General features: G+C 32.5%; 4 protein-coding genes across 4 annotated transcripts; 1 reads left to right on the forward strand and 3 right to left on the reverse strand.

The window, feature by feature from the left end:
• Nucleotides 1-6,225: 6,225 nt before the first annotated feature.
• Nucleotides 6,226-12,843, reverse strand: LOC137837687 (uncharacterized). The gene is made up of 5 exons (XM_068646789.1): nt 12,379-12,843; nt 8,316-8,577; nt 8,022-8,218; nt 7,132-7,319; nt 6,226-6,740 (listed from the first exon to the last, which is right to left on the reverse strand). The coding sequence occupies exons 1-5, from the start codon at nt 12,471-12,473 to the stop codon at nt 6,454-6,456; spliced, it is 1,029 nt and encodes a 342-aa protein (XP_068502890.1). The 5' UTR covers nt 12,474-12,843; the 3' UTR covers nt 6,226-6,453.
• A 9,033-nt stretch (nt 12,844-21,876) lies between these two features.
• LOC137837688 (ABC transporter B family member 28) lies at nt 21,877-32,534 on the forward strand. Its single transcript, XM_068646790.1, has 16 exons — nt 21,877-22,352; nt 23,496-23,683; nt 23,880-23,903; nt 24,306-24,407; nt 24,656-24,746; nt 25,024-25,124; nt 25,210-25,260; nt 25,347-25,475; nt 25,725-25,787; nt 25,862-26,141; nt 26,565-26,713; nt 26,797-26,886; nt 26,963-27,097; nt 27,184-27,240; nt 27,339-27,395; nt 32,083-32,534. Exons 1-16 carry the CDS (start codon nt 21,995-21,997, stop codon nt 32,317-32,319), a joined length of 2,112 nt encoding a protein of 703 aa, XP_068502891.1. The 5' UTR covers nt 21,877-21,994; the 3' UTR covers nt 32,320-32,534.
• Nucleotides 32,535-33,464: 930 nt separating this feature from the next.
• On the reverse strand, nt 33,465-34,989 carry LOC137837689 (uncharacterized). The gene is made up of 2 exons (XM_068646791.1): nt 34,430-34,989; nt 33,465-33,979 (listed from the first exon to the last, which is right to left on the reverse strand). Exons 1-2 carry the CDS (start codon nt 34,883-34,885, stop codon nt 33,704-33,706), a joined length of 732 nt encoding a protein of 243 aa, XP_068502892.1. The 5' UTR covers nt 34,886-34,989; the 3' UTR covers nt 33,465-33,703.
• A 17,746-nt stretch (nt 34,990-52,735) lies between these two features.
• LOC137837690 (calcium-dependent protein kinase 26) lies at nt 52,736-56,336 on the reverse strand. Its single transcript, XM_068646792.1, is given in 7 exon segments — nt 52,736-53,424; nt 53,504-53,743; nt 53,746-53,800; nt 53,802-53,911; nt 54,265-54,561; nt 54,668-55,588; nt 56,041-56,336. Coding segments are annotated over 6 exon segments (1,557 nt in total). The 5' UTR covers nt 55,257-55,588; nt 56,041-56,336; the 3' UTR covers nt 52,736-53,158.
• Nucleotides 56,337-64,721: the final 8,385 nt, after the last annotated feature.

The following is a 64,721-nucleotide window of genomic DNA, read 5'->3' on the forward strand; positions in this document are numbered from 1 at the left end:
CTACTGTTGAACAGAAAGGAGTTCATCGGTCAATCATACACGTGACCCTTGCTAAACCAAGTGTTGGCGCCGAAGAATGCATGGCGACTGACACTCAGCCTAACTGGATGACGCCTATCAAGCAATACCTGATCGAAGGAGTATGCGACCCACACTTGGAGAAAACGATGAAACAGCAGGTCGCCCGATACGTATTCATTGACCAGGATCTCTATCGGAGAGGATACTCCCGTCCTCTCCTAAAGTGTCTTAGCCCAGAGCAAGTCACTTATGTGATGACCGAACTGCACGAAGGGATATGCGGAACACATTCCGGAGCACGAACCATGGCCGCCAAAATATTGCGAGCCAGATACTACTGGCCGACCGTGCAAGGGGACTACACCGAATATGTCCAAAAATGTGTAAAGTGTTAGGAGTTCGGCACCTTGTCACACCAAAAACCAGAAAATCTACACTACATCCTATCTCCCTGGCCTTTTGTGAAGTGGGGGATAGATATTATCGGACCCTTTGCACCTGGTAAAGGACAATGCAAATTCCTATTGGTCGGCGTCGATTACTTTACCAAGTGGATCGAGGTCGAACCATTGACGGCTATCACCGCCCGCAACGGCCAGAATTTTGTTTGGGAAAACATTGTTTGCAGGTTCGGCCTACCTCAGGTTATCATCACTGATAACGATCGACAGTTTACCTACCGAGGACTAGCTTAATTTTACGAGAAGCTCCACATCAAGCATGTCACGAGTTCGGTCGAACACCCGCAAACCAACGGTCAAGCCAAAGCCGCCAACAAGGTCATCCTCAACGAGTTGAAGAAAAGACTTGGTTCAGCCAAGGGAAATTGGACCAAAGAGCTGTTAGAAGTTCTATGGGCCTCTCGCTGCACTCCCCAGTCAACAACTCAAGAAACACCATACAGTCTGACGTACGACACCGAGGCCATGATTTCGGTCGAAATCCGTGAACCCTCATTATGTCGTCAAACGCTGGACTTAGACTTAAACAAAGAAAGCTTGCTAGTCGGCCTCGACCTCATTAATGAATTAAGAAACAAATGCAAGATAAGAGAAGAAGCATGCAAGATACGAGCGGCAAGAAGATACAATTCGAAGGTGAAGCCACGGAGTTATCAAAAGGGAGATTTGGTTTGGCCCATGCGTAGCGACGCTCGGAAGGACAGCGGAAAATTTTCAAGCAACTAGGAAGGACCGTTCTGTATCGCCAACACAGCAACCGGCGGAGCGTATTACTGAGAATTTTTGTCAGGGAAATCTATACCGAGAACGTAGAATGCCACGCATCTCAAATTCTATTACAGTTGATAAATACATTCAGTGTACTCTTTCCTCGCTCGGTCGTTTTATCCCTAAGGAGGGTTTTTGACCGGGAAGGTTTTAACGAGGCACTTTAAAATATTTGTTTCCGTGACATAACCACCAATTTTGGCCAGAAATTAATAATTTTCATTATTAGTTTAAATAACCGAGCGGTCGGTCCGAATTATAACTTAAACGTTATCAGAATTACCAATTTGGTCAGAAATTAATAATTTTCATTGTTAATTTAAATAACCGAGCGGTCGGTCCGAATTATAACTTAAACGTTATCAGAATTACCAATTTGGTCAGAAATTAATAATTTTCATTGTTAATTTAATTAACCGAGTGGTCGGTCTGAATTATAACAAGCGTTATCAGAATTACCAATTTGGTCATAAATTAATAATTTTCATTATTAGTTTAATTAATCGAGCAGTTGGTCTGAATTATAACTTAAACGTTATTTACCAAGTGTTGGTCAGGAATTAATATCAATTATTAATTAAATCGTTCGTTCAGCCAAAACTATAATCTCAACGTTATCAGAATTATAATGTAAACGTTATTTACCAAGTGTTGGTTAGAAATTAATATCAATTATTAATTAAACCGTTTGTTCGGCCAAAATTATAACCTAAACAATTTTGGGCCGGAATTATCACTAATTAAAAATAACCGATGCATTCGGTCGGAATCATCACTTAACAGAAACGCGTAATCATATTGAAAGCAGAAAAGAAATAAATTGTTTTAAGCCCACACCCCGGGTCCAAGTAACGGCAATCTCAAATTATATCAATGATTTCATCCGGTTGCACGGATTCCTCCGGTTGCGTGATGTCGTCCGGTTGTGGAGTCTCTGCGATTGGGTTCTCCATTACTTGGTCAGTATCTTTGGCATCCTCACCTCCAAGCGGCATAAGCTGGTCGTTTATCACGTCCATGTTGGAGTCGTACCGCTCGTCATCCGTCGGCACACCGTGATAAAAGGCCACCTGGCGGACGCCCTGGTTGAATGACTCCTCATTAATACGTAGCATGAAGCCCTGGAGTTGTTCAACTTGGGAGATAAGTGATTCCTTATCAGCAACCAAGTCTTCCTTTTCCTTCACCGCGTTGTCTCGTTCGGTCATCACTTTGTTTAGCGTGGCCTTGAGAGCCTCTTGCTCCTCCTTAGTCAACCTTGACTCGTTCTGAGCATCTTCAACAGCCTTCAGAGCCTCCTTCAAAGAGACGGCCAAGTCACTCAATTGTTTTTTCAGCTTGGGAATCGATACTGTCTTCGCCCTCTTCAGCTCATCGCCGATAGCACGGCTCACCACGGTGGCCCGGCACTGGAGCTCCACCATTTCTTCAATTAAATCCAAGGTAGGAACAGCCGCTAAGACACCCTCATCATTCGAGCGTAAGTCGAATTGCATAGTGGGGGCTACCCTTACGGATAACCCCAGCATGCTGACCGGGCTACCGAACGATGTGTGAGCCTCAGAGCGAGGTGTCTTAGCCGGACGCCCCCTTTTCTTGCCCTGTGCTGGTGCAGCAGCGGGCTCGGCCAGCACGACCTCCCTAGAGGCCGGCTGGGGTGCGATTCCAGCAATAGCGGATATTTTTCGGCCCTTGGCCTGCCTCTTCAAGCTGTTCATGAATTTGCTCAAGGTTGGATCCATTTTCATAACAATATCTGCAAAACATACACATAGCTAAGAAACATCAAATTATCAACGAAACGACCGAAGGGGAAGGGTGTTCACCATTCAGATCTGCCCATTGCTTGGACGACCCATATAGAGCTACCAGTTCCCGGGTAGGAAGCCTACACGGCAGCTGGTTTACGATCAACAAAATTTCTTTATCGAAGGGAGATAAAGAATCTCAAAACCGATTCTCAAGAGAGGTTGGCTTCTCGGTCCAATGGAACAGAAATTTGGTGGTCCCATCGGCATTGTAAAACAAATCTCGGTCGTCCGGCTCAACAAAAACTTTGAAATAATACTCCTTAAAGTTCTTATAAGAAGTGGTGAACGCGACAAAACGCACATTCCCTGGACGGCTGGACAGGGACGACCATCCTACGGGAGTACTCGGATGAGTGCTATAGTAATACAAAAAAGACTCAAGTGTAGGCGTAAGGCCGAAAATCTGACAAATAATTCGGAAGGCTGGCAAAACTGCCCACGAATTTGGATGCAACTGGGTCGGCGCGACGTTTAGAATCCGAAGGACTCTCATGGTAAATTCGTCAAAGGGAAAGGTTATGTGCAAGTGAGAAAAGAAAGTGTTGTATACAAAGAAGAAGTCATGGGGGGCATTTTCCCGACCATGACACACCCGGTCGATCACACTGCATACTCAACAGCCAATGCCTCGGTCGGGCAGTCTGGCGCTAAGAAATCTTTGTGCAAAGAAAGAAACTCGTCTAAATCATCAGAGGTCCTAATTTTGGTAGGAATTTGGAGGACGAACGGATCAACCCAATCATAACTTGGGTCGTCTGACGACTGACTCGCGCTACCAGATGCAGTGCGAGTCAAGGACGAATCTACATTATTAGAAGACTCTATGGAAGAAGGCATATCTAACCTCAATTGTGGATTCGACGACGAATTTGACAATGGCAATAGACTCGGCACTCGGAGCAAACGGCGCAAGATTCAGAGAGCATAAGAAGTTGGAAAACCTTCAAATTTACAAATGAGGCGCTATTTATAGGCTGAGAGGTGAAAGAAGAAAACCCTAGCACCGTTAGATCAAACTCAATCCAACGGTTAAGCACTTCCGGCATACGAAACGGCACAAAATCCTCACCGTCGAACCCATCAAGATGGGACAGCGCCCCCAAATGACAGCTTTGCCATGTGTCACATCTCTGCCACGCATTTAATGATGCCAGCTATCCAGCACTACCTCGGAAACCCTACGTGTCTTATACGACTCTTCGGCTATTCACATCCTCGAGCCTGGGGGGGCAAGTGTATCGATCAGCACCGGACGACCGAATGATGCACATTAAATAACTTAATTGAATAAAGAACGTGGTTACACGAGGAACAAGCAGTTACAACTTCCGTTGAACAAGTCAGACACGTTTTCTAGAGCATTCCCTGGATCTTAGGAAACCACCAGGCACGACCCAGAGACCACTAAGCATGTCTTTAGCCATCAATTGCTTGGCCCAGATGGCCAAAGCCCAAGTCAACCTACAAAAGGAACTTCTGAAAGGGAAAAAAGGTACCCCTGCCGACCGGCCGAAGCACGCGAAGAGGAAAAGAGACTTGAAGAATAGGACAGCTAAGAACACGAAAATCATTGTGTATCGATGTGGACCAACATTGCTCAATCCCTAATATCCATACAGGTACAGTTGGCCTCAACTGCTTTTCAAATATGAAATAAATTGCGTGTCTACCTTGCTACTCGAAATAAAGCCAAGATCAAAAATCAAGATTCAAATGGGAACACGCAAGAATGATAGATCTATCTCAGTTTACTTAGTTGATATACACAAATTTGTGGATGCCCCTATTTCCACTGAGATCACATTGAAGCCATCTTAGATGATGCCTCATCTGAAGACTACGATGATTTTGTTACTTCCATTCTTTCCTGGGGTGATCCTTATACCGTTGAAGAAATTGAAGCCCTCTTGCTGTTCCAAGAAGAACTATTTCAGAAACACAAGACTGATGAGCACTCCATCATTCAAGCTAACAATGCCTCGGGCTCATGGTCTTCTCTTAGCAACAGCAAAACAACAGAGCAAGATTCAACGGTTCTATAGCATTTTCTTATCGGCATGTGCAAGCAATGCAACAAAAACTAATAACAAGCAATGCAACAATGCACATTTTGGAGAGTGAAGTAGTTATAAATAAAAAGGACAATATAAATATGGAGGGAGGAAAATATAGACACAGAAAAGTAAAATTAATGAATGAAATGTGGTTCTTATTCCACGGCCAAACCCAGGAGAAAAAAAATTGGTGGTAATAAAGAACTATAGATAAATCGGTCTTACTAAAAATTAAATTATTTTTATATCAAATTATTTATATCAAATTGAACTATAACTTGCAAAATTAAAAATATAAACAGTAAAACAAGGTGTTTATTAATAATAATTCTAGCAATGTTATATAGAATTTAATCTAATTGAATCATTTTTAAAGTTTAATTCGGTTGTAAAATTTAATTAATCACTTAAAGTTTAATCCAGTTTTAAAATAATTTAGTTTAGTTGATGTAACCTTAATTTTTAGTTTACGTACAGATCATTAGTTATCCTATTATCTATTTATAACAAATATATAAAAATATTTTTCTATTTAGTATATACTTTTGATAGTCCTAATTTATTTTCAATTATATTTCAAAATTAAAAAAAATGAAAATAAATTATTTAAATGCTAACAAAAATTAAGATATACACCAGTACAACATATCATGATTATAAATCACTCAAATCTTTCAAGCATAATGTACTATAATCCACCATTATTATGGCTATTAAATTTTAACACTTTATTTTCATTTTTAGGTGCAAAATTGTAATCCTGGTTTTACTTTATTTTCTATTTTTTGAAATTATATAAAAAACAATGAAAACATTTTTTTTTATTTTCCATTTTAGCTGTTTTATATAAACTTATTCAAACAAAAAAATAAAAGATAACATTTCAGTAATTAAAAAAAAAAACAACAATTTCTCAAACCAGAACAACCCCTAAACTTGACCTGTAAAATGCTTCAAAACTGAATAACAGAACTGGCTCTGAACCTAAGCAGTCTCACTAATATATTTTTTATCAGCTAAAGTCTCTCTGATATATGTTTAGTGTATTTTCTTTCAAATGTGGTTTAGAATCTAACCAACTTCAATTGTGTTGAACAGGGGTAAAAAGCATTGCAAATTAATTAGAATTCCACTAAGAAAGTATACCTCATACAAGAGGAAAACAAAATGTTACATGATGAAAGGCACAGAAACCATCGTGTTAAGCATTTCAAATAAACGCATGCACGAGGAAAATAGAAAAAAGGTTCTGATGTACAAAATCAAAGTATGCGGGTAGCAGCATATGACATGTTCTTCATCTGATCCAACCTCTGCCAAGTTGTGTCATCATCAGCACTATTTTACCTTCTTAAGCATAGCTGAGGTTCTAAACTCAGCATCATCCCTTACAAAACTCCACCAAAGAAATGTAAGAGGAATGCTTGTTGCATGCCATAGAGCATGAGCATCCACATATCCCATGTAAGGTGGGAAGTCATATGTTTCCAACACCATAGCCAAGCCACCTCCAACCACCACTATCCACAACTTCCACCGTGCGGGATGGTTCGAAGCACCAGCCCAAATGGCCCAAATAAGAAGCTGGACAACAACCATTCCCATGCAAACTATCCTGTTCAAACCTGGGGGGAAGAAGTCAACATATCAGCTTAAGCCCCCATAACAATGCAGCATCATTACCGTAGACTTTGATTTTTTAGTAAAATCTTGTTTGGATAAATTTTTCAATATCACTAGCAAATCGATTTTGACTTGTGGAAGAAAATCACTTCATTTTAACTAATTTCCTTCTCCTACAAGTGCTAATGACAAATTTTAGCCAAACAGGGTCTAAATGAATGTGAAAAGGAAATGCATCTTCCATCTCTATTCAGCATTGCTAAAAAAGGAGGAAATTCAGATTAAGGATACATGTCACAAGCAATTAAGGAAGCACGAAGCCTGACTCCTGTTGGGAACATTAATATTATAAGATGTGTAAAAGAAAGAACTTTGTTAAAGATAAAAGATTACCATAAGCAAGTTTATAGAAATTCAGATACATGATATGAGTTGTCACAAAAGCAAGCAAGGGAGCAGAAATCATGACTCGTGTAGCCTCATCCCTCACGTTAAAACCTCGCAGTATAGTTAGAATTAGAGAGAATCCAAGTAAGGCCACAGCAGAAGAAAGATCCAGCTTCTCTGTTAATTCCACGGCTCTACAGGTAATGAAGGTAGAAATACAAGCCAAAAGTCAAAAGAGAAAAAGAAAAAGGTTAAATTATAATTACAGAACACCCTATCCTCTTTATTTTAAACTAATGTCTGAACAAATAAGCAGTAAAATGACAGCATTAATACCTGAGACATCAGAGTCTAGTTTTTTATCTTTTATCTGTTGAAAGAAATCACTTAATGATTCTGGGAACTGTAATTGTGCATTATATTTAGAATATGCTAGCCATATTTTATGCATAAAGCTTCATATAAAAATATAAAAACCTTGTGATGCTGAACATATATTAGAGAAATTATCCAGATTATAATACCTTAATTGTAAATGTCGGTCACTTTAGTACCTGACTTTTATAAGTTAGTCCTTAGTGTCAGTGAAAAATGTGGAGAAAAGGGATTAAAGGAAATGATTTTTTGCAATCAATTGAGCAATATATATATATATATATATGTGTGTGTGTGTGTGTGTGTGTGTGTGTATATGTATAATGAATTAAGATCACTGTAGCACGAAAATCCAATTTTATGTCACTACTAGATATACATAAACAGGAGTGCCCGGAAATTAATATTAACGCACAGTGCCACAAACAACTGTGCTTTGAGGATTATTGCTTCAATACCACTGAATTATAATTTTATATAGACAGCACAAACCACAAAAGAAAATCAAGCAAACAACTTACCTACTGTGAAAAACAGCACTCCACAACCATGAATTCATGGATAGAATCCCATAAATATGCCACAATCCAGTGTACTCATAGTAAGTCTTCTTATCTGGCCTCAAAGGCAACTTATAGTACACAAGAATGAAAAAGGATACCCAACCATGAAATTGCACAGCAAGATTGACGGCAGACAAAGCAACGGCAACAGGTTCCTGAAATCATACAAAGCATATCCACACCACGATCAGAAACTGAAAGAATCTCATCAATATTACCATTAAACCTTGTGTTAGAGATTCATGAAGGAACCTGAATTCCATATACACGCCTGAATGGCCATTTTCCATGATACTTGACAGGCTTGTCACCAAGTTTTGTTCTTTCTTCCTCTCTAGCTAGCATACAGTAATAGCTACAGTCGGTGCAACAGTCCCATTGTTTCCACCTCAGGTAGAGGGGTTCATGCATATACCATGGACCATCAATTGGTTTTCCATCTGATGAGAATTTACAATGTTGAAAGCATCTATCCCCTACACATCCAGTTTTCTTACACTGCTCCACACAACCTCTGCAATTTAATGATCACAACCAAAATTGATCATATGGCAGGCAAGAAAAAAATAGAGCAAAAGATGACTATTGGTCGGTTATTTAACATGGAAACTACATAAAACCAGCAGTAAATATGTTACCATACAGGTCACTGCTGGATCAATCAGCAGAAAACCTGTAGTTTTTGCATCTACCATTCTGCTTATTTATTTACTTACTACTGACAAGTGACAATATTTAAGTGTCACAATTTTCTTATTATTAAAATGCCTCCCTCAATAACAAGATTTTCCAACTTCTTCATGAGATTAAACTGAACACATGCTGTATGAATATATAAAAGTTTGTAGAATATAATAAAAAAGATAATACTCTATTAGTCGAAGTTTTGAACTACAAGACTTATGCTAAATATAAACAATTACGAAACCCAAACCAAGCGTCTAACAACAGTTAAAAATCAGTTGCCACAACCTTGAATATACAAGCCTACCTATTGCAGTGATCTCAAAGTTGTTATTTATTAGGACATATGCAGTTGAAATGTGAGATTAATCCTTACATAAAATAGTGTCCTATACCGGCATAACAGCCACAATAGGAGCCATATAGCAGCATTCTGTGGCACAATAGCCCGCTTTGCTGATTGTGTCCAAAATTTTGAAAAAGCCCTCCAATATATTAACATTGGAGGGGCATTCTTTATGGAGGTAATTTTGGGATTTGAATGAAAATAAAGGGTTTCAGGTTGTAGAAAAACCTTTCTCACTTCTCTCTGCTCCGTCCTTGCAAGTATTGCATGACCCTGTGGGACCCTCCAGTGACTCTCTGTCAATTAGCAGCTTTGTTTACTACTCCCTTGTTCTCATTCTTGTTATATTTTGCAGGTTTCACCAGTAATCTTCTTTCTTATTCTGACCGATCTCTGTTTTTTTGTTTTTAGTCTACCAACACAGGATATTTTATGCTTTTGTCATCTCTTTGGTCTCCTTATTCCTCCTTCAGTCTATGTTCTCTGTTTATTGTCTCTCTAGACTGAGTCTGAGGTCTTGCATTTGGTCATCTATCTCCCAAAACCATTAACTCCTTTTTTTTCTTTCTCTTTGGTTGGTCGTGGCATCATTTGTAACTATTTTGCATGTATGTTTTCTTTAGGAGCTAAAATCTATGATTTTTTTTATTGTTCATTCTGAACATGTCAAGATTTTTGAGTTATTTTTTTCCATTTGAGAAATTATATGAATATATATATATATATATATATAATAAAAATTAAAAATTGAGTTATCTCGATATGCACTACCACTGTAGCATTCGGGGTCAGACTGCACATTCCCAGGATTAATAGAAATAAATAACTGAATACGGCTGCAATTAAACTATATATATATATATATATATATGAATAGTAGTGATGATACCAACTTAGCTCAGGAGCAGAACACTATATAACTAGTCATGCCATCAGTTAACAACATCATCAAATGCGTATAATATTTAATTAATAAGGTTTATCCTTTACCGATTGCATAATTACAAAAATAATTCAAAAGAATTGAAATGTTCTATAAGCTCTGAACTCAATATTATTCACATGTGCTTTATTGCTGGTTTTCATTTCAGGTGACAGTAGACCATGTTCAATATGAAATGGAATAGAAAGGCATTTTGGAAGACTGTTTTCCACGCATTATGTATAGAAATTTTACCCAAGCAGGTTATTTAAGCTTGGTTCAGTATAGAAAGAAACGTAGTAAAGCAAAACCCTTTTACATACACATTTGTTAATAACTAAAAATTTCTAGAAAAAAGGGCATATGATGATTGGTAAGAGCACAGGGGTGTAAATAATCTAAGCTATTTCTAAATTATTCAAGCTCGACTCCTTAAATACTCCAGCAATCTTGTATGACAAACAAGACCAGGCTTTAAGTCAGGATTGAGCATTTTAATGAGTCAAGCACAACATTTACAAGCTTGAATTAGTATTTCATACATATACATATACATATATATATACATATACGTATATATATACATATATATATATACATATGACCTAAAAAGTTGTAATCTTATTTATTACTTGTTATAAATATATATTTTTTTATTATTATCTGATACATACCATTTACCTATTCTTAATTTTAAAAAGTCGTATTTTAAATGGGTGACCATAAGTTCTCTTAAAATTCACCATTTTCGTCATCAAAGATTTCATTTTTAATCTTATATCATCGTTATGAATACTACTTCTAACTACTAATATACCCAGTCCCAAAGGCTCCTCACTCCATAAAGGTAAGGGAGGATAATGTACGCAGTCTTCCCTTGTATATGCAGAGACTATTTCTGGAATCAAACCCATGATCAACAAGTCACCAAGACATCTTCATGAATATAAAATTATAGCTTAATACTAATTTACTTCACTTTCTAGCTTTAAAGTATCAATCATAAAAATAATGAAGCCATACACAAGTTAAATAAGTCAAGCCTAAACTTCATATTTTTGCCCCAGCCAAACTCAAGTTTTAAAAATTGTCTAGTTCAAATAAATGAGTGACGTAAGGATGAAGAAATCAATAAATAAAAGGTTCATATTGAGAATAGTTTTGCACTTCCATAAACGAAATTCTACTTTTGAATCCTTAACTAGGTAGTAGTGCCATCATGTCACTTGTTAGCATTCTCCTTAAAATATAAATATAATAAATGCCATCTGTTCCAAACCAAAATAAGGCACCTCTCGGTTAGCACAGGCTACAAATATCACTATCTAAAATTCTCCAACAAGTAAAATAGATGGTTATGCAGCTTCTATTAACATGTGCCTTAGGACATTAGTGAAAAGAAAATTTAATACAACTTGCCAAACACTTTCAAATACTTAAAAAAAACAAGTATGAAATGGATTTTGTTTTTTCAATTTTAGTATAAGATGTTTCCCTTTTCATGAAATAATTTCTACTTTTGTTTCCTTACTCATCAGGCATCATCCTATGTCACTACCTGGCCTTTACCGAAAAAAGAAAATAACCCATCATTTAAATTCTAAGCCTAAACAACACGACAACATTTCCTATTACAACATCTAAGCAGTGGAACTTCCACAAACTAGCAAAGATAATCAAACAAACAAACAAATGGAACTCAAAGAAAAACAACCAAAAAACTAATCCTGAGACATAAGATAACATAATCTCAAAAAAGTCTAATCTCACACCGATACCCTCCATACTTGACAATTGACACCAAACCATGTAAAAGAAGTGCATCATCATCATTCAATGCACCTATGCAAAACCCGAGAATCTTAGTCAACCAAATCCAAACACATATCACACAAATAACATCACCTTAAAAATTTCCAACTACACCCTAAAACATTACTCAACGGGTTATTATTATCAGAATACATCTACTTTCCCATTCATCTCCTTTCACCTCATTTCTTCTTCTTATATCTCTTAATTTCCATTTCCAATCGCATCATATATCACAATTATCACTTTCTCTCTCTTCCTTAATGTGTTCTCTCTATACCTTAATTATTCTCTTCACCCATACACCCATTTTCGGTGCCCGGTCAGTATTCCCTTTCTCAACAGCAAAACGACAGAAAAACGACAGAAAAATCCAAGTTCCAATTTTTACTATACCCAAAACATTGAAAAACCTATCCCATATTTCTTTGCGTCCCTAGCACCTAATCAAACGCTTAGATTGAAAATTTGAAGTATGGGATGCTCTAACTCGAACCATAGATAGATAGGGAGATGGATATCAAGAGAGAGAGAGAGAGATAGAGACTAACATGTATAGTGGATCTGCGTCGCCCTCGGTGGCGTCGAGGGGGCGGAGGAGGAAGAATACGGCGGCGGAGAGCAAAAGAGATCGAAAGGGACTCATCGGATTTGCGCGAAAGCAAAAGTCAAAGGCCGGAGGAGAAGGAAGAGGAGGAGAAGGTTCCGGAGAGAATCGACGACGAATTTTGCATTGAAGGAGAAGGGTGGCGGTGGTTGCAGTGGCAGTGGAGCACGGAGGCGGTGGTGGTGGTTGTTGATCTTGAAAGGGAAAGAGTGAGTCAACTCGGAGCGAGTTGGGAAAATGGTGGTGTTGTGTGGGTGGCCAAAACAGAACCAGAATCTCGTGGGGAGATGAATATGATATGATATTGGTATCTCTCAAAACATTGTTATTATTTTATCATTATACTTCTCAACAATACAAATTATTTATTTTTAATTTCATGTGATTTTTAGCCTTTCACTCACTCATCAATTATTTCAACTATAACCTATGCTATTTATAAACAAATACTATTTTTTATCAACACAATCACCCCATCACTATAGTTACTATAAAAAAACAACAAATTTTTCATATCATTTTTTCTAAAGTATTACTCATTACAATTATTTACATTTAAATTTAACTCTAAAAAACAATATAATTAAATATATATATATATAATTACTCTAACATAATTTATATATCTTATGATGAATCTCTCTACAAAATGTCACCACATTTATTACTTCAATTTACCTTGGATTTATTTTTAAGAAACGATGTCAAATTAAAAAAATTACTTGTACTTAAGGAAAATTGATGAAATCTAAATACTATTTAAACTTTAACATATGAAGAATGTCAAATTTATAGTGATGGAAAATGAAGTTTATGTTCTGAGTATTGCATGGCTTCGAATTTTTGTTTAATATTTCTAGCATTTTAATCAATTATAATATTTGTGTAGATAAAGGCTTGAAACTTAATGTGTGTGATCTTATTTTTGAAGAGTAAATTTTTCTTTAATGATTTGAATGTTTTAAAGCTTACGTCTTAAAAATGGTTATGCAATAAAAAGTTTATCAACTTAATGCAACAATTATATTTTTTTCCGCCAAATTATCTTTTCTAAATAATATTTAGATTCTTTTAATAATTAGTATATTGATTTAAACTAAAAAAATTAAATATAAAATTATAAACAAACAAATTTGAAGGATTTAATTATCATACATTAAGAATGTTAAAAAAAATATTTTACCTAATTATAAACTATCTTATAAAATATATATATATATATATATATATATATTCGTGGAAACAATTTTTTATTATATAAATAATGATTTTAAATATGATTATATTTATTAGCTTATTATAATATTTACATATAATCTTGATTGAGTATAAATTTAAACAAAATAAGAGATGATAGCGTTGTTTTATTAAAAAAATATAAATAAAGTAATTGTCTTTTTGAAATTTGAAGAGTGGGAATGTTATTTAAGAAAAAAAATAGAAGAAACGAGTCTAATTTTTTGTATTTTTTTTATGTCTAGTCACGCATGTTTTTAGAAATAAAATAGTTTTTTCATTAAGGAGGCAAACATTATGGACAACAAAATTATTTTCTTAACCCGCATAATTATAGTTAATTATAGATTCAGTTTGTTAAACCTGCTAAATTTATGGGCTTAATTAAGTCTAATATTTTAGAAAAAAATTGAATAAGTAATATTTAAATTTAATAGATTTTAGTTTGATAAAACTTATCTTAATGAAAGGAAAAGAATTAATGTCTTTTAAATTGATAACTTTTTCTAGTCATTATTTAAGGTCGTAAACAAATATATTTATATGTTAGCTTTTACGAATTGATCAAACTAAAAACTTGTCTAAACTATTTAAAATCACACAAATACATAAAACTAAGAATTTTAAAGTTTTCTTGTGTAAATTAAGTAAAAATATAGTTTTTTAAATTATAACAAGTTATTATTTTTTTTTTTAGTATTTTAAGTATGAATTTATCTCACATTAAATAGGAAAAGTATCTAAAAAACAATATATAAAAAAAGTCACATGTTTATTATTTTAAAATTTAAGTTTACAAGTGATATCTTATCATTGTTTTAAGATTTTGGATTAAAAATACTATTTTAACTTTTTTATATGAGATGTTCATGGATTATTGATTTCGAATTAGTGAAATATTTTTTCATTAAAATATGGACTTTTTTTCATAATCACATCTTTGTTATAGTTAATTTTATAATCTCTTGGTGTTCTTTTTCCAAACATAGTATTAAAATAGTGGTTAGAGATTAATAAATTGGTTGATATGTGTTTCTCCTTGCGTATGGGATTTCACTTTTATTTTATGCATATGCTCTCCAACAACTCTTCCAACGCCTTCCTAGGTTTTCTAAAGTTGGAGGTTGTGATTATGAATGGTTTTGTTTTTTAATGATGCATCACTCAACATGTTGTGACGTGTTGTCTGTTTTTAATGTAAAAAGTACAAGTGTTGTAGTTTGTTGTTTTCCAACTTTGTAATAAACAAACACAAGAGAAAACATGTCAAGCACAGATGAAAGAGTCACGGGAATCATTACATTCTGCATTTAGATTGATTAGTTAATTTTTTTTAAAATAAAAATTTTTATGTTAGGCATTATTATGCAACTTAAGATCTCAGTTAGGTTAACATCTCAAGTAACAACAATCATTTGTCATCACATGAAAAAAAAATATTATTAAAAAAAAATAAAAAATACGGAGGGATTACACCAAAACTCATATCTTAACAAAAACGATACATAGGTAGACTATATTTATTCATAAATAATTCTAAGAACAAATAAGATGGAAGCCTATTATGCCAATGAAAAGATTCTCTATGAATAAATCCTAAATTAGCCAACTTATCAATACACACATTTCCCTCACGAAAAATATGAGTAACTCTAAACTTAATTTTTCCATAGTAATTAAGACAACTATTTCATCGATTACGAAGCATCCAAGGAACATTTGTCATAGCAGTAAACGCAACACAAAACAAAGTAGAATCACATTCCAGCCAGACATTAGTAAGCTTCAACTCTTGAGCTTCCTCCATAGTATGTATAACCCCATAAAACTCAGTAATCAGAGCAATCTCAAAAAAATTTAGTTAATTGAGTTTTTATTTAATATGTTGTTTGAACATAAGATTTGTTTTATGCTTTGTTTAAATAAATCTACGTGGGATAAATTTATTTCTTAATGATAATGACTTGTTTTTATTAAAAGAGTTTAATTATATTTTCAATGTGAGTCTTTATTTCATCCAATTAAGATTTTTTTACGATTTATATGTTTTACTTTTCCTAAATACCTATTTTGGATTATCCTAGAAGAGAGATGAGATTCGTGATCTATATAAAAGAATATAAGAAATTATGACAATGTGGGCAATCTAAAATAAGAAATTATGACAATGTTGGTCTTCTTATATATATATCTCGTTTAATTTTCTTTTTCATTTTTAATTAATGTGAACAATTTTTATATTGTTAATTTGATATTAATGTTTTGTATTAATGACTGATATGTAAAATAAATATCTTAATCTTATTTTACATTAATTATTTTATATTGAAAATTTGGTAGATCATGTGAGAATGTGGTGTTTGAATTTTTGTAATGTTAAATTATTAGAAATAATTTTGTTATAGTTATCAAGAAAATGTTTTGTAAATTATATTACTTATATTGTAATAGACACTACTAAAATAGCATTAATAGAATCTAATTTTAAAGACTAAATATAATTAATTGTTATATTGATTAAATTATATACTATTTTAGAGAAAAAAAATTATTAATATTTAAATTAGTTTCATAAAGAGTTTCTAAATTAGTATCTAATTAACTACCAAAGTTTTAGCTACTAACTAATTAAATTATAAAGTTGATAGCTAAAACTGTTGTAGTTAATTAGATACTAATTTAAAAATATTTATCAATAATAAAAATTAATTTAGATACCACTAATTTTTTTAGTTTATAAAATAGTATCTAATTTAGTCAATATAACAATTAAATATTTTTTATTTTTAAAATTAGTTTCTATTTAATTATTTTCTTATAGGAAAAAATTACAAAGGATTAAATCATAATTGAGGAAAGTAAAAGACTTATACATTGCTATTAATGGTATATATGCCCATGCACCATTTGTTACGTAACCATCTACTTTTTCTATATAAATAAAAGAATATGTTATAAAATATATAATTATAAGAATATATTTATAAAATATATAATGTTCCTCTAGATCTATTTTGATATTTTCTTTAAAATGTGTTATTTATGGAAGAAATTCTTTTTTTTTCAAAATAAACTTAATTTTAAGAAAAACTCATATTGGATGTATGATTTGAGTTGATTTTAGATTAACACATTTTAAAGGTTCCTCTTTTGTTTATGATTTTTTAGATTAACAATTTAAGGTGAGAACACAAAGAAAATCTTCACTGGACACGAACTTAACCAAGTGGTTAAGTAAGTGTGAAAGTTCACTTCTAAAAGGAAAAGAGAAAAACACAACATGGTAATTATGATGATGAAAGTAAATTGCGGAAATGGAAGGAACATAAGATGAAGAAAGACAAGTGATAATCAAAATTAAAAGACAAGCATGATATCATAAAGAGGCAGGGAATGGATGGCCAAAAAGAAAGATAAAAAGAGGAAGGGATGAAGAAAGCTTATGGAAGAAGAAGGGTTGTCACGCCACTTGGAGAAAGGAGGCACTCCAAGATTAGTGGTGAAAGAGTCGTCACTTGTAGTGCTCACACACTCAAGATAAGACTCACTATAAGAACTCTCAAGTCTCACAAAAACACTCTTGCAAAGTTTCTTTACTATCCAAATTTATAGGAGAGAAGTGTCTTCGAGAATAAGATATAGAGGTAAGGGTGTCATTTGTGATAAGTCTTCTATAAGGTTGGTCAAAGAAACCCTAAACCTAGAAGCACTTTTCATGAAAGGTGAGCTTGACACAAACCCAAATTACTAAGCATACGCTACTCAAATTACTAAGCATACCCAATTCAAATTTCTTAGCACACCCTACACTAGTTTATTCTTCTATTTGGAACCCCCAAGGTGAGCCCAATTTATTTACAAACATTTTTGTCTTGTAAGGAGACCAAAAGAAATATGCCCAGTTCTTCTTCTGATGAGGTCCTTTCGATATTTGGTGGGGCTTTGTCTTGTAAGTAAAGATGACTGATCAAATTGTGAAGTGCCTTTTGTGTCCTTGGTCATCTGCTTGAATAATTGGGTTGTATCAATGTACCCCCAATATATTTATAAGATTGGATCTTTTTACTGTATATAAACATAAATAACTTCGTAAAGACTAATTTTTCAATTTAAATGTGCGACTCTTTTTTGTTTTTTCCTCTTCCAAAAAGATTTGTTCATAAAACCTTACATGTTTATTCCAAGGCGCACATAGGAACAATGCACATGTTGAAAGCATGTTTACATGCAAATTTGACATAACGAAATTTTTGGAACTTGTCATAATCATGTTGACCATGTGGATCAAAGCTTCATTTGATGTTTCCAAATACTACATTGAAGACTGGAAGGGTGTGTGTGTGTCTAGGTAGATTTTGATGTACCTGTATTTAGCTCTTTCGAATGCATTACGATCCAAGTCCATTCCAAGTAATGTTTCCTTTTTCATAAACTGTTAAGTATTTTTAACCGGTAGATTTATTGTATCAACATGTTAAAATTACTTAACTTCTTTTACTAGTTTTAAAAGAATTTATTTGTCAAAAAATTTACTCCCTGTTCAGTAAAATCAACAAGTTATTTCGATAAATGAATTTGTTTAAAAGTTGTTGATTTCTTCTGTTAAGAAAATATCTGTTTCTTATTTAAAAAAATTAATTTGATGAATCTAACTATTTTTCTGTTCTCATAACACATTTGCTTTAAATGTTTAGTTGTTTTGTCTTAAATGAAAATATTATAAAAAGGGTTTATCTGTACATTTCAAATAACGATAATTAATCAGAGAGAACATATTGTTTTGCTTTTTGAAATCTTGGAGTAACTTTTTTGCATCTTGGATCATTCTTGTGTTGAAAAGAAGTTGCATATGATTTTGTACAACACTAGTTTTCTTGCTGCTTCTCAGGTGTGATCAATCATTTTCTACATTTTCAAGTTTATGCTCAAGAAGATTCGATAGTTTTCTATTAATATGTTGAGGATTGTTTTGTGTGTACGAGTACAAATTATTGTAGGGTTCAATAATTATTCTCTTGATTGTATAACTTTGTTACATTGTGTTTAGTGAATTCTCATTAGTTTGGCTGAGGACTGGATGCAACTCTTATGTTAAGAGTGAACCAATATAAAGATTTGTGTGATTCTCTCTATCCCTCTCTTTAGTGTTTCAATTTGCTGCATATTTGTTATTCATTGAACTTCAATTGATTGAATTAATATAGATTAATTGATATATCTTTTATAATTGGTTGAACAAAATAATCAATCAATTGATTTTATCAGAATTTTCAATCTGACTTCTAGTTTTGCGAAAATATTTTGAAAAACAATTCATCCTCTCTTATTTTAGGCCATCTATTTTAACAAATCACACCATAATTTATATAAAACTAATTGATATCTCTTCTATAATCGGTTGAATAGAATAATCAATCAATTAATGTTATTAGAATTTTCAATATGACTTCTAGTTTTGCGAAAATCTTTTGAAAACAATTCATCCCTCTTATTTTAACAAATCACACCATAATTTATATGGTCTCAATGTGAATCGTCGTATTGATTTGACCTTTATCGAGTTTTTTTGTCTTTTTCACCGGAAATCTTTTGCTCCTTCTATCAAAGGTAAATCCTCTTGAATGTTTTCCTTTTATTGTGCATCTTTCAATGCCTTAGCTTCCAATTTCGAATAAACATGGTTAGTTATAATCATAATCATCACTTCCCTACCTCTACTAGTGAAAAATTTATTTTAGTGAGTGTAGGTCACCATGACCAATGAGAAAATTGAAAGATTCATTACCTTTTTCACCACAAAATTGATTGATTACACTAGATTTATTGTCACGTGTCCTTAATGTCATCTGTTTTTCCATGAAAGTATCTATTTGTCCCATAAGATTTGTCCAACCATTGTCATACTTTTGCGTGCTTGTCTCTTACTATGTTGCAATAGTAAAATAATTTTAGCTCAATTATAAAGTTCTTTTTTAACACATGACTATTGATTATATATATTCATATGTGATTATTTTGTACTAAATATTAATAAAAAAACAATATATAAGGTGAAGATTTATACATACATATATGCCTATTCCTAGAAAAGTAACGGAATTAGCAATGATATTTGTATTCCAATAGGTTTATGAAAGAACTATTCTAATGACAACAAATAAAGGATTTTGAAAGTTTGGTGTCTACGTCTATTTAAGTTGATGTTTTTTATGATATACAATAAAGCAAAATAGGAAAGTGAGAACAAATATCAATGTAAAATAGTGTCATATAAAAACAAGACACAAAACAACTTTACAATTTTATCATTATAATCCATTTTATTTTATTTTAAAAAATATAAATTAAATTTGTAGAGACTAATCAAGATAAATAAGTTTTCACCATGATAGACATAATAACACAAAATAATATAATCTTGAATATAAATCCTCATAATAACACAAAATGATATAATCTTGAATATAAATCAGGTCAAACACTAAGTACAATATCTTTAAATCTTTATTTATTAATGACTTTATTAATGAATAAAATAATTAATGAATATTATCATAAAAAATATATAAGTTTATATATTAATTAGATTTAATTAATATAAATAGAAATAATTAAAGATGACTAATACTGAAGATAAATTAAATATAACTAAATAAAACATACCAGTGCTTAACTGGATATAAATTAAATTATATAAAAATAATCAATACATAACTGGAAATAAATTAATAATGTAAATAAGATGAATTAATGTGTAATTAAAAATAAATAAATAAAATAGATAGGTAAATAATATAAATATATAAATAAAAATAGATCAATCTATAACAAAATATAAATTAAATCATATAAATAAATAAAATGAATCAATATATAACTAAAAATAAACAAAATAAAATGAACGACAATATATATAAAAATAGATTAAATACATAAAATGATCTTAGAAATATCTTATTGAACCATCATAATTATAAAATAAATACGTAACATATAAATAAAATGATAAATATATATATTTTTTATCTTAATTACAACACATGACACACTACAAAATAGATCAATACATAACAAAAAATAAATTAAATTATATAAATAAATAAAATGAATAAGTGTATAACTGAAAATAAACAAAATAGAATAAACGAGCATATATATATAAATAGATTAAATACATAAAATGAGCTTATAAATATCTTATTGAATAATCATAATTATAAAATAAATACGTAACATATAAATAAAATGATAAATATCTTTTTTTTTAATCTTAATTACAACACGTGATACACTAAAATTAGAGGACAAATATTTTGTTTTTTGTTTTCTCTTTCTCTTTATTTTCTTTCTCTCTTTTTCTCTTCCAAGTACGTTAGATTCAATTGACTATATGCATTTGAGAGTGAAAAAATTGTTCCGTGTTTAGTGATGTGTTTGCAAGGAGTTGCTTCTTAAACTCATCTAATGTGTTTAGTGATGTTTTGTAAGGAACATTTTCTCTAATGCAATTTTGTCATAATGGGAAAAAACAAAATTATTTTAATATTATTTAATTCTGATTTATGTTTAGATTATTTGAGGTTATACTAGCATACTCCTTCTAAGAAAATAAAATAAACAAAAAAAATATCGTTTTAATCTTATATTCATTAAAATAATATTGTTATGATTAATTTAAAATATGGTTTATTTTGAAGTTTGAAACTTCACTATAGTTTTTTAAAAAAAAAGATTTCGATGAATTAAGAATTTTTTTTTTATCATATCTCTAAGTTATATACTATGTAGCACAGACACTCATACGACACAAACACGAATACAGAAACAGAGATACGTATGATCTCTAACATGTAGGATACGGAGACACGAATTTGTTTCTTATTTTTATAATCATAATAAAACTTTATATAATAAGTTTGAGTTTTTAGAAAATTAATGTATTTCTTTTTTTAAGATTATGTTAGACCCGAGTTAGAATTGTCAGAAATCCAATAAATATTTTTTGAATTGGACACTTAACCGATAAGTGTCATACGAATGTTGTGTCCGAGCTTTATAGGTGGAACTAAAATAAAAACTAACTTAAAAAAATATAAATAAAATTAAAAATGAAACAAGATTTAATTCTTAATTTTTGTTTGTTTGTTTTTAACATATTTTTCTAACAAATGAAAATAAAAATAAAAATTGGATAAATAACACTTTCAGCATGAGTGACAGCAGAACGGAGTCCCAGAAGCAAAAAACTCTGTTCTTCTTTCACTTCCTTACTCTCTCTGCACCTCACAACGCACAACTCTGTTTCTTCATCTTCCACAGAACCAATGGCTTCTGCAACACTCTCTCTGCATTACCCACTCCTTCTTCTCCGTTCTCCTCTTTCTACCAGAATTACCAAACCACCCCTCTCACCCCGACCCCTTCTTCTCCCTCACCCTCTCCACTCGCGATTCCTCCTCCCTCCGCCACGCGCCTACGTCGCCGCGCCCGCATCCGACCACAATTTTGGAGACCCGGATCCGAAGGTGGTCGGGTTGGGTTCAGAGAACGCGAAGCCGCAAAACGTGATCACGTGGAGCCTCCTCTGCACGCTTCTCATGAACCACAAACTGCGCCTGGCTCTCATGGTCGCAACGCTCTTCGCCTGCTCCACCTGTACACTATCCATGCCCCTCTTCTCCGGTAACTTCACTTCTCTCTTCCCCATTTCATAACTAAATTAATTAACCAATTACCTAATTTTAATCAATTGCCCAAATTTTGAACCTCTCATTTATTTTACATTTTTGAACTGATGAATAAACCTTTGTCTTGTTTTGTATAATCACAACACTTAAAACTATACCTTTTGTTTTTTGTAATAACGGATTATTCATTGTCAGAAGAAAAGTAACATTAGCACAGTATATTCCGAACTGCTTGGTTAAGAAATACAATCTGCATATATCAACCAAAGTTTTCTTTCTAAAAGAAAAATTGAAAATGAGTTATTTGTATTTGTATAAAAAAATATCATAGAAGAACTCCTTCCTGTGTTTAATTTAATATATTGGTGATATTTTTTTAAAACTTAATTAAATTAATGAGTTTGATTAGTATGTGTAATTAGTTAGAAGTGTACAAGAAGATTAAGATATGGACAAAATGATTAAAGGTTTCTTTATGTATTATATAGATACGTACTTTTTAGAGTTTTTCTCTTAAAAATATGGTTTTTTCTTTCTATCAACTAACATGCTGTGGTTATGGTTGGGTTTGGATTTTGGGAATGTTACAAACTCAACTTTGAGTTGAAAAATTATTTGTCAAATCTTCTAAGGATATTACTTTTCGTGTTAAACAGAAAAATACTTCTTAATTGTGAAAAAAAAAAACATGGGATTTCAACAGTTGAAAATTTTGTTCGGATACTTGAATATCTATTTGTTTGCTAAAAAAATGAATAATTTTTCTCATAAATTAAAATTAGTTAATTAGTTTATATAATTATATATAAGTATTGTTGGAATATATATATATATATATATATATATATATTTAGGGATCAAGTTAATAATTTAACTATTTTATGTTTTTAACTTCTTTTAGTGAGTGCCCAACCGTAGTTGGGAATAATATGGTTATATAAATATTTGTTCTAGGAGAACTGGAAATTTTTTTTCTCTTTCTTTTGTAGAAAATGGGATGATGAAGTTATATTTTCTCATGGAAAATAATTTGGATTGTTGTGCAAATTTGAATTTTCAGTGTAGTTTACTGTTCATGCATATGATTTAACCGTTGATCATGTTATATATGCATTCTTATGCGTTGTTGTTCTTTTAGGACGGTTTTTTGAAGTTCTAATTGGAGTTAGACCTGAACCGTTATGGAAGCTACTTACTAAAATTGGAGTTCTGTATGCCATGGAGCCACTTTTAACTATTATTTTTGTTATAAACATGAACATTGTGTGGGAGAAAATTATGTCAACACTAAGAGCTCAGATCTTCGGAAGAATATTGATTCAAAAGGTAGAGTTAAATCTTTCTAAAAGTCCTGCTAATTTGTTTTTTCTATTTATTATTTTTATGATTAATATTATTTCTCATTGGTAATGCTTGGATTGGAGATAGTTCATCGTTAGAATATATATGGCTGTTTTATTATTGATAGAAAGTTATTTTGCTTTTATTGATTAATCATATAGTTTTTTTTTAATTTGTGCAGATTGAATTTTTTGACAAATACAAGGTATGTGTATGAAATTATTTACATTATATGTGCTTTTACTTTTCCATATTTATGATGTGTCTCTTGAGATATTTGGGCTAAGACATCGTAAGCAGAAGCGGATAGCCATTGTTCTGTCACCTTTACCTGATTGATTGTTATGCGTAGTATTCTATATAGTCTTTGTCTTCACTCCCTCCTTTCAGTGCTTTTGTCTTCTCTTTTCTTTGTATTCTATGTTTTCATCTATTTCTGTAACTTAGTCTAAATATCTTTCCAATATGATTTTATGAATACCAGTATATTATTTAAATTTTTTTATTTTATTGAGCTAATAATATCATTTTGTTTCTTTGCTTAATGATAGTGTACACTGACAAAGTAGGTGCAAAAACTTTTGCACTTTCTTGGATTTGCTTATAGGTTGGTGAACTCACAGGTTTGTTAACATCTGATTTGGATTCTCTTAAAAATATTGTCAGCGAGAATGTATCAAGGGATCGCGGATTCAGGGCATTATCTGAGGCAAGCAACTCTACACCAATGTGAGCTTTATATTTCCTATATTCAAGCATGTGTTGGTTTATTCCTTTTTCACTTTGTTCGATAGACTTTCCTGCTTTTCTTGGGGAGTGAAAATTTTACCACATTTTTTTGGTGTGAAAGAAATGCTTCCATGCCTAAGAGCGAACCTTTCTTCTTTTGTCAATTATGTTGTACTCATGCATATTTTTGTTTGCATTTTGCTGCTTCTGCTCTCTTTGTTCTTGTAGGTCATTGGAACAATATTCATACTTTTTTCTTTAGCACCGCAACTGGCACCCATTCTAGGTGTTCTGATGCTCGCAGTTTCCATTTCAATTGGTAAGTTTACATTTTATCTGATGAAATCAATTCAATGACCATGTTCAACACTGTTATGGTTTATTATAAAAACCAGAAATACAATCACCTATCTTGTATTCATCCTTTCTAAAATGTTAGTTAAATGACCTTCATAATTTTATAAATGGCTTATATGCAATCTGACAATTGTATGTAGCTTGAACAGTAAAACAGTAATTTGTTAAAAAAATTTGGAAACATTATTTTTCATTTCATGTATTCTTCCCTGGCGCTGATTCATTTTGGTCCTCTGTAGCTATCTACAAGAGATCTACATTGCCAGTTTTTAAAGCACATGGGAAGGCCCAAGCATCTATATCTGACTGTGTAACTGAAACGTTTTCAGCTATTAGAACAGTGAGTTCCCATTAGTTAATGTTTTTATTTCAAGCATTTGTCTTGTGTGTTGTAATGGCATCAATTTATAACGGTGTGCTTACAGGTAAGATCCTTTGGTGGTGAAAAGCGCCAAATGTTCTCTTTTGCTAATCAGGTAAGATTATTTAAGGACCAATAGCTAATTTAAGAAGGGTATGTCATTCTCTAGATATTCCCATGTTATTTATTTGTTCAATACAGGTTCTATCTTTCCAATCAAGTGGGATAAAGCTTGGGACTTTCAAATCTGTAAATGAATCCTTGACTAGAGTTGCTGTTTATATTTCTTTAATAGCATTATATTGTCTTGGAGGAAGCAAGGTTAAGGCGGTAAGCAATTCTAGCTTATAAAACTTGTCTTTTCTCTATATAATTGCAAATTTAATCATGATCTTCTCTCTTTATTGCCTTCTGCAACATATTGTCAAATATGATTACTGTTGCTACTTATATCATTATGTATGCATTATTTCTTCTGATTTAACTTTCTCTTATGATCATATACATCTTTCTCTTATTGCGTTTTACATGGATTTGAACATTGAATATTTCTGAGTTGCCCTTAATTCTTGCTTTCAGGGTGAACTCTCTGTTGGAACCATGGCATCTTTTATCGGATATACTTTCACTTTAACATTCGCTGTAAGCTATTTGAGTTTCTTGACTTTGTTTTTCTTTATATTTTTATCCTCTGCCTGTCTGATTATGTCTTTCAGGTTCAAGGACTGGTTAATACTTTTGGAGATCTTCGTGGAAGTTTTGCTGCTGTTGAGAGGATCAACTCTGTTTTTTCTGGAGTTCAAGTTGATGATGCCCTGGCTTATGGCTTAGAAAGAGAACTGAGACAAAAAGCAGTGGATGATGAAAACTATAAATTGGTCTTATCTAATATTTCTACTGAGAATAGCCAAAAAAATTATTTTCACTATATGTCAGCTCTCAAAACATCAAGCAATTTATTTAGCTTAGCTTGGTCCGGAGATATTTGTCTTGAAGGTATCTTTATTGCTATTTTGTTTGTATCCCTTGTGACGTGTTGTTTTAATGGATGACTTGCTAATGTTCTTGTAATTGGAGCTTTAATAACTTGCTACTTCTCTTTTAGTCATGAGATGAACTTAAGTTACTAAATGTATGAATTCTCTTTTGAGGGGCTTTGACTTTCTGTTGGTTGCCTCTTAAGGAAGAGATATTATCATCCAATTTCAATATTAAATATTTATGTCCATCTGACAATTGAAGTTTTAGTTTCTTACTTGATCTCTCACTCTCTCTCACAGGCAGACATATTACTTTTACAAGTGTAAAGTAGTTCTATAATAACATAACATTTTCATAATAATCTGATTTATTTTGTAATGTATACTTCTTTTATTTTTTTCCTTCTCTTTCAATGACTGTGCTCATATCATACTGCAGATGTATATTTCTCTTATCCATTAAGGCCGGATGTGGAAATCTTACATGGCTTAAATTTAAGACTAAAATGTGGAACTGTAACTGCACTAGTGGGTCCAAGTGGTGCAGGCAAAAGTACAGTAGTCCAGCTATTGTCTCGATTTTATGAGGTTTTGATTTCAGTTTATGTTGTAAGATGAAGTTTCATAGTTATCTTGAAAATACATACATAAAGTAATCTTTATTTCTGCAGCCAATAAGTGGCTGTATAACAGTTGCAGGAGAGGATCTCCGAACATTTGACAAGAGTGAATGGGCCCAGGTTGTGTCTATTGTAAATCAAGTAAGGAATAAGAAGAATCTTATGTATGATATTAAACGTATTGCTTTCATTTCTTTACAAATTTTACATATTATAGGAGCCTGTTTTGTTTTCGGTGTCTGTTGGAGAAAACATTGCATATGGGCTTCCAGATGAAGATGTCTCTAAAGAAGATGTCATTAAGGCAGCAAAAGCTGCAAATGCTCATGACTTTATAATTGCACTTCCACAGGTTGGTTTGTCTTCTGAGTATGCCGATGCTTTTATATAGGTACGATAGAAAAATTGTTCTTATCACTATTTTATTTTTCTTGAAAGGGCTATGATACACTTGTTGGTGAGCGTGGAGGCCTATTGAGTGGAGGACAGAGACAGGTACAGTGGAGTTCACATATATTACACTCTCCTTGCATGGTATGCATTTTACTCATGGACACATTCAAATTTTTTTGACTCTTGTTTCTGAACTACAGAGAATTGCTATTGCCCGCGCTCTCCTAAAGAATGCTCCCATCCTTATACTTGATGAGGTGATATTTTTTGTTTAATTCTGTGTTTTTCTATGTACTCTCTCCATGCTTCACATAGACAGGGTTGTTTGAAATTGTGTGATTTGTACACACGAGTACTCTTATTTATTGTGAAGAAGAGATATAATAACAAAGAACAAAATCAATACTTAATAATGGGAAATATTTCTCTATCAAATCATACTCCCCTATTTAATGTAAGCATGTCACATCTCTAACACCCCCCTCAGGCCATAATATATACAACATGAGTCAAGCTTGTTACATATGCTATCAACATGGGAGCCCTTAACACCAAAGTTAACAAAGTAAATGATGATTTGTCCTCAGAGCACCTTCTGTCTCACAAAGTGATAGTCAATTTCTACGTATTTGGTCCGCTAATGAATAGCAACTTGATTTTTGCATACGAGTTTGGTACCTTGAGTGCCTCTAAATTTAATTCTTGGAGTTGTCTAACTCATGTAATCTCACAAGCAGATACTACCATGACATAGTACTTAGTTTCAGCACTGGATCCAAAAACCGTTTTATACTTCTTACACTTCCAGGAGATCAAATTTCCTCCATTGAGAACACAATAGCCAAAAATGAACTCCCTTTTTTATGGTGATCTTTCCAAATCAGCATAGAGTAAAAAATAATTTTGGAATTGCCTTTGTCCTTGTATATTGATTCGCAACCTAGTGCATTTATAAGGTATTGAAGGATACTCTTGGCACTTTACCAATGACCATCACATGGATCCTTCCAAAGTTGGCTAATCACATAAATGCAAATGTGATGTCTGACCTAGTGACAATGAGGTAATTAACTCTTCCTACTAGACAATGATATCAGGGTCTTTTAATGACTCCTTTGACCTAGAAGAAGCTTCACATTTGGATCCATAGAAGTGTCACTTGGGCAACTATTAAGCATACTAAATTGTTAGAGAAAAATCCAACAACCCATATTTTGATTAAGTTTTGTTAGAGAACAAAGTATAAAACATTATTATATTCGTCTATAAGACGAAAGGATTTCATTTACAACAAATCATGGAAGGCTCAAGTATTCCATGTGATAGACGATAAGATGCGTTGCAGTCTCATTTCCCTCTAATAAGCAATGTTTTGCTCAGATGATAAGCACATAGACTAAAGCTAATGTTGTACTTCACGAAAATACACTTTATGCTTATTCTATGTTGCAGAGAAACAACTCTTTTTTTCAATGTTTATACAGAGACATCTTTCACGAAGAAAAACACATACATATATGGAAAGATTTAGTTACAATTTGTAAAGTGCTGAAATGCTGTTGAAATTTTTCATGAACCCTAAAACTCTTTTTGAAAACACTATTGTGTTTATTAGCGAACTAGTAGAGTGCTTAAACCTTGTATACATTGTAAGACGTTACCTTCTCTAGTTAGCAAACTCTTGGATATTTTAGATGACGTTTTTCACAATGAGTCATACCAAACTCAAGCTGAGTGGAGGTGAACCAACCAAACTATGCTCAAGGAGATCACTTTAAAGCATAGAAGGAGCAACAAAGCCTACAACCAACGGGTGAATTGTTGGAGAGTGTAGAATTGGATGGTTAATCCATATGCATTTCTTGCAATTTATCATGAAGGGAAACATTTTTTATGTCCAACTAATGAAAAAGTCAATGATGAATGACAATCAATAGCGAGAAAATGACAAACAAAGATGATTTTGGATACTGAGGAAAAAGTGTCGCCATAATCAAGTCCAAAAATTTGAGTGTAACTCTTAGCTATCAAGTGAGCTTTTTAGTGAACTATGGTGTTGGAACATGAGCAACAAGTGGGGCTGGAAGTACAGGTGGAACTTCTAGAAGAAACATTTTCAACGGTGGAAGAAAAGAAAGAGCATTTTCAAATAAAGTAACATCAATAAAGACAAGATACTCTTAAAGTGGTCAAGAGAAACATTTCTATCCTTATGGAAATAGGAATGACTAAGAAAAATACATTTTAGGAATTTTACAAATAGTTTATTTTTAGCTGGAGTGAGATCATGAACAAAACATGTACTCCTAAAGACACATAGGGGCATAGGATGAAGGTGTTGTTTAGTATTTCAAGATAGAATAAGGATTCTTCTGATTGTTTAAAAGTAATAAGGGCATGCGGTTAATTGGATGACAAATAGTAGGAATGACATCTCTCCTAAAACGTATGGAACACTACAATGAGGAATGGTACAAGTTGTTTCAAGTAAGTGATGATTTTTGCATTTAACAACTCTATTTTGTTGTGATGCATGGACACACGATGTCTGATGAAAAATCCGCTATGAATTTAGAAAATATCGAAATTGGGAGGGCAAATACTTGTTTGCTTTGTCAATTCGTAAAATTTTAGTTGACATACCAAACTTGTTGCAATTCAGGAAAGAAATTTTGAAAAGTAGCAAAGCATTGAAACAATTTTTTCATTGAAGAAACCAAATACAACGAGAAAAATCATCTATAAATGTAACAAAATAAAAATATCCCAATGTTGAATATACACAATTTGAACCCCAATATCGGAATGAGTTAAAGCAAAAGGCGATGTACCATGTTTATTGACACATGACCATGAAAGGTACAAGTGTGTTTACCAAACTAACACAACTCCTACGGAAAGGATGTAACATTGGAAAACTAACACTTTAATTTTTCCACACTTGGGTGTCCAAGACGTTGATGTCCAAGAGCAATAGAGGCAAAGGAGACATAGGCAACCGTGAGCTGATATAATCTTCCAAACTCATGTCTTGTTCCAATCATCCATTCAGTGTATTGATCATGTACAAGAATGTAACTGTTTACAAATAGAATAAAAATTCTCGAGTGTGGGTTAGTTTGCTAATAGAGATTAAATTAAATGAACAATTAGGAACAAATAAGACAAAATGTAAGGAAGGCTAGGAAGAGAATGGATTTGTCCAATAGTCCGAACTTTAATTTGGGAGCTATTTGCAAGATTGACAAAAGGCAAGGTGTCCAATAAAGTCAAGGAAGAGAAGAGATTGGTTAGCAATCATATGACTAGAGACACCAAAATCAAGGATCCAACATCCAAGAGAAGGCGATTGGGAAATGAAGGGTATAATCAGACTGTCATACAGTTGTAACAGGTGAGGCAACTTCATTGCCCGTGGAAGCTTGTTGTATTTAGCGGTAAAGATAGTAATATATGAGGCTGGAGTGGAGATTTGGTCACATTCATTGATCTGAGATTACCCTAGCTTTGGTTTGACACTTTTCTTCAACATGTTCCCAATGCTTACTGTGTAGAACATGTCCCCAGTGCTTACTGTGTAGAACATGTCCTACACGTTGACATGATTGTGAGGTAAGGATAGAAGAATCCCTTGTAGATGTGGAAGAGGATCCAAAAGCATGTGGGGTGGAGAGTGCAACAACTGCTTTGGACTGTCATAGGTAGGAGCACTGGGTCGTGATAAAATCTATCTTCAAATTGTAGCAAGGTAATGTTGTAGTCTAGGAAAAACAACAACTGTGAAGAATTGTCCATATTAGTTGTGAAATGTCTTTGCATCATTACTAAAGGGCACAAGTGATATATTCTACAATGAGGCGATCAAGGTTACCAAGGTATGTCTACGTATCTATCTTTTCCAATGTAATGTTAATAAAGCTAAACATCATTAAAATACAGTTTCTTGGCCTTTGTGCACATATCAACACTAGTATCCAAAGTCTATAACTGTACTTGGAGGTTGAGAGCAAGGGAAAACTAGAGAAAACTGCATGGAGAGGTGTCAATTTGTTTCCAATGTGCTTGATTGACTGTTGGAACGTTTGTGCTTTTGGTGGTCAAGTAGGCAGCGCAGCCTTGTCCTTGAAACCACAACTAGACAGCAACAGCTCAAGTTGGCTGTTCTGGTGGGTTTTTCATACAGAACAAGGAGAACATTGGTGAAGGCCACCACAGAGCATACAACCACAGAAAACTGCACTGAACCATACTCTACAAAATAGAGTCCGTGGAAGGGGAGGGGGAGGAATTTGCTGGAAGGATTGCGAGAGGAAGGCGCATGTCTGAACGCAAGCAGTGCATAAAAACATGAGGTGCGTAGGCGGCAGGCCAGAGACAGAATTGGCTGCCAGAGGATGGCAATTCTGGTTGTGTGGCACATCAGTGGTGGGTCACGCCAGAAAAGGTGACGGCCAGATTGGATAGTGATGAGGCACTTTGTGGAATAAAGGAAAAGGAAGGAAAAAATGTAGAAATTTCATACCGTTTAGAGAGGATGGCTTGTAATTGCGTGATCTATAGCAACGAGTTCTCTTATGTATGATGAAAAAGAGATACAGTAATTAAAGTAAAATCAATGCTTAATTTGATATTTTCCTACCAAATCATATCATATCACTTAATACTTCATTTCATCCTAACAAGGTTCTGGGAGGAAAATACACATCCAGGTCCAGCCATTAGAACTTTTCTTGTTGCTCTTTAAGCTGCTGATATCTACTTGACCCATTGTTCCAAATTGTAGATCGCATAACGCAATACAGTTGCAACATTTTATCTGTTGCTGCATGTAGACGTGATTGCAGACTGCATTCACTCGTGTCAGACCAAAACAATCACAATTTAAAAGCCTGATATGATCCTATATATGCATGTCTTGATTTTTGACATTCTTTGCTGGTGCAGGCTACCAGTGCCCTGGATGCTGTCAGTGAACGCTTGGTCCAGGATGCTCTCAACCAGTTGATGAAGGGAAGAACCACTTTAGTAATAGCCCACCGATTAAGCACAGTGCAAAATGCATATCAAATTGCAGTCTGTTCTGAGGGCAGGATTGCAGAATTAGGCACTCATTTTGAGCTATTGGCTAAGAAGGGCCAATATGCTTCACTGGTTGGCACCCAAAGGCTTGCCTTTGAATAAATTGATATTGTGAAAGTGTGAATATTTTTTGTTGTACCAAATAGCAATGCAGATACATAGAGCTGGATAATTTGCTGGCAGCCTGGCAGAAAAAAGAGAGATTGAGAGAGTGCAAAAGAAATAGTATAGTCAAAGGAATATTGGCTGTAGCCACTCTTACTCACATTGTTACTTCTCAAGGTCTCATCTTATTGCATCAAATGGGTTTCAAGTTACACTTTCCTTTTTAAAATATCTATTACTTTTAGGACTTAATGTGTTTATTTCAAAATGTCACTCAAAAATTAAGAAAACGTTTTTCTAAATCTTATTAATATATTACTTTTATTAATTCATAACTACACTACTTTTTAAATAAAGGGTCTGTGAAGCATTATTTTGCTATAGTAATTAGAGTAATCTTGAAATCTGTTTATTATTTAAACGTATATAATTTGAACGGAATAAGTATAAGATTATATGTTTATCGTTATTTTAATGCCTAAAAAAATGTAGCATAAAGAAGTTTAATATTTACATGTGCTATCTTTTTTTTTTCTTTCTAAAGTTGGCAAATGTGTTTTCCATATCCAAACATGTCAAAATACAGATATAAACTAAACAAATAGTTAATGACGTGGCTAAAACCATCCGAAAATCAAAACCCCAATTATCTTTATATATTAGTATTAACTGTAAAATCATCAACAAAAACCAGTATTAGTAATTAAAATTGTAGTTTTAACTTTTTTTAAAAAAAATCGTCCAAATATTGGTTTGATGTCTAAATTTAAATTCAATTCAATTCAAGCGTTTTTTTTTCTCAATTATATTTTTTTATTTATAACATTACAACTTGAAACTTTATAAAAAGACTGCATCACAGATACGAATGATTTGTTGGTTTTTCATAGTCAATAATAGGACATCTTTTAAACATGTATTATTATAATTGCAATAAAATATTGGCCAAAGTATAGGAAACCCTTAAGCCAAATTCTGAATTTTAATCCAATAAAGGATGCATGAGAACAAGGATAATATATTCCCTCATAAACCAAAAAGTTCAGTGTTTGAAAATATTCTAATACAAAAGTTATGAACTCAGTATCTTCTTTATACCCAAAACCATTCCTCAAAAAATAGAGGTTAAAAACACATTGGGATAATAAAGGGTTATGAATATTGTATTTGACTTCACTCTTCTTTACTTAGTACATCTATACTTGCTTTAACTTCAGTGTTGTACAAGGCTGAATAGGGTAAACTTGTTCAATCTTAACTTCTCTCTAGTTTCTACAAAGTATATCATTATCTTCTACTATTTCACATTCATCTTCCAACTTGGATATTATGACTTTGCATAGGTTTCAACTTTCAAGAAATGTCCAAATTTTGTGAGATCTTAAGATGAGGAAGAAATGGAGATTACAGCCTTTAACTCAGCAAGGCACTCAGTTGGGAGACCAAGGAAGGAATTCATAAAGAAATCATCAATAGGGTCAACTGTGGCTACACCAACTAGTCTGCACTTTCCCTCCTTATCCAATCTCCTGCCTCTTCCACTCTTCATAGTTCCTTTTGTTTCTTCAGAAGTCAACACTGTCTTCACCAACAGTGGAGGAGCCTTATAGAGACTACCAGCAGAAAACAAAAACTTTGCCTTGAACTCAAGATCAACCTAGTTAAAAAATCCAAACAATCATATAATCAATTGGGTAGTTATGGCACAAAACTAATTAGAGAGACACTTATGGCAAGTTAAAATGACCTAACAGTTTTTTCTCTTCACAAGTAGAAGTTCCTCTAATTAACTTTTGTACAAATATATGGAGAGGCAGGGAGAGAGAGATTTTTTACAATATCATTTAATCACAAATTATCACACACACATATATATAGAAATTTGTTAAATTTTGTAATAACTATTTCAAAAATCATACCAAAGATTAATTCTGTTAAATTGATAGTATCAAAGTTTTGGCAAAGACTGTACATGCCTACTGGTATTTCTTAGTTTCTCTTTTCAAGAAAAAAAGTTGAAACAGACACTAAAGCTCATCATAAGTTGTACACATTATGCACAATATTTTCAATTTGAAGCATAACCTCCAGAACTTAAATGTTTTACCTTGCCAGATTCTTGGTTAATACTTCCATGCAATGCTTCTGGAACTACTTCGATCTTCAAAAATGGTGGCAATGGCAATCCAAGAAACTTGGCAGTAGAACTTGTTAATGGTGGAATATACAAACTTTCAAGATCAAATGAAACAGGAAGGTCATTGTTGGCTGGACCATTCTCTGTAACCTTTGCAGCAATCCCAGTTCCCATTCCCCCCTCTGCATCATATTCAAAATCAGGATACCTTGAAATGGCAAGCTTGCAACCCTTTTCTGTCTTGAAACTGACAGTGTAAGCCTCAGACGTTGGATTTTCAATCCTTGTGCTAGTGGAAATGGTTTTTTGCTGTTTTCCACTTGAGGAAATGGAAAATAAGATAGTGTTTCTTCTTCTAAGCTTTGGTTTCTTGGTGCACAATTTGCACGGTATTGGTGAGCTTAAGGAGTTTATTTTGCAATTCATCTATAATGTGTGTGATTTACTTGCTCAAAGATAAGGTTGAACTCTAGAAATGTATGTTGATGAGCAAAATGAAATTATCAAAATCTTAAGCTCATTCTCTAAAGCCACCAAAAGAATTAAGATATATGAGGTTGGTTATGCTTGTGGCTATGAATCTTATCTTTTCATGTGGGGTCTTCTCTTTGTGCAATAGGCAATTAACACTTGGCAGTGTAGAATGGTTCATAGGATTTCATTGTTTTCCAAAATTAAGATATTTTATCACAAGTAGGATTACTATGGCCCTTTTTTTTTCATTAATCCATTTAGATCTCAATACTAAATTTCTCTTTTACATTGGTTCAATTCATTAAAAAAATCAATAAAAACTGGATCCTGCAAAATTAAGGCATGAGTTTTTTAGTTTACTGATGAAAAAGTTCTGGCTTAAATATTATTTAATTTTTAGTTTATTCTATTTATATCCATATAAATGTTGGCAATAAATACTTCAATGAAAATAAACTATAAACTGATGCACTGTCTCGAATTTCCCACCTTGAAAAAGATAAAATAATTACAGAAGAGCTTTTGGGTTCTTTCTTTTGGGCTCATTCCCAAAAGGGTCTTATAAAAATTGTCCAAGTTTCAAATTTATGAAATAAACATGTTTTTCTTTCTCTCCACTTTCATCTTTTTCATCTGCCATGCATCCTCCATTTGCTTTTGTGTTTGAGTGAGAGGCTTTACCTCAACAGTTTCATCCTCGGAACCCGTTGTCCTGCTGCATTGTTTGAAGAGGTTATTTTTTGAGTTTATATTTGTTATCGTTGTTACTAATTTATTTTGGATTGGATGATCGTTTATATTTGTTATTGTTGTTACTAGTTTATTTTGGATTAATGATCTATGAATTTTTTTGGATTGTAACCTCTCAAACTTATTTTGAAATTTTGTATACAATTCGAAATGTATTTATGAATCCAGAAATAATTTCTGGAATGCATACTCTTGGGAAAAATGGGTAATTTTTCTACTAAAACAGAACTCTAAAAGAGCTACCCGACAAATAATATTGAATAAATAAAGCGGAATAATAAAAGAGATAAAGAAGAAAAAACAAATCAGAAAATTGTTAATGGAGTTCGGCCAATTTAGCCTAATCTCCGAGCATAGCAAAAACAGTTCACTTTTATTATTATGGGAGAAGATATTACAAATTGGGATATATAACAGTGAAGGATGAGAGTTTAATTTATAATCCTCAAACCTCCTTCCCAAACAATGAACCCACCGATGTGAGACTTGGGATTAAGCCAAAATCAACAAATCTCCACCTTGGCTTAATTTAAAGTCCCACCTAAAACAAATCTTCTCAAAACATAACAAAAACAAACTTTGTAGTGCTTCAAATTTGCGCTTTTGGGCGCCAACTTCAAATGTGCAAGATATTAACCAAGTCTAAACAGTGTTCAAACTTGGTCCTTGTAACCACCTTGGTGAGCATATCTGCAGGATTCTCCGTAGTGTGAATCTTCTGAAGAACAATCTCCTCTTCTTCGAGAATCTCACGCACAAAGTGATAACGAACATCAATGTGCTTCGTCCGTGCATAAAAGACTTGATTCTTTGCTAAATGAATAACACTCTGACTGTCAGAATATAACTCAAGTTGTTTCTGACCAACTCCCAAGTCTTTAAGCAACCCATGAAGCCAAATTGCTTCCTTCACAGTCTCTGTAATCGCCATATACTCTGCCTCTGTCGTAGACAAAGCCACCGTAGACTGCAAGGTAGACTTCCAACTAACTGGCGCTTTTGCTAAAGTGAACAAAAAGCCAGTTGTAGACCGTCGCTTATCCAAATCACTTGCATAATCAGAATCACAATATCCAACTATGCATTGACCAAGTGATTCATCTTGCTCAAATGTCAATCCAACATCTAAGGTATTTTGGAGGTACTGTAGAATCCATCTCACAGCTTACCAATGTCCCTTGCCCGGATTATGCATGTACCTGCTAACAACACTCACAACCTGTGAAATATCTGGTCTTGTACACACCATTGCATACATCAAGCTTCCAACTGCATTTGCATATGGGACTTTCGCCATGTATTCTCGTTCTTCATTAGACGTCGGATATAAAAGACTACTCAATTTCAAATGAGGAGCAAGTGGAGTACTTACAGGTTTTGTATCTTCGTGTATACCAAAACGTTGTAGTACCTTCTGCAAATACTGCTTCTGTGACAGCCAAAGTTTTCCCCTCTCCCTGTCCCTGTTTATCTCCAAGCCGAGAATCTTCTTGGCTTCCCCCAAATCCTTCATCTCGAACTCTTTACTCAACTGAGCCTTTAACCTGTCAATCTCAACTTGGCTCTTTGCTGCAATCAGCATATCATTAACATATAAGAGTAAGTAAATGTAGGAACCATCTTCAAGTCTGCGCAAATACATACAGTGATCATATTTGCTTCTCTTGTACTTCTGATCCTTCATGAACTTATCAAATCGTTTGTACCACTGTCTCGGAGATTGTTTCAGTCTGTACAATGATTTGCTAAGTTTACAAACCCAATCTTCTTTACCATCAACCTTGTATCCTTCTGGTTGAGTCATATAGATTTCCTCCTTCAAGTCACCATGTAGGAACGCGGTCTTTACATCAAGTTCAGCAAGCTCCAAATTCAACTGTGCTACCAAGGCCAACAAAATTCGAATGGAGGAATGTTTAACAACTGGAGAAAATACCTCATTATAATCAATTCCCTCCCTCTGAGCAAAGCCTTTAGCAACCAACCTTGCCTTGTAGCGAACATCTTTTTTATTAGGAAATCCTTCTTTCTTTGCAAATACCCATTTGTACCCAATTGCCTTCTTACCTTTTGGTAATTGTGCCAGCTTCCACGTCTTGTTCTTCTTCAAAGACTGCATCTCCTCTTCCATTGCACCTGCCCAATTACCACTCTCTGAACTCAGAATGGCTTCTAGGTAAGTGGATGGAATGTCATCAACAACTGGAAGTGCATAGGCAACCATATCCATGAAACGAGCAGGCTTTTGAATATCTCGTCTCTGTCTTCTAACTACAATTGGCGTTGATTGCTGTTGAGATTCTTGGGTAGGAACCTTTTCCTCATCTGACTCTTCTTCTGCCATAGGAGAGTCACTTGTGGTATTTCGTGTTGGGATCACCATTGTCGGCTCAAACTCCACCTGCTTTCGGGCACACTCCACCTGTTGTGGAGTACTATCAACTCCTTCTGGATTTACCTTCTTTAACATGGAAGATTAATCAAAGGTAACATCCCTGTTGATAATCGTCTTCTTTGCCTCTAGACACCATAAACGGTATCCCTTCACTCCAGGACTAAAGCCCATGAAAAGAGCCTTCTTTGCCCGTGGATCCAACTTTGATTCAATCACATGATAATATGCAATAGAACCAAAAACATGCAAAGAATCATAATCAGTTGCAGGTTTTCCAGACCATACCTCTAACGGGGTTTTGCCATCTATAGCAGATGATGGCAAACGATTGACGAGATGTTGAGCGTATGTCACAGCCTCAGCCCAAAACTCTCTGCCTAACTTAACATTAGACAACATACAACGAACTTTCTCCACAAGTGTCTTGTTCATCCGCTCTGACACCCCATTCTGCTGTGGTGTTTTTCTAACAGTGAAGTGCCAAACTATGCCACAATCTTGACATACCTTCAGGAACGGATCACTCTTGTATTCTCCTCCATTGTCTGTTCGGAGAACCTTAATCTTCCTTCCTGTCTGGTTTTCAACTTGAGCTTTCCACTTAAGGAAAATTTCAAGCACATCATTTTTGTTCTTCATAGTAAACACCCAAACTCTCCTGGAAAAATCATCCACAAAAGTGACAAAATAATGCCTACCTCCGATTGACGAAGTTTTGGCAGGTCCCCACACATCTGAATGCACATAATCCAGAATATCCTTGGTATTGTGAATTGCAGTGCCAAACTTCACTCTTCGTTGTTTTCCCAGAACACAATGCTCACAAAATTCAAGTTTGCAAGCCTTCGTACCTTTCAACAGTCCCTGCTTGGTAAGAATTTGCAAGGATTTCTCTCCAGCATGTCCCAACCTCATATGCCACAACTTCGTTGCTTGGACATCCTTCTTAGTGCTAGAAGTTGCTACCGCTACTGTCCCCACCACTGTACTACCTTGATAGTAATATAGATTGTTCTTCCATACGCCTTTCAACATCACCAGTGCTCTTGAAGTTGCTTTAAGAATTCCATCTCGCATCGTCACAACTAGGCCTTTAGATTCTAAAGCCCCCAATAAGATGAGATTCTTCTTCAATTTTGGCACGTACCGTACATCCCGCAAAATTCTGGTGGATCCATCATGATTCTGCAGCTTGATTGAACCTATCCCAGTTGTCTTACATGGATTATCATTACCCATGTAAACAACCCCGCCATCGAGTTCTTGAAATTCAAAGAACCATTCCCGAATGGGACACATATGATAGGTACAACCTGAATCCAATATCCACTCATCTGGATATGATGATGCTGAAAGCGAGACAATTAAAGAGACATCTGATTCCACATCACTTTTGCATTCTGCAACATTTGCATCTTGTGGAGCCTTCCCTTTCTTCTGCAGTTTTGGACAGTCTTTCTTCCAGTGTCATTTCTCATGACAGAAAGCACACTCATCTTTGGCAACGGCTCGACCTTTAGACTTAGACCTCCCTCTTCTCCCCTTTGTTTGGCTTTGCTGACGACCTCTTGCCACCAATGCTTCTTCTGATGTCGTTAATTTGGTTTTCATCTTATCCTGCTTTCTCAATTCATGACTATATAAAACAGAACAAACAACATCTAACGACACATTCTCCTTCCCGTGAAGGAGCGTAGTCTCCAAATGTTCAAATTTATCAGGAAGAGATGATAACAACATCAAAGCCAAATCCTCATCCTCAAACTTCACATCTAAATTCAACAGGTCTGCAACTAATTGATTAAACATAGTGATGTGCACATTCATAGTAGTACCTTGTTGGTAGTCAAATCGGAACAACCTTTTCTTCATCAGGAGCTTGTTCTGACCACTCTTCTTCAGAAACTTGTCTTTCAATGCCTTCCACAGTTTGTGTGCAAAAATCTCGTTTTTTACAGCATACTTCTGCTCTCTGGACAGGCAGGATCGAATAGTTCTGCATGCCAACCGGTTGATGATGCTCCAATCTTTCTCCTCTACCTCTTCTGGTTTCTCTCATTCAACAGCAATATCAAGACCCTGCTGAAAAAGAGAGTCCAAGACCTCTCCTTGCCACATGCCAAAATGTCCAGTGCCATCAAATATTTCCACCGCCAATTTCAAAGTGGACACCGGGAACCTCGACCATGATGACGAGGAGCCCGACACTCTGGATACATCCTTCGCTTCTTCTTCTTGATTTGCCATTACAAACTCAAAATATAGTATTCAATATTACAAATAATTTCAAACAACCCAAGGCGAACCTTCGGCTCTTGATACCACTTGTTGGGAAAAACGGGTAATTTTCCCACTAAAACAGAACCCTAACAGAGCTACCCAACAAATAATATTGAATAAATAAAGCAGAATAATAAAAGAGATAAAGAGGAAAAAACACACCAGAAAATTGTTAACGGAGTTCAGCCAATTTAGCCTAATCTCCGAGCACAGCAAAAACAGCTCACTTTTATTATTATGGGAGAAGATATTACAAATTGGGATATATAACAGTGAAGGAGGAGAGTTTAGTTTATAACCCTCAAACCTCCTTCCCAAACAATGAACCCACCGATGTAGGACTTGGGATTTAGCCAAAATCAACACATACTCCATAATGTATTAATACATTTTGGATTTAGAAATATATTAATGCAGTCTTAAATATATATTTTGTGATGTATTTCTGGTATGGAATACAATCCATGATGTATTTCTACATTTGAAAATGCATTTCATCATGCACACTTTGAAATGTATTTATATTTTTAAAATAAGTTTATTAAGGTGAAATCATTTGATAAAGTTATGGTTAAGACTAGAGGTGGGCATCTCATGTGTGAATTGGTGGAGATGTGAAGCATGGAGTTGGAGGAGGACATGATGAATAGAAGGATTACCTAGCAGACCTTCTCATACCTTGGTACTAGTGAGTTATATTGATGATGTTGCCTTAAGATTGTAGAAGGGTGAGGTAAGAAATAAAACTTCATTTAATGACATTATATTTGGTCATGTGTTATTGTGTATAGTTAGAAACATCAATATATTTTTTTAGGATCGAGGAAAGTTAAAGAGAGTCTTCCATTGATGCTTCATCCCTAAATTGAGGTTGCGGTGCTTAACTCTAGATTATTGTTATTGTGTAACATTAGCTATGAGATTGGTGATAATGGTCTTATTTAAGCCTCTGTGAAAAGGTGACACCAAGACACCAACAATTTCCACATTTTTGTTGGTGTGATGATCTTCATCTTGGATAATGTGTCCACATTGCTACATATCCCCAATATGGGACAAATTTGTAAATGTATAATGTTAGGTTTCGCAATAGCATCAACATTGTTAGTTGAGCTCTTAGGGGTCAACTTGGGTGATGCCATAATAGAGTTGAGGAATTTTCATGTTGCACACGTGAGGTTCAAAGGTGACGAGGAGTGTTTTGTGCAACAGAGACGAGAGTATGCAACGAGAACTTATTTGTTGCATCTTGTTAGATGCACAATATTTATTGATAAAAGTGTGAAATTTATTAATGTGTCGTATTTGAAATTGTTTAGTAATTTGAAGATGTGTGTTGGGTACTCATGGGGAGTTGTCACACTCACCCACATGTATGACCAGATAGGAAATGTATGTTTTGCCCAAACAAAGCAGTTGGATGATTATGTCACGCTTTTACAGATAAATGATATACATATTTGTATAACTTAGACTTATTTTTTAATATAAGAATAATTTCTTAAAATTGTAATAAATGTGGATATATGAGCATTTTCCAAGGATGGGAATGAGGGATATGAATCCCATGTATAAGGAGGTTCTCCTCGAACTACACCACATGTGATTGGATGCCATATATACATCGTTGGCATTGTGCACATCCAATTAGGTGATATTATCTATTATGGTGTGATCTAGAGTTCCTATAAATTCATTGTCTCAAAAGGTCATTTGAGTTTATATTCATGTTCTCAAAATACATCAGGTTCAGGATGTGCACATCATCATTTATAAGAGCCTATTTTATGAGAATTTAGGTATGAGCAGATGGTTCATTGACCCCCCTACCATTTGAAGGAGGTGTTGTGACGCTCATAGGTGATAGGTGATTGCACTTTGTTATGGTGTGATACTGGCTACACATTTTTCTTCGTATGCAATTGGATATATGCATTGGTTCAAATTTGTGTCACACTCATACATACTTCATGGAATGGGGAAGATTGGCCATCTATATTACCCTATGAGACTTAAACACTTCTCTTAAATGGTGTGTCCGTTTCGGACACACATATCGGACACCGACACTCGTAGGACACGTATCGGTGAAGTGTCCAATTCAAAAAATATTTGTTGGATTTTTGACAATTCTAGCACGATTCAAACACAATTTTAAAACGAAGAAATATATTAATTTTCTAAAAGCTCAAACTTATTGTATAAATTTTTAGTATGATTATAAAAATAAGGAACAAATCCTTTTGAATCAACCATGAAAAACATCTTTCTGCTCCAAAAAAAACTGAAACATACTTGTGCACGTAAATCTTTATTGTCAATTTATATAATTCATAATTATATAATATATAAATTTGTGTCCCCGTGTCCTACATTTTAGAGATTATACATATCTTTGTATTCGAGTTGTATCAGTGCCTGTATCAATGTCTGTGCTACATAGGTATTACTACGTCATCAGTCGCATTGTCCAAATGATGACGAGACACAACCGCATCATAACAAGAACATGGACATAGTAGTTAATAGTTTTGTTATGTACTTAGGTATTGCATTATTAAGTTTAAAAATATATTGTACATAAACTTGAAATCATTAGTATATGACTTATTCTGATTGTTTATGACAACCATGTTATGTGCTTAATGTAAACACTTGTATCTGACTAATATAAAATTAAAACCATAACTTTTGTATTAAAGAAAAACAAAATTGTATTACATAACTTCAAAAAAAATATTAAAAAAATCATAAATTTTGAATCCAGAATATAAAATCAAAATACAAAATTCTATTATGGAATGTAAAATCCACAATATTATGTGATATACAATCTGAAATACAAAATATATATTCTAAAATATACTATCTAAAATAGAAATACGTATTCTGAAATTTACAATCTATAGTAAAAAAAATTAACTTTTAATGTTTTAAAATGTATGATCTAGAAAGGTTATTGGATGACACATTTTGAAATTGAAACTGAAAAACAAAAATGAAATACTCATTGAAATCGCGCCATCAACGCTATGAAACGTGATCATCCACTCCACTAATAACTAACAACAACCACCAAACACCAACAATTACCGTCACCAAACACCATCGACCACCAAGTTCACAATTTTCACAAAATATTTAAATGCTTCAACACAAAGATATTGCATGCCTGGTAATTTATTTTTAGTAGGGTAAAATTAAAATTTTAAATTTTATGGGAATGCCGCTTTGAAATTACGAGGGTGCAAAAAGAAAATTCTTTCCCCAAATTGGTCTGGATCACGCTTTTTTTTTTAGCAAAACAAGAATTGGGCTCATGCAAAACTGTTAACTGCTATACTGAACGGGCCTTGTTATTGCACTATAACTTTTTCTTTGTAAAAAATCCTAGAAAAAAAAACGTTTACCTGCTAATGTAAATTCAATACAAATTTAATGTTACTAATTGCATCAACTAAATTTCTTAACTTTGTAAATTAGTTAATTAGATCTTATAAAGGGATTAAATAGAGGATTATACTTTTGTAGAAAATAAAAACTAGATGTTGTCCATTTTTCCAAGAGAAAAATAATAAGGCACAATTGAGGTGGGAGAAAGTGTGGATAAGATAGGGGGGAAAAGAGAAGAATAAGAAGAGGGGTGTTTAAAAATACCGTGCAGTAGAAAGAGAAAAAGAAGGTGCAAAAATTAAGGCCCATAGAACTCGTGAAAAAGGACTGTTTCTTCCTGCACCTCCATATCTTCTTTTGCCACCTCCATACACAACATGAAAATATCTTTGTGTCACCCCCATAGAATAGTTTCTAGATTATGTAATCGGGAAACTCATTTAAAAAAGACTTCTGGGTTACATAATCCGGAAGCTAGATAAGACTTCCAGATTATGTAATCAGAAGCTAATTACAATTTTGAAAAATAACTTCTGTATTATGTAATCCGGAATATTATAAAGAGGCATTTTTGGAAATTCGAAAATTTGTGGAGGTGATAGAATAAGGTATGGAGGTACAGGAAGAAACAGTCGTGAAAAAGAAATGTGTTTTTGGGAGCAAATTCTCCGTGCACCATATCGACTTCAAGTGCACTCGATTTTCCACTAAAATGACGAATATACCCATGTGAAATTATGAAAATGACAATAAAAAAAGGTGTGGGTAAAAAAATACTTATAGAATCCCTTTTTTAAATACATTTCTGGATTTTGATTTACATAACACATCTCTTAATTCTAAAAATTCTTTTCCATAATGTATTTTTAGATTTTGTAATCTGAATTTTCTTTTCCATGTATTTTTTTCATTTTAGATTTTTTTTTACAAAAGAAGATTTTGATTTTTGAATTGTAATTTTTGAATTTTGAATTGTATTTTAGATTTTTAAATTCGGAATAGAATGTGATTTTAGAAAATTTGAAAGATAATAGGGTATAGATTGAAATTGACATGATAATTTGCCAATTTTGGAGTATTCAGTTAGGTTAGGATGGTCAAAAAATCACCTGGCATACAAAAAAGAAGAGAAAATGAACAGAAAATAAAAATAAAGGAGAAGCAAATCTTAATAGAAAAACGCAATTTCTTTCATATAAAAACCGAAGAAACCAACTCATTTGAAGCTTGATATAACCTTGAAATGGAAACTCTTAAGAAACTGAAAAGGGTTCATAATTGAGAGGAACATATCACTGATAAAATATCAATTGTGATAGGCATGGATTGAATTAGGTTTTGTGAAAATTATTTTTATTATAGTTTTTTAATCATAATTGCTAAATATAATGATTTATGTATTCTTATGTAAAATAAAACATTGAGTCATAAATGGTAATTTGAGTATTACAGTATTATTTTATTTTAAATTTAAATTTCATATACTAAAAATTTAAAATAATTACATACATGATTGTATTAAAAAAAGTAACATTAATAAAATAAGTTAGTTGTAATGAATTTTATTAATTTTTTTTACTATTTTTTAAAATATTCTTAGAGCAATTAAAGGTGACATTTATTAAAGCTAGTATATGTTAGAAAAAAAATCAGTCAAAATTTTATTTATATTTGAAAATAAAAAGAGTTTTTTTGTCTATAAATGAGAATCGAGATACTAAGTTATTAATTATTTGATCAAGTTTTTTCTTAAGTTTTTAAAATATATTTTTATTCTTTGAAATTTGCCTCAATTAGTTTTTTCAGTTTTTTAAATAAAAAAAACCTGTAAAGTCCTTAAAAAAAAATAATCTTTCAAAAAATCTTCCAAAGCCAGTTCCTATAAAAATCTGTTGATCTCTCTCCACTGTCAAAATAAAACATGTATCATTAAATTAAATATGTTAATTTCCTTTTAATTTTTACAAATTCTTATTAAATCCATGTAATTAAGATAGTTTTTTATTCCCTCATTCATCGAATACAGGAAACAAATTACTCGTATTTTTTCTCATTAACATTAGAAATATAATAAAAATTATAAAAATAAATGATAAATAAAAATTGACATGTTCAATAATACATATATTATTTTTATAGTAAATTCATTAATCACATATAACAATTAGTAATATGTATTCCTTGCGTAATCAATAGTATTAATAATGGAAACGACATGGGACCAATTTATTTTGAAGGACTAATTTATTAATTTTCAAAAATAAAAAGTAATTATATGTTATGACTAATTTATAGATATTTCCATGTCACATAATAATTTCTTCATAACTCTACATCCAATTTTCAACCATTAATGATTCCATTAATGAATGTGGAGACACCACTTAAAAGCATTTCACATGGTATGAGTTTAGACATTAATTTAGAATCATTTTTGGCCACCACAAGAAAGAGTTTCCATACACCTTCTACAACCTCACAATTACACCATGCACAATATTAAGTCTAAGCCATGCGCAATATTAAGCCTAAGCTCCAATTAATGCAAGAAAAAAAGAAAAAAAAAAGGAACAAGTAAAAGTGCAAAATTCAAATAATAGGATTGGTGAAAGATAATCTCTATCTATCCTTCATTATTAAATGGTATACTCGGAAAATGGATATGCTTGCGTTCAACCTGTTCTAAATATTAATTAATTATTTTTTTATATAAAATTAAAAATTAGAATGAAAGAAACATGATATTATTAAGTGTTTTTTTTAAAATGGTACAAATTTTTCTTTTTCTAATGTGAAATATCAAGAAATAAATTATAATTATATAAATTTCAAATGAGGGTATTAAATAACAATTGGATAAAGGTCAACACATTATAGAAAAAAAGTAAAATTGATCAAATGTATTTGCTTGGATTGCATCAGCATTCGGGGGGGGGGGGGGGGGGGATTGGGACTTGCTTGGGTGTGGGAAGGAATTGTGCACTCAACGCCTCCTCCAGGATTCGTCCTCGGTCTATATTTAAAGGTGTGTACTTCGTGAACTTCGAAAACTTTGGTTTCCTTGTTTTTTTATTACCATGATGCTTGGAGTATTTATCTATCTCCTTCTTCTCGGGCACCAACTATGCCCGAGCTTTGTTTTGATACTCCTTCCACTCTTCTAACTGCATGAACTTTGCCCCTCTTTTTCCCAATTCGTTTAGGTTCACAGTTGCACATATTGTCGACGAAAGGACCCGACTTTAGTGTTGTTACCATGTGGTGCATAGCTACTTCGACGCTCAAATTCCTTATATTCAGGGTTACCTTCCTAAACCTCTCCATGAACGCTTTAAGGGATTTTTCTTTTTCTTCGTGGATGTTCACCAACACGATGGAAGTAAGGTGATGGGATCAACTTGTGGCGAATTGGGTTCCAAACTTCATTGCCAGCGTGTCGAAACAGTCAATTGATAATGGTGGTAAACAGGTGAACCAGTTGAGCACCCCCCCCCCCTCACCTTCAGCGAGGTAGGGAAGATACGACTTATGACAACATTTTTCGTGCTATACAAACTAGATAAGTATCATATTTCTGTAATATTTCATATTAAAATACATGCACTTATGGATATTAATTGATAAAATAACTATAATATAACCCCTAATTTATGAATTTAGACCATTTTACATTTTTTTTATTATAATTTGAATAAGAAAAATTTATTCCCAAATTTGTGTTAATTTCAGGATTTTAGGGAAGAATGAAGATGAAAGGACAAAAGAAGAATAAATAAAGATGAAAAGGGAAAGTTGGAACACTCCAGCACTCGCACAAGCGAGCCCAATCTCGCCCAAGCAAGACCACTCCTTAGATGTTGGGTTTGTTTTCGTCCAACTCACCTAGGTGAACCCAATCACACCTAGGCGAGAAGTTCCTTAGCCCAAGCCCAACTAGTTTAAATATGAGGCGTGAGGCACAACCCTAGACATCAATGGGGAGAACAGAAGGTGTTAAAAAACCCTAGAGGTGACACCCATCAAGGAGAAACGTCCTTAATCTTCTTTTCTTACTTTCCATGCTTGTAATGGCCAACATGAGTGGCTAATTCTTCCCTTTGAGATTGTGAGTAATATGTTCAAACTCTTATGTATTGAGGTGATATTTAAATATAATATTTTGTTCTTGATTGATGATTGATATTTTCATTTTATTTTTAATGCTTGTTTACCATATTCAAGATCCTTACATTTGACTGAAAAGTATCTCTAAGTTTCTGACTCATGCTAGGGATAGATTTGAAATGTTAATTGCTATAAACATCTAATCGTAATGCTAAGGAGTTTTTATAAATATGCAAGGAATCAATATTTAGGAGACTTTCTTAATAATTTTATATGCGAGAAATCGATATAAATGACTTTTATATGGACATCAACATCAATCAAAGGATAGAATATTACTATGCTTTTCAAAATACAAAAGAGTAAGAAGGATGAACCTCAATCCCAATTGAACCAACAAACTCTTTAACTCGCTTTCTTTACAATTCTTACAATCATTATAACAAACTCCCAACAAACTTTATTATTTTGTTTTCTATTTAGTGAATCTTTTACTTGAAAATTCAAATGTTCCTTGTGGGTTTTATATTCGTCCTTAGGGACAAATTATTACTTCTGACGCAATAAACTTACCAAAAAAGTCATCAAAACTCATCTGAGAATTGTACACATCGAGGTGCTCATCGAGATTTGTTGTATCGTTATACCGGTTTATGGCACCCTTCCAGTTGTGTGGTATCTGGGCCTCCATAATATTGTCCACAAAAGGGTGTCGTCTGAATCCTCTAGTTATGTAGGTATTAGAAGATATATTCAGCTTGGATTCGATGATCTCAGTGTCGAAGTGCAGGGTTATTTTGTCATAGCCGATTGGAAAATTATCGGGGTGACCTTATGGGTCGTGTTACGCTCGTCATCCTCCTCCTGTTGGCCCTTGGACCCCTTGGCCAACTTCTTTCTCATCTCCTTGTTCTCCAGTCAGAGGGCTTGGACCTGCTCTCAATTTCATTTTTTTTCATCTCTTGTTGTAGTGCTAGGAGTAGGGTGATGTGATCGCTTTCCATTGTTTCTCTTTGTTCGTTCTTCTTGCTTTGTGTTGATACCATAAAATCTTTACCAAGTCCTTCTTGATCCCATGGTGGACGCCTATTGTATTTACAAAAAGGTCGAAAAGGTCTCAGTTCTCCCTTAAGCTCTCGAAATCACTTCAATGCTTACTTTGAGGTGGTTAAGTGTAATAAACATTTTTTAATGCGTACATTTACCTTGGTAAATGTGCCTATTTATAGGATCTTGGTAGGACTCTAACACTGGGCCGAGATTAGGGTAGGTTTTCAAGTTAACCTATGGATTTTATGTGGATTTTCGTACAACAATTAAGGTAATCATTTTGTATTAAGAAATGCATGTCAGAACCATGTTCAAGGGTACTCAATCAACAAGGTTGACAAAGGCCCCCTTGGGACTATATGTTACAATTTTCATGTCACAAATAATTTCTTCATAACTCTACATTCAATTTTCAATCATTCATAGATGTGGAAACACCACTTAAATCATTCCACATGATATGATTTTAGACATTAATTTGCAACCTTTGGCCACCACACAAAAGAAGAGTTTCCATGCACCTTTACAACTTCACAATTACACAATGCACAATATTATTCTAAAGCCTAAGCTCTAATAAACAAAAGTGCAAGATGCAAACAATGGGATGGGTGAGAGATAATATTTCCCGATTTCGAGATTAGGAGATTATCTTTTAGTAATATCTTTTACAACTTCCTAAAAGATACATGTTTTATTTTCTCAAATGCCAAATATAAAATAAAATTATAGTTATATAAATTTCAAATAAGAATATTAAATAACAATTGGATAAAGGTAAAAAAATTATAAAAAAGAGTAAAAATGATCAAATAACCCGAGATAAGTTTTAAAACTAAGGATAAAAAAAAAGTTAATATAAGATTTTTAGGTTACTTAGAAATTAGCAGTCATTTACATTTATCCAAGGACAATTATGTCATAACTGAAACGTGTGCAGAGGAATGCAACATTGTGATCAAATTATAATTGAGATATGATGAAGGAGATAAATTTTGCTCGATTTTTTCTACCATGGATAAATTGCCACTAAAATTGTTTTACTTGCTATAATGTTTTGTTTTGTGATCTCTTTTGGTTGTCATATATAGAAATGTAATGCATTTGACATTTGTGTGTTTTAGTGGTGTTTTGTAGTACTAAGATAATATCACCTTAGTCTTTTTTATAAATATGATTGGATATCCATCAAATGCTTTATTAACTATTTTTTCTTAACAAATAAAAAAAAGTTACATAATATATTAAAAGTGTTTTGATAAAATAAAACGAAGACAAATATAAAGACTAAAATACTCATACTCGTACTCAGTCAATATGAGAATTCTCCTTCAAAATTGAGATGAATTCAAATCATACTTAGAGATATGAATCCATTTGTCATCGTAACCAAAACTTACCAAAACCCATTCTTTTCAAATTTTAGTTGCAACAAAATGAATTAAGCCTTCTATTAATTAGTATTATTATTATTATTATTTGTTACATGTGCCTATCTATTTGTGGGGTATTATACATCCAACTATATATACAACATGAACCTTTTTGTTGACAAATATTTGAAATGCTCTGATTTAATTATCTAATGTATTAAGCACTAGCACTATGACAAGTCCTTCCAAGAGGGCCGAAGATGGGTATCATATGCCGAAACCTCTCACTTTTTTAGATTTCATATTATTGTAGGGATATATACTGTTGTATTGTTTCATTGACCAACTGGGTATGAAGAATAAGTTGGAAAATTTTAAACTTGGAAAGTTTAAAATTTTCATGAAAGCAAATAAACTCAACATATTATGTCATCTTAATAATAATCTACCATGAGAAACAACAATCTTTACTACATTGGACTTCAAGGATCTTTGAAAACCCAACCAAGGATAGTTTAGTAAAATTATAAAATCCAATATTTTAGTAACCATCTTTGTATTAATGCAAATTATAAATGGGTTGGCACTATGGTTATATACCCACACCTTTAAAGTACCTTTTGAAAAAGCAAATGTTGTTGTTTTGCCATCCACACGTCTGCTCCAAGGTCTTGGCATTAAATTCATCATGGTGTTAGAGAATATGAGAAGCAATTATGGCATAGCATGCAGCCATAATGTAGCAAAGTTTTCTTTAAAAAAGATCACATGATTGAGCAAAGTGGTTGTAGGGGCCAATGCCTAACTCATTTCTCCACGCTATCAAATGTCACCAAAAGGATTGGACAATAATTCCAAGTATATTTTAGCCACTTGCATTAGAAAAATGAAAAGAAAAAAAAAAGATGAAAAACTTGCATTAGAAACTAAGGGATACCCTATTTAATTTGTATGTGGCATGCCCAAAAGATGTGGTGGAGGAGGTCCATGGACAGAATCATATGTGATTTTTTTGACAAAGGGGACATTTTACATTGGGGTGTTTCCCTGTCTGGTTAGAAACACATATAACATCATTAATGGGTGTGTCGTGTTATTGGGTAGTGGAGTAGCATCTCTCACATCACCATATCGATTAGGCCCTCACTATCAAACTCTCAAAGGGTTGGTTTTGTACTTTACATTCATTCATGGTGGAATACCCTTTTGCTCTTTCATTTTCTTTCTCTTTTTTCTCTTTCTTAATATTTATGGAACTTTGCATGTGATGTGATACCAAGTAAATGTGATTAGAGTATGTCGTATGCAATGGAGTTTGTAAACATGATTATAGTCACATCAAATTTATCATTAGTGATAATAATGTCTTCCTTAATTCTCTTTACATAATTTTTTTAATCTAACTCTGATGCAAATGCATAGTTCTTCTTTTCTAACTAAACATACATACTTTATATCGAACTAATCATCCAAATTTAACATTACATGTATTCTGTAAATGCTTATATCCACAACTGTTAATCAAGATAACGATGTTGAGTTATAAAGAATCAATTTTAGTGTTTGAAATTTTCTCAAAGATGTTCTAGAAGCGTAACAAGGTTCACCTTCATGCATGATATCTTGCAATACATCAACAAGATTTTGTCATTATCGTTAATTAGTGACCCTTTTCATAGTATCAACCCATATGAATAAATCTACAAACCTACGAAAGATATACCAACATAAATAAAACAGCGTACACATGTAGTGTTCTGCAAAAGAGGTAAAATACAGGAACAAGTGAAAACATGAGTAGAAAAATAATGTTAAAAAAAGTGTGGTAATCACGAAGTCATCGTGGTTGCCATAATGGTTTTGATCTATGCCTGAATGCATATGGTACCATTTGTTTATAATAATCTAATATAGAAAAGGTGGCATTGACTTTTGGCGTTATAAATGATGACAAATAAACCTACCCATTTTTCTCTTCCTTCTGCATATGGCTATTAACAATGATTAATCATTGCTGAGTTGAGATGTCAAGGACAATTGATTACAACCATCACCAGCTGGCTTTGTGGTTCAAAACATTTAATTCTACTAAGACCCTATTTTCTGGTCCATAAACAATTTACACACCACACAATTTAAAATCAAGAGAAAAAACTGTACCAAAATGAATGAAATGAATACTGATAGAACTAGAACCCAAGTTCAATGATTGTCATGAACCACAACACAAAGAATAGCATACATTGTCTTCTAAGACTATATTATACTATAAATATTAGTTTTAAAGTAAAGCATTACACAGTATGTATTTAAATAACAATTTAAAGAATTTGTGTTGTTAGTACATTCTTGTGATGAAGAAAGGAGACAAACATAGAAACATGGTGTTTTTTGAACCACTTGGTGTCTTTTGAACCCCACACAAAGTTATTTAAAAAAACTCAACAGATAACAGTGTAGGAGAAACAACTATTTCTTCGTGATAAACTAAACCAAACACAGCAATACTGATACATCAAGATGACTCGGAATACATCAGGCTAAGAAAACTGGAGCATACATCAAGATCAACTTCATTTACAAAACAGCTGAATGAATGCCTTTGACTTTTTCTCACTTAGGCACACACATAGCAAGGGAAGGGAGAAGGAGAAAAACAAGTGAAGAGCTATTAGTATAGTACCACTTCTCAATCAGACACACCATTAAGCCACTACCAAAACCTAAACAAAACCTTGCATCAGCCAGAAGACAGTTAACATTAACAGCAATGCAGATAATAAGGAAATCATATACAAAACGTTAGCCGAGCAAAACTTGCAGGGGTATGCTGATATTTGGCACAGCATGAAGCAATATCGAGACGAGCCTTCTATTCGCCTAGCAAACAAGAGATGATCTCAAAGATGTAGGTAGTTGAGTGCAGGATGACCAACGGATGACTGATTCAGTCACCACAAGGTCAAGTTGCTCACACTCACCAAGTCCAATTGTCCTGTTTCTCTTGCTGTGGATTCCCAGTACCTTGTGTCCATTCATTCCACTTGACCTTTTAGCCTCTGCAGGCTTGCGATTCGTTTCTTTAACATCGTTTTCAATGCAAAGATAAGAATCTTGTAGTAAAAGTAACTTTCCCAAGCTAGTTTCTGCAAAAAAAATAGCAAACAAGATCAGACCATGAAGCTAGGAAATATTAAGGTTGAAAAAAAAAACTTTAATGCATACCTCCAGCAATTGCATTTACATCTGACATGTTAGCTGAACACTCTAATTTAAAACTCTTGTGTTCAACAACAGGAGAGGGGCTGAGGAATGAAAAGCTAAGCATCGAGGGAATAGGAGTAGAGAATTCCAAACCAGATGAATCGCCTACACTCTTGAATGAAAACCCACCAGATAGTAGACATGGCGTGACTGGTTCTTCCAAAAAAGAAGAAAATGATGATCTGCATGTGAAAGTAGGCGATTGAGCATCACAAGTAGGAGTGCCAGCGCCAAAGCTGATGTCCTGATTCCTGGACATGAAAGAAGCTGAGAATGAGCTGCCACCAACATCCCATTCTTCGCAACTTTGGATCTGATTTTCACTTAGTTGTTCTGGATTTGTTTGGTTGCTTTCCATCCAGCAATGATCTAGGCAGGGAAAGTTGAGATGAAAGTTAGAAGCACATATTTATCTTGTCGACTTAAATAATAGAGTTTTGAACAGGCACACCATAAATGGCATAGTATGATGGATTTCATACCAAAAGTAACCCTTTCAGTGTTACTGCATAATTGTAGCATATTCTTAATGCTTCAGTTAAGTTATCATGCATTCAATACATACTAACGATCTTTTTATGTTCAATTTTTAATAGTAATCTACATCACAACTGAACTGTCGTTACCCTGCTTCGCAAAATGCTCTATTAACCAGTGTTAAATCTAAACAAAACAGCATCAGCAGATAGACATTAACAAGATGAAAAAGAAAGAAAACTTACCCAAAACCTCTTGGGCAGTGAGTCTTCGAGAAGGGTCTGTACACAGCATTCCCCTGATCAAATCCTTAGCTGATTCAGAAATTCGATCCCAAGGTTCCAATGGAAACTTCAAGGAAGCAGCTTTAACAGCTTCAAAAATCCGGGATTTAGTCTTTCCCCAAAACGGAGGCGTCCCACTCAACAGAATGTAAAGAATTACACCTGCACTCCACACATCAGCAGCCTGGTTATAAGCACCAGCTAATACCTCTGGAGCTATGTAGAATGGACTCCCAACTAAACCGTGCAAACTTTGACCTGCTTAAACATATTCCAACCTTTGAAGATGAACACCACAAACATTCATAGGAGCAACCAAAATTGAAAAGTTTACAATCTGCAAAGGAAGAAAAGGAAAAGGTACCAGGCTTGATGTAGGTTGCTAGTCCAAAATCTGCCAATTTAATAGGAGATGAGGACGATCTTGTTGCTAAGAGAATATTCTCGGGCTTCAAATCTCTATGAACAACCCCGTTTTCATGACAATACAAAACCACCTGCATAAGGTGCCTGAAGAGAACCCTGGCTTCAGATTCTGAAAACCATCCATGCTTCTCTAATCGGTGAAAAAGCTCTCCTCCAGCACAAAGCTCCATCACCAAGTGAACAAAACCTTCCTCTTCATAAACTGCTTTGAGATCCACAACATTGGGGTGACCAGATAGCCTAGCCATTATCTCTATCTCAAGTTTGACACTTCTCAAATCATCCGAAGTAACCAACCTATCTTTAGCAATTGATTTGCAGGCCAGAACCTCTCCTGTTAACTTGTCAGAACAGGCCCTTATGACACCAAACTGCCCCCAACCCAATTGCTCGCCGAGAATGTACCGATCTTTTAGATTATAGACTTGACTTGTGTCTAATATGGTCTCAGTCAAGCCTGCTACTTTGTAACAATTGTATGAAGTACAAGGTTCATAGTTGCTGCTGTTGCTCGTGGCAACAGCCATACCAATTTCCTCCTCCCTCCTCAACAAACCAAGAAATATAAGTATTTACTCAATTTGCTTACCCAACAAAATTATTGTTGAATAGTTGAAACTTGCTCTTCAGGAGGCAGAACCAGCCTCTTTGGCACAATAAAACAAACGTCAACCTTTGATTTTTCTCACTTTTCTCACCCACAAACCAAAACACTCCATTTCAGAGTCAAAATCTTTGAAGAAACTTAACGGAGTTTATATTTGACAAAGAAAACACACAACGTATGGCAGACGATAGCATGAATCTGAACCAGTCAGAACTAGGGACCACTTTTTTCCCTTCTCCAAAATCACTTGATCTGCAAAAAATAACAATGAGACTCACATCAAACACTTCACGATAAAAAAAAATTTTAAAAAAACTAAACATGTTCGTAGCAAAAAAACACCCCTCCTTAACACCAATCACGTGACTCAGATCACAAGTCACAATAATCTGAAGAGTAAACCTTCCCGGCTTCAAATTTCACAAACAAAATTAGTGATTCTAAAACTACCATGTACACCCCACAAACCCAACTGAAAAAAACCAAATAAAAAATCATCTTTTATGTCACCCACAGAAAATTCCAACCCGAATCACCTCCATAACAGACACGCACGATCCTCATAAACTCCAAAACGACAAAAAACACAACCCCAGAAGGAAAAACAGCGCAGAAACAACAGAATAAGCAAAAACAACACAGACCCATGAGAGTCCACGCGAAACCAGACAACCCCAGATCCGAGGACGGCACAGAGGACTCACCGGTTGCGGAGAGAAAGAAAGGTCAAAAAGTGGAAAAGTGTGGGTGTGAGGAGAGAGAAGGAAGAGAACGGAAGAGGCCGTTGGAGCAGTGGTTGAACTGAAGGGAGGAGAGAGCAACCATGGGCTCCAAACAGGGACTTCTTGGGGACTCAACACAAACAAACACTCACAACAATAACAGTAACACCAACTTTGTTGCTGTTTTGTTTGGTTCTGTCTTTTTGAAATTGAAGGCTCTCCTCGGACGCCAACACCGACTTCTAATTCAGTTAAATCAATCCCTTCTTCCATTTCACACTCATTATTATCACCACATTCTTATTTATATAACTAATTTTTACTTTTTAATAAATTCTTTTTTACCTATTATTTATACTCTTTTAACCTAGAAAATATTATTCGTGCTCAGTGGATACTAACTCATATTTCAAATTTAATATAAACAGTAATATAAAATTATATTAATTATTGGTAATTTTTTAAAAAAAGTAATTGGACAATTAAAAATATTAAGTACATTTATAAATAAAAGATGACAACATTATGTTTCTGAGAGAGAGAAAAAAGCATCTAATTATAGAACTACTGCGTCTTTTTACATAATATTTCTTCCACCATCAAATTTTTAAAATATTTTTGTTATAACTAACTATTATTTTTAAAGTTAAAAATAACATTAATTATCTTTTTATTATTTATATAATTATTCTCTGTTTAATTTTTAATTAATTTACATATATGTATTTATTATTATATAGAGAGAAGGTTAAATAAAAAAAATTATAAATATTTCATTAAAATAAAAAAAATGTTTATTTTTTATTTTTTCAATAAAATCTTAAGCGAAACTTAAAAGTGAATTAATAATAATAATAATAATAATAATAATAATAATAATAATAATAATAACATTACTAGTGTAAATAAATTAGTTTTGATCTATAAAATCATTGTGATAACATTATAAAATATAAATTTTTATTTATTGGTTTTTTTCTCACCATAATCTATTTTAAATTCACTATATGTGTTATTTTACTTTAAAATTGACTACTCAGTAAAAAAAACTATTAGTTAAATGTCAAACAAAACCTAAAAATGTATAGAAGACAGATTCTCGTTTTAAATTATGGTACTATCTTAATTTATAATTATAGAAGTAAATTAGTTAGGCATTTACTTAAAATATTAAAAAAGTTTTATATGACTATTTAATTACAATTATTAGGCATGTGAAGTTCGTGATTTTATAATTATCAATTAAGAATCCTGATTTTTTATCATTTTACGAGCTCAAAAAAATAAATCTTACTATATTTATACAGCTATTTAACTATACATTATTAATTATGGTAAGTCTATTGATTTTATAATTATTAATTTAAGAGCCATGGAATTAGTTATGAGTGCAGAAAAGTAAACCGTTATTACTTGTTTTTTATTTTGAAATTGATGTTTGGAATTTAAGCTTCATATATCTCTAGAAAATTAATGTTGCTTTCTTTCCTAATACTACTATTTCACACTCACCAATCATTGCCTATAATTAAATACAAAGTTGATCTTCTTATAATTAATTTAAAGTTTATTATTGTTTAAATTAACATAAAAAAAATCAGTTCTAGAGATTTTTTAAAATGATAAAAAAAAGGTTAACAGAAACGTTTAGCAAAATGTTTAATTTTAAAGATTTGAGAAAAAATTTGGATAAATTTTTTTTGTAATTTTGATTGTATGTTTGAAATAATAGATGAAATTTGTAAGAAATTCTAAAAAACTAAATTACAATTCTCTTTCAACTAAAACAAAATCTAAATATGCATAATATAACTAGCAATAGTGATCTCTCTCACAAATGAGATATTCCCTCCTATAAAATCTTAATACATTCAACCATTTTTTTTATTGTGCTAAGTTCTTAAGATCATATTTTCTATCATTCAAACAAAGGAACATCCTATGCTTTTTTTTACTATCTAATTATATCCTTTGTATTTTATGTATTTATCTCTTACTATTATTGTGTAATGGCCTATTAATGAACTCAAATTGTTTGTATTTTTTATTTTTAATGTTGTATTAAACTTTAAGAATATAATAATATTTTTTCACATCTTATATTTTAATTATGTAAAAAACAAAACATGTGAATGAAATAAATTTGTGATGTGTGGGTTTGCCAACTTACTATTTTTAATATAAAATAAATAAATGAAGTATAAAATGTATTATTTAATTTATTAATATATTGTTATATTTAAATATAATTATAATAGAAGTATAAATATAAATTAAATTTGGAGTACTTTTACTAATAGCATAAAAGAGATTAATAAATTTATTTTACTAATAGAATTAAGAAAAAAAAATTATTCCTCCAAAGAGTTTTCTTAGAATTTCAAAGATGTTTAAGAAACCTTGAAAAGTAGGTAAAAAGACTTAATGAACTAAAAATAATGTTTGGAACAACTTCTTCTAGAATTAAAACATGTTTTTTTATCGATAACAATGTAATACAACTATAAAAAAAAATCATGCATATAAAAAATGTGGGAGCTTGCGTAAAGAGAATCTATGAATGTGCATGAATATGCTCTTTTATTTGGTATGAATTTTTCTATAAATTAACGAAAATTTTATTAGTTAATTAAATATTAATTTAAAAATTATTTATCAATAATAAAAATTATTTTAGATACCAATAATTTTTATAGTTTCTAAAATAATATATAATTTAATCAATATAACAACTAAATTATTTTTTTTCTCTAGACATAATTTTTATTTAATAATTTACCACCAGTGCACATATCTATCTTCAATTCATATGTAATTATATAAGGACATTATCTATGAATAAGAGCTTATGAATTTATCAACAAATTTTGAGAATTTGTAGATTAAAAGTTACCTACACCCGATTTATCTACGAGTTTTTTCTAAGAATTTTGTTATACCAACAATTTTTTTTAGTAGATAATAGTGAATTTTCCTTTAGTGAAAATATAATTTGATGTCAATTTTATCCTAGAAGATGTTTCTTAAGTTTATTGGTTCAAAGATTAATCACTAGTCTAACTCTAACGATCCTCATAAACAACTAGAATCAAATATAAATTTATCGATATTTTTTACAATGTGTAAATGTAATTTAATAAGATATTGAGATAGCATTAACATTTTTTTTTATAATTAGATCATTAAATTATTTTATTTATGAAAAATTATATAACTTTTATATTTCATAACTTTTTTTTTAATTTTTCATATAAGGTTTAGCTAATATGCTATTTATAAAAAAATAAAGTAGCTACATGTCATTTTATTAAAAAACATAGGTGAGATTAATTTAATTTATAAAAAAATTGATTAGGTGATGTGGGTTCTTATATTAATATAGTTGATTTCATATATAAAGTAATACAACTAAAATTCAAACCCTAAAGTACTTAGTTAAGGAACACAACCCTCTCTCTCTTGTCAAAACTAATATTTATAGATTATCCATAACCATATATTTTTAAATAATATATTTTTAAAAATTTTAAGTAATTACTTCTAACAAAATTCAAAAACCTAAATAATTAAGTTAGTCTCATGTTACTCGGACATTGATATACTTATTATACTATTATAGAAAATATGTGTTGCCTTTGTCTGGCCAAAAAGATTTGTTCAAGTAGAAGATATTTGGAGCACGAGCTAAAATTGCTTTCTTAGACAACTTCTTGACACAAAGAGCATTATAACTCTAGCTCAACTATCTATCTTGTACAATATGCACTTTTATCATGAGTTGGTGTAAAAGGTTATACTATCTAGGGAGATGAGAATTTATAGTGACCAAGGATGTTGTGTACAAAAGAATGAGCACATTTAAAGTTGCATGGCATGCATTTAATGTACTATTCATATTTAAGCTCGTCGGACATAGAAAGGACAAATGTAAGATACAGCTTCTCAATGGCCAAAAATAGTTTTTGCAATAGTTATCTTTTTCCAGTACCTATATGAAACATCTTATCAAGACGAAGAAATAAGCAAGGAGGTTGCGTTGTGCCAAAATGTTGTCCATATTTTTTTAACCTTATATAATTTCATGGTGAACACTGTGAGTGTTCATCTAACAAGTTAGGAGAGAATTCATAAGCCTTGTATTCATCAAAATATGCAATCTCTCCCTAGAGAGCTAAATCAATTATTTGTACTACGAGAGAATACCTAAACATTGTACCAATGGTAAGACGCAAACACCCCCTAATATGCAAACCCAATGATTTGATGATCATATAAATACTTAACCTTCCCACCTTATCCAAAAGTGGTTGTTTGGCAAACAATACTCAAGGGAGTGACTAGAAGCCCAAAGAAGACTTGTTTTAAGATCAATTGCAGTTAGATTTAGAAATTGAGAAGACAATTCAGAAGAATATAAGTAAGAAAAGAAAAGAAAAGCAATGAGAAGTTAGAAAAGAATCTTCAACTACGTTTACCCCTCACATTGAGATAATTCAAGAAAAAAATAACATGGTTGAGGAAGAACAACCACCATATAGAAGAACACTTGTTAAATCCTATGGAGTAGTGGAGTTGGAGGACCTAGTGTCACACAAAAGTTGTGTAGTCAGTGGTCAAAGGTTGAAGCCTTATTTAGGTGGTGAAATTGAAAGGCTCATCACCGTGATTTTGTTGAAGAAGTTATAAAGAAACAGGCGTAAAGCTATATGACGTTAAACAAGCGCTTGCTGGGAGGAAACCCAGTATTTTAATTATTTTGTTTTATTTTTGTGTGTTTTGTTTAAGTTGTGTGTTGTAAGGTGAAACCAGGTTTGATGACTCCAGAACAGTTCAAATCATATGTTGCATGGTCTGATGACAAGTATTATTTTTTCGAAGGGGCGGGTCCAGCAGATAAAGTAGGATCACCTACAACTGTATATAAGGATTTTAACACATAGTGGGAAGAATTGAAAAGAAGAGATGATTAAGCACAAAACATGGTTTTATCTTTTTAGTTATTTCCTTTGAGTTTGTTTAATTTGCTTATATTTTTAGTTTTATTTTATTTGTTGAGTTTTTTTTCTAGTTTTATTTTGTTCGTAAATATTATTGTGGGAACTGAAATATTAATTTGAATTGTGGGGAAATTATTAATTAGACTTTGTGTTTAAGATTAAAATAATGAAATGATATAAACACGGGTTGGAAAAGAAAATGTGTTGAATCCATATTCAAATTTAGTTGAGATTGTGGTACATAAAAATTTAACAGATGATTAGTTGGAACAAATAATGACAAACAATAAGGAATTAAACTAAGCAAGTCAAGTAAGTGTGTGTGAATCTTAATTGTCTATAATTATTGAACCCTGAATCTTAGTTGATATACTTTCCTACCTATTGGAATGTTTAAGTAAGGAGAACATATTTGCAATTTATATATAGAAAAGGGAATGATTGACTTTAGTTGTTTTAAAGTTCAAATAATGTTTTTGGTTGGGAATATGAATGATATATTTCTATTATCATTTATTGAAAAAAGAATATAAAAAATAGAAGAGAAGAAAAGAAAAAAGAAAGAAAAAAAAAAGTTCATGTTGAAATCATTAATAAATGGGGAAAAATATTAAAGTCAAAGAAATTGATGATTAGATAACACATATGTGTTGTATTTGGATTGTAGGTATGTTATTTTCCTTTTAAGTGTGCATTTTGTTATCTGAAAAAATAATATTTTTTTTGAAGCTTAGCCTCATTATAACCCCACAAAAGACCTTAAGATTCATGTTTCTAATGTGATTATGATATGAAGATGAAATGAAAAGCAATTGTGATTTGTCAGGATTCAGTGGAAATAGAGAGAAACACTTACCTGTAAGAATAAAAGAAGAAATTTCTTGATAAATTGTCATTTCATTGTTTCAGTTGTTATTGTGGGAGTTGATTGTAACTATATCTTGTTGTAGTTGAAGATGGAAGCACCATAAGGTTATAATTTAATCTGTTGTTTAGTAAATAAATTGTTTTGATATTTGAATAATTTAATCTGTTATAATTCAATAATATTTTATACAAAAATATAGGCCTTTATAGACTTTAATTGATAATATAATTATAATTCAACCTCTAATTTATGAATTTTAACCTTTTTATATATTTTTGGATTATGAGATGAATAAGAATTATTTATTTCCAATTTATTGTTATTTTCAGGAATTTAAGAAGAGATGAACATATAAATATGTTATGAATAAATATGTCACTTAGCTCAATCCCAATTATGTTAAATAAAAGGCATGAGGCATAACCTTAGACATCATTTGGATGATTTTACATGCTTGTAATAGCCACCATGAGTGGCTAATTCTTTTCTTTGGGATTGAGAGTAATCTATTCAAACTCTTATGTATTGAGATGATATTTATCTATAATATTTCAGTTCTTGATTGGTAATTGATATTATCATTTTATTCTCAAATCTTGAATTATTCATAATTTTGATCCTTAGATTTGACTGGAAAGTACTTATAAGAATTTGACCTAAATGATAATGTTTAACATATTTGAATGCTAGGAATATATTTGAAATGTTAATTGCTTTATAACATTTGTTTATAATGATAAGGAGTTTTTATAAATATGCGAGGAATCGAAATTTAGGAGACTCTCTTAATAATTTTGTATGTGATGAATCGATATGAATGATTTTTATATGTGCATCAATATCAATCAGGACTGAATATTATAATCTTTTGTAAAAATACAGACAAGTGAGAAGGATGAACTCCAATCCCAATTTTCCCAATTGACTCATACAAATCTTTTACGCTAATTCAACATTCCCTTTTTGTATTTTTCTTGTTTCTCACACATATCACCATTTAAACACAACACCGTCATATGCACATTGCTTAAAGTACCTTGTTATATCATACAGAATAAGAATTTCTCGCACTGCTTGAACAACACCTATTCCAGAAAGCAGAGTATTGGTTTGACCTCTAATCAATCATTGTCTGAGCGACCATTATTCTCTCTTATTGCTCAAGCAACACACCAACACTTGTGCGAGGAGACTAGTCGTATACTCTAACAAGTTATAGAAATACCAAGAACAATACATCCTCAATGCTTGAGTAAGGATACTTATATGCATGATCCAACATGTTCTAAAAAACACCATGCACTATTGTCACACACTAACACTTGAACAATTGTGTCTTTGCTTAAGTATTGAACGTCCTAAAGGAGAGCAAATTACATTAATGTGTCCCTCACTCAAACCATAAATTGTCGCTTGGATAATATACTTTGTTGTTGGAGCAACCTAAACGATAACACTCAACACATGTCATTATTGCACACACCTTGAGTGACATAAGCTATAATATCAACATTTAGATTTCAATTGTGTTTATTCAACATTTTTCCAATTTACCTAATTTTAGTCATCTAGAACATCCAATATACATTTCTAAAATTGTTATAAATTACCTTTGACTAAAAGCTATGATTCAATTATACAACATAGTTATTTATAAATTGTACTACAATAATCCTACACCATCAACATCTCTCCTTGATCATAATCCAAATAAAAAATGAAAAATGATGAATTAATTAATCAATAAGAAACTAACTACTTACTTTAACCAATAGTTCTTTTTTACTATTAGTTTATTAAGTATTACCTCCTAAAATAAGTAGAATATGTTATAAAGAGAAACAATTTAAAAAATCAATGTATTTGAGGGTTACAGGGAATATAAGTTTTTTAGAATTTTTCATATAAAATAAAAAATGAAAATATTATGACTTATTTATAAATTTTGTTCTTTCTTAATTAATTAAATCTTATATTTTAAAATTAAAGCCTTACACAAAAAATTCTCAAAAATTAAAGTTTTACATTAAAAACAAATAAAAGTTATAGTAGTTTCATAAACTGAAGAAACAATATGAGTAACGGATGTAGGCATAACAATATCATTATAAAAAATAAAAGGAATCACATGCTTAAACATATCATGTGTCCAAATTGGTATCTATGTTATCCTTATAAAAAGGAAAATGATTTTCATAAAAAATAACGTCGCGTGTTACAAAAATATTTTTCTAATTCATATAAAAAAGAGTAAAACCTTTTACCCCATCTTTGTAACCGAGAAAAACACATTGTTTTGCTCTAGGACTAAGCTTTGTTCTTTGAACACTAGTAGTAGTAGGAAAGCCAAACAACCAAATTTTTTTATATGAGATAAATCTGGTATGTCATTTTAAACCATTTGATATGGTGATTTATCATGTAAAAGAGGAATAAGAGTTCTATTAATTAAATGAAAGTGTCTGACAACATATGACAAAAAACAAAGAGGTAATTGAGATTGAAAAATCAGTGCACGACTGACATTCAAAATATGTTGTTATTTGCATTCAACAACACTATTCTGTTGTGGAGTTTCCACGCAACTAGTTTGATGAACAATCCCTTTTTTATTAAAGAAATTAGTCATAAGGAACTCAGGGCCATTATCACTTTTTAATACTTTCAAATGAATATTAAACCGATTTGCAATCATATTGATGAAATTTTGTAAATGTGTACGTGTTTCAGCTTTAGTTTTCATTAAGCAAATCCATGTATATAGGGTAAAATCATCTACAAGAGTTAAAAAAATACTT

This window comes from Phaseolus vulgaris, chromosome 4 (assembly GCF_000499845.2).
Source record: "Phaseolus vulgaris cultivar G19833 chromosome 4, P. vulgaris v2.0, whole genome shotgun sequence".
In the NCBI taxonomy this organism is placed as follows: domain Eukaryota; kingdom Viridiplantae; phylum Streptophyta; class Magnoliopsida; order Fabales; family Fabaceae; genus Phaseolus; species Phaseolus vulgaris.

Excerpts from the sequence above, each read along its gene's own strand:
- LOC137837688 (XM_068646790.1), top strand. The coding sequence starts at position 21,995 with ATGGCTTCTGCAACACTCTCTCTGCATTACCCACTCCTTCTTCTCCGT. Across the intron at positions 23,684-23,879 it reads GAAGAATATTGATTCAAAAG|ATTGAATTTTTTGACAAATA; the intron begins GTAGAGTTAAAT and ends TAATTTGTGCAG. Across the intron at positions 25,476-25,724 it reads GAGGAAGCAAGGTTAAGGCG|GGTGAACTCTCTGTTGGAAC; the intron begins GTAAGCAATTCT and ends TCTTGCTTTCAG.
- LOC137837687 (XM_068646789.1), bottom strand. The coding sequence starts at position 12,473 with ATGAGTCCCTTTCGATCTCTTTTGCTCTCCGCCGCCGTATTCTTCCTC. Across the intron at positions 8,578-12,378 it reads GACGCAGATCCACTATACAT|AGGTTGTGTGGAGCAGTGTA; the intron begins GTTAGTCTCTAT and ends ATTAAATTGCAG. Across the intron at positions 8,219-8,315 it reads GGCGTGTATATGGAATTCAG|GAACCTGTTGCCGTTGCTTT; the intron begins GTTCCTTCATGA and ends GTATGATTTCAG.
- LOC137837689 (XM_068646791.1), bottom strand. The coding sequence starts at position 34,885 with ATGAATTGCAAAATAAACTCCTTAAGCTCACCAATACCGTGCAAATTG. Across the intron at positions 33,980-34,429 it reads TTAACCAAGAATCTGGCAAG|GTTGATCTTGAGTTCAAGGC; the intron begins GTAAAACATTTA and ends TTTTTTAACTAG.